At 37.1% G+C, this 72,089-nt stretch overlaps 2 protein-coding genes across 3 annotated transcripts in view; both read right to left on the reverse strand.

The window, feature by feature from the left end:
- Positions 1-4,064: 4,064 nt before the first annotated feature.
- Positions 4,065-53,019, reverse strand: LOC119771482 (inactive ubiquitin carboxyl-terminal hydrolase 53-like). Of its 2 annotated transcripts, none has more exons than XM_038267510.1 (17): positions 52,641-53,019; positions 38,995-39,620; positions 37,486-37,578; positions 33,676-33,810; positions 31,042-31,152; positions 29,298-29,380; positions 29,038-29,122; positions 28,365-28,511; positions 27,207-27,356; positions 21,658-21,826; positions 19,671-19,817; positions 18,656-18,802; positions 15,070-15,871; positions 11,913-11,980; positions 5,980-6,043; positions 5,202-5,872; positions 4,065-4,984 (listed from the first exon to the last, which is right to left on the reverse strand). In XM_038267510.1, the coding sequence occupies exons 2-17, from the start codon at positions 39,136-39,138 to the stop codon at positions 4,908-4,910; spliced, it is 3,093 nt and encodes a 1,030-aa protein (XP_038123438.1). In that variant the 5' UTR covers positions 39,139-39,620; positions 52,641-53,019; the 3' UTR covers positions 4,065-4,907. The 2 variants fall into 2 exon arrangements, with proteins under 2 accessions (XP_038123438.1, XP_038123437.1); XM_038267509.1 differs by having other exon boundaries at positions 5,980-6,046.
- Positions 53,020-69,371: 16,352 nt separating this feature from the next.
- Positions 69,372-72,089, reverse strand: part of LOC119771487 (myozenin-2-like) — a 19,117-nt gene continuing 16,399 nt past the window's right edge. Inside the window, exon 6 of the mRNA XM_038267514.1 lies at positions 69,372-69,825. Within this exon, the coding sequence (XP_038123442.1) occupies positions 69,600-69,825 (226 nt within the window). The 3' untranslated portion in view covers positions 69,372-69,599. The remainder of the gene's footprint in view (positions 69,826-72,089) is intronic.

Genomic DNA, 72,089 nt, shown 5'->3' on the forward strand with positions numbered 1-72,089 from the left:
TATTTGGATATACCTGTGGTAGATATCATGTCACTCAATGAGGCAGGTTTGCAAAGGTAGACTTCTGGCCCCCCAACAAGAGTTAAACTCTACCACCACTTCCTACTGAATATCAAACAGCAGTGTACCATATTGACCTACAGGAATGGTGGATGGGTGTGGTTCAAGGTGGATGAATGAGGATAATTAGATCTTTACCATCAAAACCCTATCAAGTATCTTTTAAATTGACCTGCCAGAGACTAAATGCAGAGCCAGATTCGTAAATTCTTCTTGTCTAACTGACTGATTATCACACCTTAGTATCTGGTGAAGCATAATTTATTACAAACAACTGAATGTGTGGTCATAAATCTTCTAGATGCTGGTGTTTTTAATCCCAAACAATATATTTTCCTAATTTAGGCAGATGTAGCCCTTACCCATGTGACATAAATTGTCCTAGAGTATAGAAGCAAAGAACTAGATCTGTATCAGGACTGGTTGAAAACCCATCCTCAAACACGAGCATGACACACAAACAGCCATGACATTTGTATGGCTAAACTGTCTGAATGGAAATACATATAGATGATTAGTCTATCATGAAGAAACAGAAACATAAAAAGCCTCACATAATAAAGAAATGCAATCTTTAAATTCAATTAAATGTAAAATTAAATTAAAATGCAAATCCCATGTGATTTTAAACATGAATCACTCCCACTATTTAGTAAAATGCACTGAATCTGCATAAACAGACCTTCTGCCTAGCTAGGGATTTGAACCATTTCTCCTTATACCTCACTCTCTCCTCCGTAAAAAAGGGTCTACCTTCAGTCCCCAACAATAATTCAACTCCTCCTCTCCCCCTCTGTCAGCAATAAATATCAAAGAGAAAGATTAGAGATAATAGGGTTTTCCAGCATCTGAATGGGATGGTAGCTCTGGGACCTGATGATGTCTTCCATCTTTACCTGAAAATCTGTGCTGACCAATTAACCCCTGTCTTCACACACATTTTTACTGTATGTCTGGAGCTGCTTCAGGTTGCAGTGCTACCAACTGCAGCCTGGATGGATAACATTGTAGGCCATCTGTTGGCTACTTTATATACAATAGAAAGTACACGTATAGATAAATAGGTACAGTTCTTTTAGAAAATATTAACCTCGCTATACTCTCCAAATAATAATAACATATTGTATTTGTAATGCACTATATATTTAAAGCACATCTCAGTACTACAGTGCTACAAGCTATGGACATTACATTTGGTTATATTATTGGTGTATTCCAAAGGATATTGAATTATTTTAAATGATTTCCCCCCCCCAACAGTCTTAGAACAATATTATGATTATTATGTACAAATATATATATATATATATTTTTTTTTTAGCAATAACTGAATATTTATCACTGAATCTCATCATTTTTTTGTTCAATTCAGTTTATTTATATAGCGCCAATTTACATCACATCTCAGAGCATTTTACAGTTCAACCAGATCATACAGTAAAAGTGATTCAAAGTTTTCTAGCTAAGGAAAACCAGTTAATTGCATCGACTCATTGACTCGAAGGGATCCCTCACATCCCTCATATACTGTTGTACCAAATTAAATCCCAGTTGTAATTTTCATCAAAGTTAGTAACTTTGGTGGAAATTGTTCTTGGAACTGAAAAGTTCATAGAAACAGAAGAAGTGTAAAAGAGTAAATTAAAAAACATGGCCTACTGTCACGCCTCAGAACAGAGGACCCAGTATTCAGGCAAGGCAAATCGTGGAATTACTCAAAAAGCATTTATTATGAAACTGGCGGAGCAGATTATCCGCAGCTAGGGAGTCTATCACCCTTGGTTTGCAAGTTTAGTCCAGAGGACGAGGTGGGATCCAACTGGTGGACTGCCAACAAGACGTGGCAGGCGCCACCAGGGTCCCAGATGCTGCAGGCCCAGAGAACAAGCCAGAGTCCGAAGCCAGGTCAGACAAACAGATCGGACAGGAACAGGCAGGCTCAGTGTTTGACCAGCAGGTCAGGATCAGGTAATCAGAAACACATCAGATGAGAGCTAATAAAAAAACAGGCAGAAATAGAAAGGTGAATGAAATGAGTAATTAGACCAGTCATCAGTACCAAGATCATGACCACTACAGCAGGAGAAATGATAAGTAAGATAAAGAGAGAACCCTTTTGACCTCCACTGAGGATTCTAGTGACATACGGAGGAGCCCAGGCTAACAGTCCCACTGTAAAAGATGGTGGAGACACACTTAGCAGGAGATAGCCTACATTAAATTTAACAGCTACAAACTTCAATAGATAGAAGAGAATAGATGCCAAGACCCTCTGTCACCCACATTACTGCCCTCTAATGAATGGTGGAACAAGTTTTGGTAAACTTATTTCAGATGTAACCAATCACCAAGACGCCTGATGTGGTGACAACTTGGCACAGATGCAGATTAGGGAAAGATTGTAAAAATGATTGAATGGTGTTGTTCAGGATAGATTTAACATCAAATACAACTTACAAAAGTTTGACATATTTTGATTAAATTCCAAAGTGCACCCTAAGCTTTCAGGCCAACCGTTTCTAACTTCTGAATTCAACTGACTAAATGTGATTCTGTACCTACTGGCAATGAAGCTTAGAACATCACATAGCATCAATAGAAAGTTCTAGCAATGTTACAGAGAGACCAGACAGGTCTCTGAGTTTTCAACACAGTCCAAGCTCATGGCTGATTTTTTTGGAAACCTGAAATATTACATGAGATTATACAAGTGCTTGTATCAGCACAATCCGACTGATAGATGATCAGTAGATCTACCTGATCACAGGTGGCAGTGTCTCGAATGGGACAGGGCATCACTTTTGGATGAGAAACCATGGGTTGTGCAGACGTTGAAAGGACTCTGCATTGGCTACCGTTGTCACCAGGTGAGCTTTTTGATGTGGCAGTGTTACTGACTGTCCAGCCAATACAGAATTGTGCTAAATCTTCTAAATAGTAATGTGAAAAGCCCATATACAATTAATAACATGAATCTAATATTGCGGCACTGTGGAAACATAGGCCTAGTTTTAATCTTCATAAAGAAACAAGAAAACAAACCCTCAGGTCTTTGGTGGTTGTATTATCAAAGGATGGTTTGCGTGGGCTGTGGTACTTCAAATAGATTATCCTGTAAGTTCTGCAGACTTGAATCCCATTGAAAAGCTCAGGCATTAATAGTCATAAACCAGAATCTCAACAACTAGAGGGCACTATTAAGAAGAGTGGGTTGCTGTGCCGACGAGGTTCTTCACAAACTTTTAATATTTTCCTTGAGTGTCACTGCAAGTTATTGAAAATATGTTGAATAACTTGAAATCGAATAAAGAATAACAGGTCTAGATTCCTAAGTCGTTACATTTCTACATTCTTTCTATTTTGCTTGGAGATAATTTATAAACCCTATAATTAAAACATTCCATGTGTAATAGAAAGCACATGCTTACAGAGACTCTAAAGTTTCTTAGCACTAAATGAGGTCTAATCCTGTACTACATCAACTTGTTTCTGAAAAAATAATCACAAAAAAAAAAATGCACCCACTAGTCCTGGAATGTCTTGAGATTTCTTACCTTATTTAACCCAAAAGGAGAAAAATACCAAAAATGAAATTTCCTGTAGTCAATTTTTTAATATTCTATATTCAGAAACCTTGTATGAAATTATAAAGACAGGTTAAGAAACTGTCTAGATATTGAATAGAACCACTTCATGTTTAAAATGTATAGGCACCTAAAAACAGACATATGAAACAGTTTACCATATGGTTAGGGTGAACCTGACATGAAAAACATTTGTTTTTGTTTTTTTCTGGATATCAAAAGTGAATATTAGCTCTTTCTAAGTATATTATTATTACAAGGGTTTAGTACCAAAATGTAAACTTGGAACACTACTAATATAAAATAATATGCAACCAGTAAGTGGCAGCAAATCCTATCTTTTTACAGCATATCACTGTTAAACAGCTCAGCATTTCAGTACCAAAACCATGTTAAAATATGACCACTCATGACCAAAGATATGGTTAAATAAAGCTGTTTATTTAGACATCAGTTAATAAAAAATAAAATTAAACTTTACAAAAAATTCTTTAAAATCAAAGAGCTCTAGAACTCAAATCTTTGTCGTTTCACCTCGACTTAGAAAAATAGTAAAGGCACTGTGCATTAGTCTGCTGCATATATATAAATATAAAACATCCAAACCAAAAGGAAAGTAAGCCTCTCAAATCTGCTCTCTATACGACTGTTAAACTGCGACGCACCTACGCCCATAAAACGGAGCGAGAGTTAAAGGACAAATGGAACAAAAAAAATATTGAATGAAATTCACACACTGAGAAATAAACAGAGCAGGATGTGCTGTACAGTTCCCGATCAAATTTTTCATATAATCTTCTGGCCTAATTTTGATTTTATTTTTTATTTTTTTGCAAACATCTCATCATTAGCAACAAAACAGTGACGGTAGAACAAACGAGAATGGGAACTTTCCTGAACATAAAAAAAGAAAGTGAACTCGGGCAACTGCACATTAACACTACAATGGGAGTAGTGAAATAAAAGACAAAACAAGGAGAAACATGATATATATCTGTGTGATTTGTTATTTGAATCTCTCGTTTGTTAAAGTGGCTTAATGTGACGCATTCTTCATCGGTATAATTCCTCCAAACCTACAAAGTACTAAAGACGTTTTGTACCCTTAGCTCTCTAATGTGCGATAAAGACAAGCCTTTCTTTCTGCAATCTCTTTGGCATTCTGTTTTGTTACACACACTTTGAGGAGATCCACACATTCCAAAGAAAGAGTCAGTGTAGCAGTCAATCCATTCGGCATCCAGTCACAGGAACAATGTTTGATCATAGGAAACCATGCTCATCCAGAAATTTGGGAGTAACTGGGTTCCACTTTGCAATAGTCTTAGCAGTAGATTGGCCTGCAAAAAAAGAAAAGTTAATCATTTTAAGTAATTGTAAGTAATACATGTAATTTATATGGCATATTTTACAAAGAAAAATCCTCTAGTGCCTTACAAAGCCACCATAAAAATATATTTTTTCATCTTTAACAGCAAAATGCAGTTCAAGTAGAAATTTGTCTTTCCTTTTGCTTTTGTTAGAAAGAAGGCTCGAGTGTGGACCATTTTTCCATACCTGCTTCTGTTCTGCTTCTGGAGGTTTCTGTGGGCTGAATGTGAGCATTTGTAAAACTGTGACCCATTCCTTCTGCATCACTCTCCCCTGATGAGGATGGGTCGTCTGCTCTCCTGTAGACACCTGGTTTCTTGTGGTATTTGGCCCGGTAAGTGTCTGTCATGCAGCTGTCCACGGAGAAGAAAGTGGTTGGGAGGACCATATCTGTCAGAGAGGAGGACAGGGAGTCTGTACCGTCGTCTGGTTGGGGTTTAGGACTTGGTAATCTGTCCTCGTTCTCGCTGGCTGAAAGATCGTTCCTCTCCTGGTCTGAAGAGCCTGACTTAGAGCTGGCATCGGAGGAAAGCCTGTGTTCAGTGGGTGTCTCGATCCAACGCCGGAGGACAGACAGAGCGTTTTTGGGCTGGCTGCGGGGAGAGATGCCAGACAGGCCGGGTTTTGGGGGTAGAGGTGGATGATAGCTGTGTGACAAAGAGTATGTTTGACTGGATTCTTCTTGCTCAGAGAGAGGTCCAGCAAGATCATCAGAGCTGTTCCACTCAGAACTGCTGGTTTTCAAGGAGTAAGGAGGGATGGGACTCGCAGGGCTGCCATCCAGATTTTCTTCTTGCTCACTATCCAGGCCATTGTTCTTTTCCAGGATTCCAGGGGTGTATCTGAAGGCTCTTTTTCTTTGTAATTGAAAAAAAAAAATGAAAAAAATGGCATTAGTACCGAAATTGTCAAAAGCACCCTTTTTTTCGTATTACACCATGGAATTATAAGAAATGTCTGCTACCTCTGCATGGGTTGACCACTGAGGATGTTGACATCTTTCAGTTCTGGAGATTTCCTTCCTTGCTCTGCTGAACAGAAAAAAAAGCAAAACAGGTACTGTGATTGTTTTTTGTTTGTATGTGATTTTCTTTCTGTCAGCAAAGACATGTTATCTAACAGGGGTCATGGGGAGGCCTGCTCTGCCTGGTGCCGGGAGAGGAAGTATCAAACCAGCCAGTCTGGCAGAGCGCCCCCAGGCCCCCTGTGTACCAATCTGACTGTCTGATGCAGCCAAAGTACACGGCCATTCAAAGGGGGGGATGTGAGTTAATGTGCAGACCCAGTCAGCCCAGAACTACAAGTTCTAAAGGCACGACAATGACCTAGAATGAACTCAAACGGAAACTAAAAGAGAAACAAATAAAGGGGAAATGACTCTAAATAATATTCTTAGGGCCATTTAAGTAATCTTGAGCTGAATTGTTACCCCGACAACCTGTCACATTTTGTCACATCATAACTACAAACATCAACAGGGAATTAGTATTTAACCTTGCCAATTCAACACTTTATAGAAGCCACCATTATCTGCAGTTAGTTTTTTTTATTTTTTTTATTTTTTTTATAATGTAAACTTAAATGTATAGAAGGCAATCTTTTATTTCCGGGTGGATCATCTAAATAAGTGGTCCTCCTAATTGTCAATCATTCTGGGGATAGTTTTACGCAAGGCCATCCTCATGCTCGTCCAGTTAGCTATCTTTTTCTGATCATGCGCACTTTCAGCTGCATATCTGTGGTGAGCTACGGTTTCAGACAGTCCTTGAAGCTCACCTTCCTCACTACGGTTCTTTTAAAATGGCAGAGGTCGTAAGAGAAAAACTTTCTCTAAAGTGTATGAGGAGAAAAGAAAGGCCTCAGAAGAGGCAGATATATCCCAGAATATTTTGTGCAGAGAGCTCTCCTCGCAAAGCATTCTGGGATTTGTTGTCACAGCGGCCTGTTGTCGCTACCCGACAGTGGTGACTAATAAAGATGGCGCAGTTACAGCACAGTGAAGGAAGAGTTACGTGACCAACAGAACAAAAAGCAGTGATCATTGTCCAAACGGTCAGTTAACTGAGTTTGCTATATAGTCCCCGCTGTACGTGGACACAGTAAGCATGTATGAGCTATGAGAACAGCACGTTTTAAACAGGCCATGCACGGGGATAAATGGGCTCATTCATGCTCTTGAACGCGCATTTTTTTTTTTTTTTAAGTGAAAAGGGCAGGTCTCTTAAAAAAAATCCTTTAAGTTGGGTTGGCAAGATGATGGCTGCTAACATTAGTTTTTAAGTCTTGCCATAGTTGTTGGACCTAATTTTAGTTTGGACTTTGGCCAAGCCATTCTAAACATGTTTCTTTTTTGTAATTCACTTTTTATTGGTTTTTACACATATATAAATTAAACAAAGACAAACACTGAACATCCACAAGTGAACAGGGGAGAATTCTTACTGTAGAATTTCTAAGTAAGCCCCCCAAATTTTCATAAAGACATCCTCTTTATCTATCATTCTATAGCATAACTTTTCATAAGAGGCAATCTTGGACATCTCATTAAACCATTCAACCATTGATATGGTACTTGTGTTTTCCAATTGCGTAATATTATCCTGCATCCAACCATTAGAGCTGTTCGGCACCAATTCTAAACATGTTTCGATCACCCCCACACATCTTCTCATGGAGTCAAACCTAGTTTTCTTTCTCTGCAGATAAACAGCATCACCCACCGACATGATGTCACTAACCTAATGTTACATGATGACCTAATCTGATAAAAGCTGTGGTGTGTAAAAGTGAGGAAATGAAGTAGATAATGTGGAACATTAAGTTCTGACATGAAGTGTGTCTTTTTTTTTCTGCAAACACATGAGACATAATAAGAATTAATACCTTTCTTTTCACTTTATATTCATATAGAATTCTGAACGGTAGAAAAATTCCCCCCAAATCCATAATGAGGGTCAAAACCTCAAAAAAGCTAAAAAGTTATAGCATGGCTGGTGTGGTTTAAAGGGACGCAGACAGACAACAGCTGACTAGCAGAACCAGCAGGAATGAGTGACTAAGGACCATCTGTAATGTGTCAGCATCCCCTCCCTCTGTTTCTGCTCGCTCTCTGTCCAAAGCATTAGTGCCCAAATCCTTTGTGCTGGCATGCAATTACACTGGGGTCAGACTCGTAGACTTTAGATCCCCTACACAACACTATTGCATTTTTAAGCCACTAAGTCCATGCAGACATTTTACAATTTGATGCCCCTGATCTGCAGTGTTGAAATGCTCCCGTAACAATATGATTTTCAACAAAGAGGGATGAAGCGGGTGGGTGTGTTCCCTTCGGAAAATCCCCATGTCATCATGATCACATCCACCTTTCACACTGAAATGCTTGCAGGAAATATAACAGCTTATCCTGCACTGGAAACCATCCAAGACTGTTAATATGAAAGCTTATTTACTACAAAGATCTTTAAATCAAACATTGGACAGCTGTATTGATTTGAAGCAGTTCCTGACATCAAAGTAGAAAAAACTCATTTTATTCTCATGTTATTGCAGCTCAAATAGTAGACACCAGTGAAACAGATGTATTCTGAATGTCCTGCTGGGAGACCTTCTCTGTGCTCCGATTTCATGGATTAAGCTGTGCCTCTGGAGCAATTAGGACCTAAAACTGCAGCAAACTGTGTGCCATAAGATTCCTCCCAACCAAACATTCCTGTTATCGCTGGGAAGCATCATACCAAGTCTTCTCCATATATTTCTTCAGTTTTTTTTTTTTTATAGAGATGGACCCTTCAAGTACAAAGGGAGAAGAATCCTTTTATAAAGCCCTTAACTCCAGGTTTTTAGTTTATTGAAATATATATATAATTTTTTCTTAAAATCCAAAAAAAGTTTAATAACTGACAGACTATAAAATATCTGGTCAATAGTTATAACTAGGGTTGGATATGTGTAGTTAAAATGTAAACTGACAGTTGCCCTCCCGTTTAAATGCACTACCAGAGGGGATTTTAGACTTTAATGGACTTCTGGAATGTCCTGGTGTGACTCTTTAAAAAAAAAATGCTGCCCCTGTTGTTGAACTCCAGCCAAAATTGACTCTGGACACATTTACTGCAGCTTGTCATTTCAATTTGCAGGCTAGCAGGGTGTAAATACTCCAGATCTTAAAGGTCCCTTTGCAGTAAAATTTTAAGCCAGATTTAGCTTTAGCAGTTAATATTTTAAGACCTAATGTCAGACATCTAAAGGATTCCTTCTTAAACGTTGTAAGACTGAATAGAAAGAATTTAAGCTGGGTGAGTTTTAGAAGTAATATCTTATCTTTATTTCAACCAATATAGGTGTGAATAAAGCATAAATGGTAACAAAATCGTTTAGCTAAAACAGAAAATGTAGTCATGGTGAAAACAGTAAAACTCTATAGTTAAGCAGTTCTCGCAACAGTCATTTTAGGTAATGCTCTATGGGGTCCAAAGGGCCCCATACAGCATTACACTACACTACACTACTACATTTAGGGCTGGACAAAAATACAATGCATCAGTATATGTTCCTATATATCTTTATTTAATAACAGTGATGACTTTTAAACAGATTTCAAGTATTTTAATTTATGTTACCATCAATAATTCCATTGTTTGCAACACACTGCATGCAATCAATGACGTTCACTGCAGACTGGGAGCCTGTGGCTGCAGCTGTAGGCTTGGCTCAGTGGTACGCTAAGTTATAACTGCTTTGGGTACAGAATGAGTGACCATAATAAAGTCCCTGCTTTGCATGACCTGTACCTGGCATAAGGTGGGTACACATTTGTAAAACAGACCCACGTCATCAACCCTGCATGAATACCTTCAACTGATTAGATGTGTTTGGTTTTCAGACATAGCTCTGAACATTATAATGCATCTCTGAATTGGTCTCATCTTTTTTCAATTTATACGCAAGACTTTGCTTTAAAATCAAAGATGCGCTGCTTATGCTTCGATTAATTTTCCACTCATTTCTGAAATTAAAATAGCCGTAAATTTAAATCTTGATTGGTTTTAGTTTGGTATTATATATAAAATGTACTGCAGTTTTTGTGATACACAAAACACACACAACAAAGTTTGTTTTGAATGGAAACTGCTGTAGAGGTAACTGCTGTACATTTTTCTGAGTTCTGTTTAAACACCACTCTCTAGCAGGTAAACTGATATTTTCTGCTTGGTAGGGCACAGCTGGGTAGCTTTTACAAGCTCACTCATCGCCAGCTCTTACCTTCAGGATTAATTCAGAGCAGTCCTGTTAAGAAATTTTAATGAGGGACTTTTTTTTCTTGTTTTTTGGCTAATCTAAGAGATATTTATTTGTCTTGTGTTGTGCTGTGCTGTGAATGCATGTATGCAGCATATATGTGCTGGAGGTAAAACAGTTGTTGATGTCTAATCCTGCACCCAAACTAAGTAATAAAATACCCCTGGGAGCAAGATCCCTGCAGCAAGATTCATACAAGATCAAGATTTTTTATTTATTTATTAATAATTAGCTATGATTTTTCAAATTCGTTCAAAGAGCAGACTTCCTTTAAGTCAAAGTTAAAAACCCATTTTAAAATGTGCTAACTGGGGTATTAGCTTAAGGTTGTGAGCCAATTGTTTTACTTTATTTTTTTTTTTTTACTTGCATTTATTCTTTTTTTTTGTGGTCCAATTATTTTACAATTTTTTTGCTTTCATTTTTTTCTATTTCATTATCTAATTCAAGTAAAGCCCTTTAAATTGACCATGTACTGAATGGTATTCTACAAATTAAATTGCCTTATCTTGCGGATCTAGAAAATGAACCACCAATCTGTTAGAAGAAGACATTATTCACAGCATACTGTGAATTAAAATAAAACCTAAATGCTCATATCTGACTGCAAGTTCACTAAAAAAATAATGCAACTGCTTTTAGCATTTACTTAATCATATTTAGTTACTTTAACGTGATTGTTTTATGTCCTACCCTGCTAACAGGAAACAAGTTTGTTATAGCAACTAAATATGTTTAAGTAAATGCCAAAAAAAGTTGCATTATTTTTTTAAGTGTTGAATGTTAAGGCGGACTAGTTACATAGGGTTTTAAATTTTGCCGGTGAGGAGCCAAAGTGTACAGACCTCGGCACACAGCAGTTTCCTTGATTTATTGTTCAATCACTAATGTTAAGGTCACTTAACACTGCAGATCCTGACAACATGAGCAATAGTTTTTCTTCAATGTCAGAGAAAATCCAGCATAAAAGGCAGATACTTCAACCCACAACATTGTAATTCATTTAAAATGTATTCATATAGATTGGTCATTGTAGAACTGGGTCTCTTTATGAGATGCCACAATGGCTGGCCTGTTTTTGTAACCATGGTGTCTCCAGGAGAATCCATCTACATAATCACTATATGTAAATACACTTTGTATAAAAGTAAATAAATTAAAATATTAATTTGGCATTCATGCCTATGATGACTGTTTTAAATATATATATTTGCAATCTGCTTCCAAATGTCATTGTGGTTCATTTTATGCTTTATTATACAAAAACTGATAAGAACTCTGCGTTTCTTGTCTGTTGTCATGTCTGATATGAATGATATTTTAAATTGCCCCTTCGTTTCGCTGGATGAGATTTCAAAAGTTCAGCTTTGTTAGAATATTTAGAATCAAGGATGAACTTTCCAGCGACAATATAAAAATATCTTTAAAATAATAAATATCAGCAACTTGTATTCATTCTGGTGGCCCTTTCAATTTAATATTTAAAAAAAATCTAAGAAATGAACACATATATGGTATATGAAAATAAAGGGAATCATTAGAACAAGATATCAGTTTTTTCTATTAAAATTATATTGTGTAAAAATATTGACTTACCTGTAGAGAAACCAGAGTACAACACAGCAGCACTTAAATCCTCACTTCCTCTTGGAGGAAATATATCCCTAAAATACAGAGGGTATACATTATTCATTTTTCCCTGAATGATACAAAATGTACATTATATTTTTTCCAATTGCTTCAACAAAGTTAAATTTACGAGGAAATTAACTCCAAAACATTCACAGCAAACACATCATTGTATCCTTCCTTTTTTTGAACATGTAAAAATCTCCCGGGACGTCCAAATATGTTCTTATCCTTAAACAGCATCAGTTTCAAAAAGCAGGAATAGCTTAATTTTTTTTTTTTTAAGTGAAGTAATTTTCATCTTTTGTGAAGTCGTTTAGAAATTGAAGACATTTTAAGAAATTTTCTAGCCTAACTGGGTTTGAGATGTTTGGATACAGAAAAAAAAATGGAGCACTTCCCTCAAACTTAAAATTTTTTTACAGTTATTAATGAAACAAAAAGTATTTAATTAATTATTCATCTTTAACATATCTATCATTTTGCAACAGATGGTAACTGAAGAAAAAATATGAGAATATTTACTATCCTTTAATAATGCATTGCAATATGCATGATCTTCTAGGAGAAGACAAAATATTTGAGAGAAAAATATTGCATAAACCTTCATACTGTCAGAGAGCAGCTGCTCAAGGTGGAGCTGCTGAAGTCAGTTTCCCTTTTACATTACAAAATCAGCTAAGCCAAGAAATTATGCAGTAACTCCGTATCAACCTGAGGAGGGCGCCACTAATATGTTGTTTTTTTTGACAGCAAAGCAAGGTTTAAACAAATAGCAAGTACATGGTCAAAATAATGTTTTGCGGGTGATTAATCCTTTTATCCAAAGAGAGCTGCACTTAATTCAAATTTGCCAAGTCAAAAACAGCTTTGTTGTTGTCCCGATAAAAAGATATATAAATACAAGAATATATTAATTTAAATGTGCTTGTTCAAAGAAATCTTAAGTTAATTACTCTTAAATTGGAATATTTGCCTTCCAGAGTTACCACGTCTGCTCAGTATGAGAAATAGCTGCAATGAGTCAATGCAATCTATATTTCCTTCAAAGGAAAACATTTATCACTTAAAATTATAAACTAAATTTGATAGCATTGTTTTACTACTAGGATCAAGTTGGAATAAATGCAATCACATTTCTATTTCCATTTGTTATAAATCGGTGCCATTTGAAACTAAACAAGTGTTCAACGACACATTTGCCGCAAAAGTGATAGCTACAAAGCTAGCAGGGTGAACTGCGATATTGTGATATCAAAGTGGTTTTAATGTGAAAGAAAAATATTATAAAACTAAGCTCAATCTGAATAGCTGCCATTAGATGATGTTTTTTGGTAAACTAACTGTTGCTCATAACCTGTCCACTGCATGGCTATTCAATGAGAACAATAAAATAGACCCAAACCAGAAAAAGCACAATGTTGGAATTTTGTCTGACATCCCCTAGTTTACAACTTAACATGCTCATAACAGATTTAAAGGAACCATTTAGTTTTCTGCCTCCAGTCCTTTGCAGTCATTGCAGATACCAGTTTGTTTATCAGATTCTTGAATTCATCCATACCACAATCATTTTCACTTCAGGTTCTGTCCTGTAGCAGACCCATGCCCTGCTGGCATAATCCTAATCTAACAAAGACAATACCTTTAATCTCAGTGAGTTATATTGGCTGATGATCAGTATTCTGCTTAAAAGCTAAAATTATTTGATAACGCTAAGCTGCTAATATCTTGTATACCTACGAAAAACTATACATCTGTCAGAATATTGAAAAAGGTATTGTCGAGATAATACAGTGCCTCAGAAAGAATTGTGATACTGAATTTAGGGGAAGGTAAGCGGTTTGCTGGGTCTAATTTGGATCATTATCTCCTAACAAGTCCTGCAAACCAATGACAGCCTGCCATGATAATGTGTGTGAATATACCTCTTTATGGACCTCTATTTATGGAGTGATTTTTCTGCCAAAACGTTGTGTACAAAAATGCATGTTTCGCACACACATAAAGCATGTTGCAAATGCATAAAGCATGTTTCACACAAACAAATCTTATCACTCACAAAAAAACATGCTGCGCTCAAATAAATCTTATTGTTCACAAATAAAACTTGTTACAAACTGTCCTTAAATGTTGCACACACACAAAAAATAGTTTTACAAACAGGACTCTAACATTGCACTTAAAATATAATTTGTGAATTGTCCCCGAGTACAAAACGATCTCTGCTCGCATATAAAACAGCCTCTCCTTGCGTACGAGACAATTCTTCACACTCTGGGGTAAGTTTCTGCCAAAAGGCACGTGATACATGGAGAATTGTCATTCTGACTAACCGACAGCAGGGGGCCCCATACAATCAAAACAACTGAAACGTGCAGGTGTTACGTCCAGCTGCGTTTCCCAATCAGATATGGTTTCCTCTGCATCGCCGCACTGCTTTGTGTGTGTGCATAAAATCACTCCATATCTATTCTTAGGGTGCATTCACACTAGTTCATTCATATTCATATGCTGTTACTCGCCAGACCTATTGCCAGCAATCGGCATGGCGGGCGACAAGTTCAACTTATGTTACTTCAGGGTGTCAAATAAAAGGAGCGTCTATCTGCTGCTCACTGGTTTCACCCTACATGACAGCCACATCAAGTCCCAAATTACGACAAGACACAAAATTTCTGATTTTTTTTTTTTTTTTTACTCTAGCTATTGATGCGTTGCTCTTTTGTTGCTAGAGGCCAAAACCATGCCTTGGTTATGGATGTTCCTCCCATTTCTGTCCCTGGAACCTTGGCTGCTGTCTGTGTCGTACCCGTTGGAGAGGTGCTCCAGCTTCCGGCTTTGGTGGCCGCTAGAGGCCAAAACCATGCCTGTGGCATCGCTAGAAATGTGTCAGATCGCTGTGTGTTACTTTGCTCCTGTGGTGCACCTGTACATAGGGATAATGGAAATCTGTTGTTCCGGTCACTGTAAATCTGTCTGTCGTGAACACACGTTTGGAAGCATTTTTTTTTTTACGTTCAATTATTTTAAAACAGCCTCTGAGACTTGGGTTTTAAATGTTTATCAGAATTACACATTAAAACCATAAAAAAAAAAAGGTGAACCTGACAGTTGACCTCACCTCATCAGTTGTAGTTCTGGTATAGGCCGGAGATCTTTAGAAGAAAGGCCCTCTACAACAGGAGAGTCCAGGTTAGCTGAGCCATTGCTTAGTCTGTCGCTGCTCTCGTACCCCGACTCGGTTCTCTGGATCTTCCAGTTTTCATTGCGCACTTTGTGTGGTGCTGAGCCCTTTGACCTGTCCTTATCATGCCCACCCCTACCCTCTGAGTCTAGTGAGCTTCGACTACCCCCAGTTTCATTCCTCTGCTCATCTTCGTAGATAGTCATCAGGCTTTTTGGTTTGCGGTCGTCCCATGCCGCCCATGCAGTGTCTTTGTCCTGCTCTGGTTCACGAGACGGTGAATGACTGCTTGTTCTTCTCCGTGGACTGGGCAGCCTTTGCTCCTCTCTTCCTGAGATCCCACTGTCAGCACTACTTATAACACTGTCCACATTCAGCGCCTCCCGCATAGGCCTCCATGCTCGACTAGAGGGGTTATGGATGTTCCTCCCATTTCTGTCCCTGGAACCTTGGCTGCTGTCTGTGTCGTACCCGTTGGAGAGGTGCTCCAGCTTCCGGCTTTGGTGGCCGCTCCTCAAAGTACTGGTACTGGCCGGCACTTGGAGTCTGGCGTGGGAGCGAGGCGGTTCATGAGAGGAACGCGGCGGATCATGAGAGGAGCGGCCGCCAAGATACGGTACCCTTTCTGTCCTGATGGGGCCTTTTCCTTGGCTGCTGTACAGCCGGGTCTCCAGGTATTGCTTGAAGCCATTCTCTGGAGGGGAGGCAGAGCGGGAGTAGGTCCTGTCGTATGCTGGATCTGATGGAAATAAATAAGATAGCAAGGAGATACAGTAAATATTTATACAGAATTTATTAAAAGCATTGAACTTATGATCAAACAACTAATTCAACATATATTGCTCTAGATTTTGAATTTATACTTTGCTTTAATTTATGTCTAGAAGACAGCATCTTGTAGGGCCGTGCAAGAGTATCAATACCACTTAATACAGTTTGTAACATTAAATAATTGGTGAAACATGGAGGGTTTAGCATCATTCTTTGGGGATACTTCTATTCATTCGTAACATTAGGGAAGGCGGCAGCTGATGGAAGCATAAGGGTCTCCATCCAATACAGCCAAAATATACAGCCGTTTTTGCAAAGAAAAAGGGGATTCTATTAGGCTACATTCACACTGCAGGCCTTAATGCTCAATAACGATTTTTTTGTGAAGTCCAATTGTTTTGATTGGTTGTTCACATTTCCAAATATATGCGACATGTATGTGATCTCCTGTGTGAATTGAATTCATAAAGCTTAATTGTCCTGCAGGCGCAGTAGAGGATGCAATGACGTCACAAGCAAGTGTGCATTGATGGTAGCGTCGGAGCACATCTAAAGATCTTTCATTTTATTCCCAGCTTCATCCAGTGCATAACAACACAATCTTCTCAAGAGGGTTGAAAATAAAGACTGCTCTCTGCACTAATGTCCGCCATGTTTGTTTTTTTTCTTGCTGCTTCTGCGTAGCAAGACGAAGAATAGTGACCTTTGTCGAGTATTAATGGTGTACAGGTCAGATGAATGCAACGTGGAAGTTCACACACAGGTCGCATTTGAAAGGACCAGATGCGTATCGGATTCAGCCGACATAGCCAAGTGGCCTGGGTCACATTGGAAAAATTCTGATCTGTGTTTTTCAGACTGTCATGAAAAGATCAAATACAGGTCACATGTGGGCAAAAGAAAATCTGATTTGATTCACTTCAGGCTGCTGTCATCAACACAGAGGCACTCAGTACAAATATAAAAAAAATTACGTTAAAAACAAATATAAAAAAGAAAAAAAAATCCAATTCCAATAAAATCAGTTTAAACTTATAATTGTGTCAAAATGAATACAGACCTATCAATTGTAAAATTTACCCACAACAGTAGATCTGTCCATGTTTAAGCAGTTCTCTCCTAAAGCTGCCGGCAGACTACACATTTTTAACACGCTTTAACATTTAAGTGGCTGAAAAAAAGCTATTTTTTTCAACTTTGTGTTTTAAAGCTCAAAAATGTAATTTAGCAATTAATAAAACTGGAGGTCCTTGTGAATAAGCCTGAAGGAGACCAAGTCACATGATTTTGCTGACTGTGTGCCAGAATTAAATTACTTTAAACTTGGCTCTCTCTGAACTTTTCCCTCTATTTGAAATATACCAGCGTTTATACCAGAGTTTCTTCTCCCTACTAAAAGTTATTAGCAGTCCACATAGATATTGATTATTCCCAGATCAGGGAAACCCAGCATCTATTAAGTTTCCAGGTTTACTCTAAACAAAAAAAAAATATATTTTTAAGAGGAAAACAAAATCAGCCATTTTCATAATTAGAAAAGAGGCAGATTAAATGTTAGATTCTATCTACAAGGAAAACAAGCTGACACTTAGAGAAAGTTCCTGAAGTTAACAGGAAGTCTGCTCTGTTTAATCCTTTTGAAGAGCGAAATTCTGTCTGTCATAAATAGTAGTATTGCTAATCATGCTGTGATAAAGATGGTTTAAAAACACTCTATAATCATGTTTTTTATTTTGAGAATGTCTGAAATCCTGTTTGACTGTAGAGCAGCTGAACATAAACTGTTTTCCCAGATACCGTGTATGATGTTCCCTATGGTTTTCCCAAGCATATGTACATACTGTAAAACACATAGTAGATTTAAGAGAACAAAATGTTTTGATGTGGAGCACTTATACCTTTATCGGAGTGAAACAAGCAAGAAATCCCTTAAAAGGAGTAGTTTATGTGTAATACAGCTGTTTTTAACAGCTTTTAACTGCATGAAACAGCTCAGTTGGATAATCTAATGTTTGTACTGCTTTAGCAGGATTGCAGTAATCCAGGAGCAGCTCTCACTTACTTCCTCATTTGCAGAAAGTCACATGTTTATTTTACAAACATTTTCCCCATATAATAAAAAAAAAAAATCATAACTTCCTGCATTTAAAATGACACTTTTAAATGTAGGAAATTTTAAAAGCTATTGAAATTTTGCTATCCATTCATAGCCCTCAGACAGAAATAACGGAGATCTAAAAACTGTCAGCAGGAAAGTGATTTGCTTAAATTCAGATCGGAACCAGTTTTCAAATTTCCAATTAATTCATCTCTATCAAGAACTATAGTGATATGTAGCATTTGATGTTACAAAAAACACTATTAAACAAGATGAAGCAAATCAGTCAAGTCACCATTTAAAAAACACAAACCCAAGTTGTGAAGTACATTAGAAAACGTAGGCTTATAAGTTTCAGTAATTTTAAATATAAGGAAATTTGTCTCTGTTTGGATTTAGGGCTTTTCTTGTTTTTGAAAAAGAAAAAAAAAAGAAAAGAAAAAATCTTATTGATGTAAACATCCCAGAGCAAGAAACAGAGTTTGAGAATGAAAGCAAGGAGGATCAACTCTGGCTCAAACAGACGTCAGCAGCTTTAATCCCCTTTCTGACACATTGCTCCAAAACGGAAGGTTACATAAGGGCTCGAAGAGGGAAAAGGGACAGCACTCCATTCAACTCGGCTTTCTCATGCCGAGTCTTCCATAGACCCACCTCTGTGGCGTGGGTCCGGCCTCCGCTGACCACCCCTGTCAGCATCTCTCCTGACTGGATGCATTCCTCTCAATTCTCCCGCTCTATGGGCAGCTTCTCTGGAAATTTCCCTGATGCGACCCTTTGAATCGCTGGTTTCACGTTTCACTAGAAATCAGCAACAACAAAAAACACAAAAGTTATGCAACTTAACATATTTTACTTTTGGGGAGGAAAAAAGGGAGGTAATAAAGATAAGAAAAACACCAGGAGATCCCTTAGCAGGACCTGGTGGAAATTTCCATCAGTGCTTAAATCCTTCAGTTTTAGTTTACATGGTAGGAGCTTTTCCCACTACTTTCTGTTAAAACCTCACTTTTATGCTTTCAAGTCTGCAGCTGCTGAAATATATTTAAAGGCCGATAAAACAATTATTAATTATATTAGGTTTTATTAAAAATTATTTTAAGATTTTACAGGGATTTCTTTTAAATCCATGTTTGCTAGCTATGATTTTTGTTTAAGAATTAAAAGCGCTGTATAAATGTTCCCTTTTCCTCTTTAGATCATCATCCTCTCATATTTCTTGACCTAAATTTGTGTGTTCCAGTTCTCCTTCCTGTCCTTTTTTTCAGTACTTTGTGATAATAATGTTAAGCTGCATGTGTGCAGAACTGGCAACTCTTTGTGACCTTTCTACTCAAGAAGAGTCCCCAATCCCTTCTGCGTTCCTAACACGGTCAGATTTAGTTTTACAGCAAAGACATTTAATTATCACTTCCCCTGGTTGCCATGCCAGATCTCTGCTTGCTGCCAGAATTTGAGGACAAAAATATTTATCAGCGAGGCAGGCGTTTAATGAGCTAAAAAAGGACAGAAACCAAACAGTGTGACTCATCTAGTTCGCAACTCTAGTTTGTCCCTTAAAAAGCTCTCCAAAATTTAAGTAAGTTGCTTTTCTTATCCTCGGCTGTTTCAATCATTGTCCCTGTAATTCAGCTTGTATTTTTTTGCATATATCTTTGTATTCCTTTACCTTGTCCTCGTCCCACGCTGGTCTGTCCGCTGCCCCTGCTGAGAGTCGACGTGGTCTTCTTTTTGTGAGGCTCGTAGTCCAGCACAGCTTTGAGATTCTCTTTGGTCAATTCCAGCTTCTTAGGTGCTGGAACTGGAGACTCAGCACCTGTAGTGAAGAAAGAAAGACATTTTCAAGGTAATATTCAGTGTTTCCTTGCAGCACAACTTTGTTCATGAGTAAAAATAGAGACTTCAACCTTGAACTATGAATGAGAATTGAAATGACAGTGTCTTCAGTCATCGTCATGTCGTTTTTCCTGGCTGTTCTGACAGCTATGATGGACACTGAGCAGCTGCCGCAGCTTGGAGCTGGGACACAGCCAGTACAGAGGGATGGAGGAGGATCTTTAAAGGGGATTGAAAAAAACTCCCTAACAGCTCAAATCCAGGGATAGATAATCCCAGCAGATGATATATTTCCATCATGACAGCCTGACTACAAATGTAACCAATACGAATGTAACAAGAGACACAGTTTCAGGTCTGATTTCCAAACTTTTCCAACTAGACAAGCAGAAATAAAACGAAGGTGGATGGAGAGATGGATAATTCCAACATACGGACAGAAATTGATAAACAAATGGACTAGGGGTGTAAATAATAATCGTTTTGTATCGATGCATCGATCCAAAAGCCGACGATCCGATGCATCGACACGTCCGCAAGATAATCGATTCATGTTTTTTTTTTCCTCGGGTCTATTTTTATCCATTCGCTCCTGGGCGTAATTCTCCTCCCGTGCTGCGGTGGCGCTAAACCTATTCTGCCCTCCTACCTTGCTTCCTGGTTATACTCTTACAGCAAGCTTGACACAGACATTTTTAAATTATGCTCAATATTGAAGCGTGGTCTGTGCTACACACTGTGGGTCTAGATACGGCCGAGGCGGCGAGGAAGTGGGGACGAGTTTAGTCTGACGACGGAGGGACATGAGGGCCAAAAAGAGCGGAGATCCAGGTGGAAAAAGGGTCCCAGCGTTCTCGCGCATCTCGCTCTTCTAGCAGGTCAAACTTCACGAGTTGTTTTCCGCAATTTCGGTCATAAAAACAAAACAAGCTGGCCTCTGTGGCACTGTTTGCGGTCATCTACAATTTGGGAGACGAGCAGCGGAGCGTCTCTCAAGGGGGCGGGGACGTCGACACTCTGGAGCTGAGGTATTTCATTGAACTCATTGCACTGATATTGTGCAGTATTTTTGCAGTATTTTTTGATGCAACTTTTCTACTTCTGTTATTTGCTGTTGTTTCTATAAAAAAAAATGCATAACGATATTACAGCTTTCATTGATTTATTTCAAACTTGAAACTTTGTTTAGCCTGTAAGGTGTAAAAATAATAGTAATTAAAAAAAATGTAACCGATTAATCGAATCGAATCATGGTGTATTCTTGAGTATCGAAAATAATCGAATCGTTGGGTAAGGAAATCGATAATGAATCAAATCGCCATGATGGATGTGATTTACACCCCTAAAATGGACAGATAATGGAGAAACAGATTGATGGACAATAATAGATTGGACAGATTCAACCTTTCAGTTTTATTTTTTATTCTGTGTTTTATCCATATTTCTTCAGCCATCACACAAGCCTGGCAAGATCCAAGCTACTTTTTGTTCTAGTGCCATTTAATTTAAGTGCTTTCCTCACCCAAAATATTCCCAAAAGACAAGACCTTATTTGAATTTCTGCACTCAAATCCAAGCTGAAAACACTGAACGTAGAGCATTATGAATATGTTGGTCTACAAGATGCAATCAGGGCAAGAAAACTAGAAAATAAAGCACCCCAAAAAAGAAATTAAATAACACTGTACACTAAATTGCACCATTTATATTACTGTCTTAAAAAAATAACAACAATGATGGCCCCTAAGGACATATTTAAACAGATTCCTTTTCAGATGATTAGCTTGATGAAAAAGGATAGAAAAATGAGCGCGTAATACCTGACACTTCTCCGTTAACGTAGGGCTTGTGGTTGTTTGAGTGGCTGCTGGGTCTTGAGGCATCTTCTGTGTGGATGGCACTGCCATCAGGGTTAGAGTAAAAGAGGAGCAGAGGCTGGAAGTGACCTTTAATACATTTGCTGACCACATCTTTCCATCGGGAACCAATCTAAAACAGAAAAAAGAAGAAAAAAAGAAGAATATAAATAGACATGCATAAGGAAATAACCCAAGGAGGAGGAAAAATATTAAACAACCCACTTAAAACAGTTATGTTTTTAATGGGATGGCATATCCTATAATTTATTATGATGTTTTTTAAGCAATCATTTCCCTGTGACATACAGATACATTGATATGTTGTAAAATTAAAGGTTTTCCTTTTAGAATATATCAAAATAAAAATGAACACAAAGGTTTGCAGCCAAAAGGCATATATTATTAAGTACATATATAAGATTTCATTACAGCATAAGGTAAAGGTAAATAATTAAAAGCATAATTAAAGAGCTAAAAATAATAAATTACAAAATAAGAGCATATTTAAAAGGGAAATAAACAATATAATATATTTTTATTATACTATTATTTATGTTTGTTGAGACAATAATCAGCATAAAACAAGAAAAAATTCATTTTTGGAAGGTTAATAAAATTGAACAACTATAGTTTCTTTTTTTAAATCTTTAATTCCTGGAGGGCAAATCTTCACAATCCTTTGGTTAAATACACATTTTTACCAGCGTTTGTTATCCATCAAAGCATAGCTAAATTGTTTCCACGGATTATTTTTATTCTTCATACATCACTTGCTTTCCTTTATACAATTTCCAACGTTATACTGGCCAGCAAAGGAAACAATAGAGACTCCCAATCAAAACAACATTCCCAAGACATCTATTGTTACTAATTTTCTGAAAAAGGATTTCTTTAACTGAATAAGCCGTGGAAAAGCTACAGTGCTGCAGTCCTTCAGTGACAACTGTTTGAGGACTCCCAGGAATGCTGGCGAGCTTCGATCCAGGTAATTGGCAGGAACTGAAGCAGCGTAACCTCTCCATCTCACTTGGGAGGGTTTGCACACGCAGCACAAGCTGGTGATGGATTGACGCAGAGCCAGGCGGCCGCTACACCGCAGTCCCAAAGAAAATAGTGAGCATGTTGTGAGACAAAACACATGCTCACATATTCACATCATGTAACAGATTAAAACAGGGAAAAAACAACAAAAAAAATACTATTTTCTCACAGTATATAAAGCATATATCTATGCATAGATAAATTAGTATTCTTTATGAGTCCTTCTAAAGGTCTGACAGGTAAAAAATATGCTATAAAATTAATCAAAATCATTTGAAATTGTCATCTAGGATGGATGTAACATTCCATTATAAACAATCAGTGCCCTCTTTATCAGAAGCTGAATCAGAATCAGACATACTTTAATAAGCCCAGAGGGAAATTACAGTTTCAGTACTTTATCAACAACGTCTTAGTCAAGTAATTGTCCTTCAGAAATGGAGGGACAGTCCAGAACTACTTCAAAGAGGTTAGTAGCCTGTGTTTACTTCCTGATTCCTGAGCCAATCCTATTGGAGCCCTCAGTGTTGCAAAACCAGAGTGCAACATTAGGTGTTTTATGTAGCAAAAGCAGAAGCCTACAAACATGGAAGCAGTCAAAACAATACCTAAGAATCTTTATCATCATCACTCAATTTGAATTTAGTTGTTCTAAGGGGGAGCTATGCGTTTTGTGTGTCGTCATTAGAACTTTTGACTCCTTTAAGCAAGTAGGGGCATCCATTAAAAGCACCCAATAGTCGTAAATACGCTAATTTAATAGTACAATGCAGTTATATAAGAAGTGAGGAACATGCTCTGTGCTGCTGCTGCTTTAAAACAGGCCACTGACAGCACATTTTTAAGACACAATGTAAAATCCTTATCTGCATTAAAACACTTAATGCTATTGTAGAACAAAAACAAAATATCAAAATGTTTCTAATTCCCCCACTTTTTGTCGTTAAATTTGGGAACCCTAACCTATTAATAAACACAATAAATAGCAAACCATGATTTTTCACTCGGCACTGCAAATTATCATTGCTTGTGTCAAGAATTAAGTTACACCTTCATGCAAAGACAGTGAAAAACTAACCTACCCTTACTATGCCACTTCTTTGGATGTACAGCCTTTTAATTTTTTTTTTTTTTTTTTTTTTTTAAATGCTTCATAGGGTCTTTGCTAAAAGAGTCCACTCCAATTTCTTTTGTTCTGTTCTCCTTTTTCATCCTTGCAGTAGGAATGTACACAAATTATTGACTTACTATTCTCTAGTGTCTCTGCAAAAAATCTGGACTTCACACAAACCCCATAGTCTGCTCTCTAAACTAGAGCCTACTTACAGCAGACACTGGCTTAATACAAGACAAGCTGTTAATCTGACTTTTAAGAACAGATGCATTAAAAAAAGACATTTATATACTGAGTCATTGCTCTGCAAAAATATGTTGATACAGAATGTGCGATTTATACAAATCATGTCCCTTAAATTACATTTTCAGAAATCTATAATTACTTAGGTAATTCTGCTTGTTTAACTATGTACAACATTTTTTCAAGTTTTTTCTTTTGTTGTTTTAATTGTATTTTTTAATATTTTTTCTACTGTAAGTTTGTTGTATGTACTGACTGTCTAAACTCAGGAAGAGTAGTCTCTACTCTCGTAGATGGTAATGTGATCCTTAAATAAATAAATATTAACTGTTGTTTAAGGGATTATTAGATTAAAAATAGCTGAATCCGCTGCTTAAAAAGGAATTTCTTTCCATGTTGGATCCGTCCAGTGGAGGCCGCTACTGTTTATTCTTAAGATGAGCTCACTTCTATTTGCCAGAGAAGTAATTTCTTAGAGGAGCCGTGCTAGAGCAAATAATCTTATCCATGATTGTTTAAAATATTACTGGGGACACGGATACAGAATATATTTAATGTGGTTCTGTTTATACGATATAAACACTGAAACTTAACCTTAACTTATCACTTAAATAGCTCCCATTTGGCTATGCTGCATGGCGGAGTAGTGTCAATACTTTCTGCTGTGCTCGAAAGGAGAGGACAAAATGACAGAGAAGTGGAGGGCATTACGCAAAGCATCTTTTAGCACAACAGAAAGGAAATGCTGGAAATAAGCATGGTAGATGGGAAAGGCTTTTATGAGTTAACCCATTTAGGCCTAAAACGCCTGGAAAAAACACCTTAAAAACCTATGGCCGATTTTAAAAAATACCCCTAAAACCTGAAGTTTTTCTGTAAATTCAGCAACTGTGTCAACGCCTAGTAAATTATTGATATATCAGCTTCTGTAGCAGATAGAACTCAAAATATATTTTATCTTTGAAATTCTTCCAAAAAAAAAAAAGTGAAAAGCAGTAATCAAAAAAAAATTCAACCTTTTATTTTTTCCATATGTGATCATGTCTTCATTGAGAATGTGCAATATAAAACGTTTTTAAAATAAAGCACAAACATTACATAAATAACTATCTGATGATTACTTATTAACAGTATTATTATGCATAATAATGCATATGTCTGTGTTATAAATTGCATACAACTTACCTCCAGATGGCCACAAATCTGTCCCGGGACATATTTTGGGGGAACTGCGACATGAAGAGAGGTTTACTCTGTCGCCAATAATCTCTTCGTACTGGCAACACAAGAAGTCTCATGCCCATACACAGCCCAATAAATGTCTTCATCTCCGTCACAGTCACGGGTGACCACTTTGCCATCTTTGCTCTTGTTGGAGTTTGGTTTGTTTGGTCACTGTACCTATTCGTCTCGGTAACAAGATGCATCCAAAGTTCTTCATTAAAAATATGCTCAAATGCCTGCAGCGGTGTGGCGTCTGCAGGCAAATCAACTTTCACTCCAGGTGTGCGGTTGAAAACACTCCGTGCATTGCGGTGGTAGATCGATTGGTTCAGCGCGTTCAAAGTCATCATTTTCATCTATACCGTCATCAAAGCCGACACACTCCTCAAAAACACTGCCTTCCGACAACTCTTCTCTGTCAAACTCCTCCATGTTTGCTTGAAAAAAACTTCTTTCTCCTTGCTTGACTTAAATGCTCTCCCGGCGTCAATGGTAGAATTACGCAACAGCGCCCCCGGCTTCAATGGTAGAAATGCATTAATGCTTTCCCGGCCTAAATGGGTTAATGCACTTCATGGAGCCATGTTTTAGCAACCAGAACCACCCATTTAAATGCAATACTAGCAGCACAATAGTCTACAAGAATGGATTGTTGGATTACACACAGAGAGGGTTTTACCACTTTTCCGTTCACCTAATTACATTGAAGAGGAAAAATGACAATATTTGTAGCTGTCAGGGACATGCTGACAGCTACAAATAATTCAAAGGTATACTTTGTCTTCAAATGAATGTTTTATTATTTTGTTTATATGAAGTTTTATTTCACATTTTCTATTCATTGTTTTTTTTATTCAGTAACCTAATAAACTTCCTGTTTTGCTATAACTTATAAATATGTCTATGTTCCTTAATATGTAAGAATTTTTGCAGTTATTCAGTCAGTATTTTATACATAATGAATAATACATTCTTAAAATAAAATACATTTTTTTATATTTTCAGTATACTGTGCGAAAACATATAGCTCTCATGCAAAGGTCTACTTGATACAAGAGAAAACTTTTAGCAGCTTTTCAATACATGTTAGTCCATCGATAACTTCAAATTAATTAAGTTATTAATAACTTGCATTTCTAATAGGAGAGATTGTTTGTATCTCCCCCTAAAATGAAAACTGTCCGTCTGATCTAGCTAAGCTCCCAGCAGCTGCTGGGTGTGGGCCTTCAAAGGTTACGCTCCCTGTCTGCTGGGGGAGGTACTGTATGCACCGGCCTGCGAGCGCACCCAGGATGAGTCTAAGTCAAGGTCAAAGTTTGAAGCATTCAGGATGGACAGATGGTTCAAATATTCATATTGTTAATTCAAGGTTCTCAAGCAGAAAGTTTCCTCACATATATGTGGAAATAAACAGGTCAACATATTTAAAAAAGCACCATTTACCAGGTTATTACACTTATTGAAATTAAGTGTAACAGTCTGATTACGCAATTTTTAGTGTAAAGGCCCTTTACTCTAAAATGCAATGCCTTGAACCCTAAAAGTTTGTAAACAATAACATACAGTTTATCATATTATATAGTAGGTCTTCATCATTAATATTTCAATGCTTATGTCTTGTAGGCGACTTAGCTGAGCCTTAGCCTTATATTAATCTGCTGATGTATTGTCTGACTTATTTCCTATCTGTAATTGTCTCTGTGCATGCCAAGACTATGGAATTACAGAAAGCTTTCTACCTGCCTTTAATGTGGAAATAGCCAATTTTAAATAAGATTTAGATCATTTAGGTTTCTGTATATCTGGTGGTTTTTCGACCAAAACCAAATCCTCTATTAAATTCAGACATTCCAACAACCTGTAGAAAACCAGCAGGTGTCCTCCTCACCTCTTTCACTGTTGCATCATCAAAGAAAACCCACTTGGAGGATTTGGTGTGGAAGGCAAAGGCACAGTAGTGGTGGCTGGAGTAGCAGATCATCCCAACAAGCATCAGCTCTCCCTTTTTGGCGTGCTCGTCTGTTACCCTGTAGAACAGCTGTGGCCACAAACACATAAATAAAAATATTTATACAAGCTGATTTAGGCTGAAGTAGGAAAAAAAAATCCATGTTTCCATCCTTGTTTTAATTTGACAACTTCTGACCTTCACATCTGTTCTACAATGTTCCTACAATATTTCTCATTTAAAAAAGTGTTATTGTGTTCGCATGTTGAACAAATACAAGGACAGTGTTGGTGAATAGTCTCTATTGAACATGCTTCCTGAACAGTATGTTCTCTGTTTCCTCAGACACACACACAGACGCACACAAAAAGGATTGTTTCAAGGCAAACTGAGAAGACGTAGGACTCAATTTAACTCATAATAAAGTCACATGGACTGCTCCCAAATCAATGGATGCTTTGTGGTGGCTTCATTAAAGGATTGGTTTGACAAGCTTCAGATGGTTTGGTTTTGAAATGGCTCCAGATGGATCTATCAAGAAAACAGTCTGAATATTGGTCAGCAATGTGTGGACTGCCCTCTGAATAGAACTCTGCTGATGGATTCTTCTTTGTAATGTTCATCCACACAGTGAGCTGATGTGAATGGTGTTACAGTATGTAAATGACACTATGATGTGGTTTAAGATTAATGTTCAACAGCAGACACCAGGACCCATTACTTATTTTCTTTCAGTCAAACAGACCCTTCATGTTCATTTCAGAAGCATTCCTGCACACAAAGATGAGAGGAGAGGCTTTCTGAAAGGCTGTCCTGAGGCCAGCATTGACCGTCTGATCGCTGGCTATTGGGCATGAACTGCTTATGCAACTACACCGACTTGCCGAGAAGTAAATCCCCACTTTATTTCCCGCATATGTTCCATTGCATTACAATAAACTGTCCCTAGAGCAGTCAGAAGAAATAGTCGTGTAGATGAAAACGAGTACACCCGCAGTACTTTTAATCAAGGCTGATGTTTTGACAGACCCCCACAGAGCCATTTTAATTTAGCTGGAAACTAAATTACATGTAAACGACAGCATAAAGCCGGCTCACCGCAGAGAGGCTGAGATGAGGCCCCAGCGAGCGAATGACTTCCTCGGTGAGATCCGATTGATCAGAGTCCCACACAAAGCCGATGGTAACTATTTCTGGGCAGTTCATGAGAACCCGTCTGATCCTGATTTTCTGACCACAGTTGCTCTGGAAGAAAGCAAAAAACACAATCTATTTTTAAAAAATTTTATCAAAGCTACAGGTAAAAGACATCTTGCAGTAGCTGAATTCATACATGCACCTCGATAATTTAGAATACCACTGAAAACTGTATTACAGACACTAGATTTAGAAATGACAACAGGGTATATTGGGTCTTAAGCATTTGGGCAAAACTACAAGCCCCAAATTGCAAAGTCAAAACTACAACTCAAAATCAAAATAACCAGGACATGGTAAAAAATAAATAGAAATGAAGAAATATTGGAAGACGAATCATAATCAAAGACACAGTAGTAAAAAACTGGTTGATTTCTGGGTTCAAAGCCCATTTATATAGTTAAATTCTTTATAAGCCTTAAATGAATTGGCCCAGTTTATATTTTAAAGGGCCTTTGGATGACATTTGCTTTGAGGTGGCACTATATAAAATTGAACAAATGTTACCATAAAGCTTTAATTACAATAAGCTACCATTAAAATTGCCAGTCTGTAAAAAACTGAAATTACTTACTGGACAATTCCTAAGGTCCCCAATCGTACTCGCTGCTTGTAACAGTTCCCCAAATGATTCATCACGACGCTGATGCATCTGCTGACTAAGAAAGCAGAATCGCATCAGCAGAAGCTCAAGAAAGAACAAGGTGGAAAAGAAAAAAACTAACATGAGACCCACACTGATTTGGCTGTACAAGCTAATAGTACCTTCAAATCAGTGTCTGTCTCCCTTTCCCTCTTTAAATGATGGAAGGAATGAAATACACTGGTTCTTACCAAAGTGCTGTTGTAGAAATATAATGTACCAGCTCCGTAAAGGGCAGAGGATCTGACGACGCCCCACAGCTACGGCACACAGACTGGAGATGAGAAGACAAGTGAGTAAAAAAAAAAGCAATAAAAAAGGAAAGTTCAACAGCCTTTTACAGTTTTACAATGACATAGAAATGAACCGAACTATGGAATATGCACTCAGTTTCAGTTAATATTAGCAGGTTTGGGATAAAAGAAGTTAAAGGATTTAGGTTAAATGTAATTCATCAGTTGGGTACATAGAGAATGTTTGTTTAGGACAGGAAAAAAGTAAATGATGGGCATTGCTGCCACAATGCAGGCTGGTGCACATGTGTGTAGCTGGGATTTATGTGTTCGCCATCTGTGGCACATCCGGTACTGCTGCCGCAGCATCGTGCTGCCTGACAATAAAGCACACTCTGTAAACCACAAGGGGTGACCCCATGTGAAAACATGATGGATTGGATTCCTATTGTCTAAGGAACTGACTCCTGTACCCATTGAGTAAGCATCTGTGTGCAGGACACATATTCTAACCCTGTCAGAAAGACAGTTCAGACAGTCCACAAAATACCATTAAGGCAGTGCAAAATAAGGATAACAATTAATTGGATCAATTGTGACCACTTATAATTGAAATAATTGTCAATTGTTGTCATTCGTAGCAGTGTTACCGTTTCCCCCATAAAACGGACGGGAAATCTCAAATGAAAATCTCAATATACAATAATACATCTTATTAACTTTACTTCAATAATCAAAAACAATAGAAAGTTGTATTTTGAATGTAGGATTTCTATTTTCAAAGTATTTGGTAATAACTGGTTGTTTATTTTATCTCACAGAAACCTGGCTGAAGCAGAAGGAAGATCTTCAATTGTTTGAGTCAACCCAAAGATGACCCTCAAGGGGGTATCCTTGCTTTAGCTCAGCAGATTCTGATTATTGTGGTTCAGCAAAAGCCTGTCAATGGAAATCAGCTGTGCTGAAGCAGGTAAACCTCTTAAACCTGCAGAACAGGGGCCCTCGAGAATTGAGGCCCACAAGGACAAACTTCGGGCAGGCCCTCTGTGAAAGCATGAGCTACAACCAATATTTAGAGTCTCGTTTATGTTGCAAACACAGAAACATCTTCTGTTTGTGATTTCATACTATCCACCAAACTCTACGTTTGAAATAATACATCAATTTTGAGACTTATATGATTTAGTGCTTGATGTAGAATGACCCTCATGCAGCATTTAATGCCATCTTGGACTCAACCAGCTTTACCAAAAATATCTAAAATTCAATTCATCATTACATCATACTCTCAATTTTGTGGTGACCATAATGAGGGCATAACTCTTATTTCTGCCTTTCTTCTCTCCTTTAAAGTTGCGGAGTCTGATCGATGTTTCACCATGTAGGATAAAGAGTGGCTTCTCTCCATTTATTTAGGATTAGGGATTGCTATAGGGTGAATATCATGATGCTGTTAAAAAGACAGCTTTAGATTAGTAAAATGTTCCTGACTGGCTCTATAAATACATTGTTACGCTGAAGTTTGTTTTTCTATTGGGTGGATTTAAACAGGTGTGGATTTCATCACAATATGATAATATTTGTTTTTTATCCGTCTTGTGATGTGCATCTAGATAAAATGTGTTAATTTGTGCTGCATGACAGGTTTACCTATTGAATGGGATAAAGTATTGATCAATATTTTGAAAATATTTGCACAGACCTGCTCATAAAGTGTCATTGCAAACTTCTGGTGGGTGATGCATGAGTTGGAGGTGCAGGCGTCGGTCTCTTCAGGCACAATATGCAGATGAATCCTTTGCAGTATGTTTTCCTGAGAAAGACAACAAAATGCATCACTATTAAACAAAAGAGAAATTAAAAAGACATATTGTAAACATCGAGTGCAATTTAGATCCTGTTTTAACCGAGCACTATAGAGTGCAGGAGACGTTAAGGGTTTTCCAGGTAGTCTACTCCATTTGATGTCTCCATATTGATAGGATGATAAGAAACTAAGCATGCAGGAAAGCAGTAAAACAAAAAATAACATGAGCACACATCTCTTTATTCTTAGAAGCAGCTTTAAAATGCCTGAAAGTAACATGTCCATCTAAAGGAAAGGAATGCAGGTAGGAACACAATGAAACAATGCAGTGGTCACACCCCCCAAGGCTACTATGGTGAGAAAAATGTAATTCAATCCAGAAACAAAAGCCAGGTTAGTTGTGGAGATACAGGAGCAGACAGATACAAATGAACCTAGCTCACAAGTAGGGATGGGAATCGAAAACCGGTTCCTGTTCAGAACCGGTTCCGTATTTTCCGATTCCATGGCATCGTTTGGCAGCTCGCTGAACGATTCTTTTTTCGATTCCCGCAGCACCAGAGCCTAGAGCGCCGGCTCTGGGGAGCACGACTTACGTCACGTTTTTTACGTAAGTTACGTAAGTTACGCAAGTTACGCAAGTTACGCAAGTTGGAAGAACTATTCGAGGAGGAAGACAACGAGCTGCGGTCACTTTGTGAATCAAAGCCCCGTCTTTCCTTAGCCCAGAGGGTAGATCAGGAAATCCAGCTCTATAAAAGCTTGCCCTCCATCCCCTGCAGGGATAGCGCCACACTGTGGTGGTGGAACAAGCAAGATACGCTGCCCTTGCTATCTGACTGGCTGAAAACTACCTCTGTGTGCAGGCTTCCTCCACCCCATCTGAGAGGGTGTTCTCCACGGCTGGAGACACCATAAGCCCTGAAAGATCCTGTATCCTTCCAGAAAAAGCAGATATGCTCATCTTTCTGCAAAAGAACTGTTAATTTTTCCTACTACTGTTTTATAATTAGTATTTTTTGTTATTTAAAATAGGTTATTATCCCATCATTTGTTATTAGACATTGTTGGTTATTAAGTTTGTTCTTGTATATTTATTTTTCATTTAAACACAGATGTTACTCCAGTTTCACATTTCCTGTGGACATCTTGATCTTGTTGAGTTTGTAAGATTGTGCAATAGTTAAGTAAACAAAGTTGATTCTGATAATCAAACTGTTTGTTCTCCTTTTTCCCCCAAATTGGAATCGAAAAAAGAATCGATAAAGAATCGAATCATTTCATAGAATCGAAAAGGGAATCGGAATCGTGAAAATCTTTTCAATTCCCAACCCTACTCACAAGTAAAATGAGTTAGATACAGAGATACTCTCCAAAGCCCAAAGAAGGTCAAACAAAAGAAAGCGATTCTTTAGTTTCCAAATGTGCCTTTAAAACTTAAAGGGTTAGTGGGTAGGTTGGAAAAATATTACATAAACAAATGGCTATGAGTAAATAACAAAACATACCAAAAAAAAAAATTAAATATGACAAAAGATTAAATAAGAAAACTTGCATATAAAGAAATAGCTGTACGTGAAAAAGGAACTATGGTGAAAGGTTCATTGGTACTGATTAAAAAAATTATTTTAGATGCAGGTTTAATCAAGTTAGCAAGTGGCTCACTTAACCAATACCACCATACAATACAACCATAAACCTGATGGTTAACAAACAAGTATGTAACTGATCAAATCAGCCAGTAGGGTTAAAAATCAGACAAGTTAGTAAATAATAAAACAAATTGCAAATACGTATCTCCTTATAATCAAACTCAGTAGATAAATATATTAGTTAGTGAGTAAAAAAAACGGAATTTCATAGGTGAAGAAATGAGAAAAGAAATAAGTCAGTGAGCACAAACGTAAGGAGAATAAGGAAGAATAAGTATGTAAATAAATGAAAATATAAACACACAACACGAACATAAAAATAAAGTTAATAACCAAGTTATTATACCTAAAATTTAGGAAAATAAAATACTTAAAAAAATAAGTAAGCAATGAATCAACATGTATAAATATAAAAAATTCGATAAATACATGGATTCATGAAGGTTAAAAATGATTATTTTACATTTTAGCAATGCAGTTTTCAAAATTACAAGTTTCTAGTTCTTTGATTTGGACCTAGATATTGCTATATTAACACGACTAAATATCAGACTAATGTGTGGTTTAGCTTTTCAGCTTCACGCTCTCCTGTTTGACAATCTCCCTTTAAATCTATACACTTATACTAATAAACACTATGAGGAACATAAGGTAATTCAAACAGATAAAAGAAAGACTTTATATGAAAGTAATACGCAGTGGTCCGGACACAGCCCACATGCTTATATAACCTGTCATGGTGATATTTAGCGCTATTGTGGAAGGAGCTGAGAGGAGAGGGGATAGCGGGGACAGAAGCTCTTTTAGTGACCTCCCCCAACGGTTTGTTGCAGTTAGTTGCCTTAACTGCGCGGCAGCACAACACACAAACACTTACAAAGCACTCGGCAGCATCATCCATAAAGCCCAGCTGGAAGCGCTGTTCGTCCTTAAAGGTCTCTGCCAAGGCGTGACGCAGGTTGTCAGAAGGCAAGGCGCGCTCGCGACTCTGCTGGAACTGGGAGAAAAGGCCCTGATGGAGGGAAATAGGAGACAGTTACACATGGACATTTTACATTATGTTTACAGGAAGGATTAATACATAAGAGTCTCGCATAAGCACCTATTCCTCTGAAATTCTTTACAATGTGGAATTCATAAACTTCAATGTGACCTCTGACCCTTGTCAATAGGTAATGCAGGTGAAGGACAACACAGTCGAAAACGCTGGAGCTGGGGTTCAAATAGGGACTCTACATCACAAACACAATCAGACTGAGACTGGTAACGCAGAGCGATGGATGACAGTGTAGAGATCAATTCTAGTTTTTTTTTCTATCTTTTTTTAGCAAATTAAAATTAAATTGAATGGTATTTATTTTTATTCAGCTATCATTTTTCTAAAACACACAAAAAAACGTGTTTAACTAAAAACAATCAGAAATGACCATATTAGAAAATAGTTAAGTATTTGAAAAGTAAAATTATATTTTTCTAAATTCAAGTCTATGAACAATAAGAATCTGTATGCGATACTTTTTAATAATAAACATTTATTAAAGCCAAACTAAAATAATACAATCAATAGAATAAATGTTAACTCTTATAAACACTAGAAAATTGCCAAAAGCAGTACCGTATTTTCACGACCATAAGGCGTACCGTACTAAAAGGCGCAGTCTCAGTTATGTGTCCCATTTCTGTATTTAACACACACATAAGGCGCATCGGACTATAGGGCGCATTTTTTATATACAGGTACATGTCCTCTACTACCTTTAAATACCTCTAATGCGTATTTTAAAAATACAGCGGGGGCAAAACTGAGTATGACTGTGCTTTATTCATGTATTTATTACAAATTAATCAAACCTGCGTGTTGGCCATGAGACAGACACATCGCAGATGACACAGCGCTGTGATTACTCCTAAATTAACTTAAAATCCTGAAACCTGCCGACGGAATATGTTCGCTTTTATTGCCGGTATCCTGGTGCCTGCACTGTAAATTATTTAGATGAAAAACACCTGCCAGCAGCCGTGTGAGGCTGCTGTTGAAGGGATTTACTGTCGGTGTACCGCTGGTATGTGGGGGTCTGAGCGCCTCCGACAGAAATAGATAATCTGGATGAACTGACTGCAATTAAGTTTTCAGGTGGCCTTTCTCACTTAAAAACATATTAAAACTACTTTATTCCCACTGATCACAGCAAATATAGCTGAAAGATTTAGATTATTTAGATGAAAAAACACTTGCCAGCCACCGCGCTGAAGAGGAGGAGACGCGCCCAGAGGCTGCTGTTGAATTAAGTTTTCAGGTAGAAAAATAGAGCGGGAGCAAAACTGAGTATGTTTGTGCTTTATTCATGTATTTATTACAAAGTATTAATCAAACACATCAAAGTCATCATCCTCTGTTTCTGAATTAAACAGCTGCGCTAAATCAGACATGCCAATTTCCCATTCTTCGCTGTCAGTCACTTTCCGTGCAGCGCGGCTCTTCAGAAATAATGCCGGCTTTTGCGAAAGCTTGAACAATAGAGCCAGCAGACACTTTAGTCCAAGCATCTACAATCCATCCGCAAACGGTGGCGTAACTTGCCCGGCGCTGCCTTCCACTTATCCTGAAACTGTGCTCTCCGTCTGTCATCCATCGCTCCCACGCCGCTCACAGCCTTACTTTGAACGGCCGCTTTCACACCGATGTCGAGCGGTTGAAGTTCCTTTGTCAGACCCCCGGGATAACGGCGAGCACAGCGTTCATTTGATTCATCTTTTTTTTTCACATCGGCTGTGAGATGGGCACGCAGCGATGGTGATGCGTGGAAAAAAGCACCTGGTCTCCTCACATACACCTGCCTTTCATCATCTCCCCAGCCCGTTTCATTTGCGTTAATATCATATGTCATCAGAGCGCTGTGTCTGTCTCGCTGTCAGCTCCCAGATCAGCTTCTCTGATTGGTTGATGCGGCGCGTCCAGCAGCAAAACTTCAATTTTTCCATCTCGAGCAGCAGCAGCGCGTTGGCGGCACGCTCCCGACGCGCTGCACCTGCAGCTCAAAACGCTCTGCAGGACCTTTTGCTGCACCTATACGCGCGTCAACCATTGACTTTGCATGTAAACTCGCTGCTTCTGCTGCACCTGCCGGGTCCGGTTCACACTGATGTCCAGCGGTTGAACAGCGAGCACAGCGTTAATTTGTTTCCCCATGTTTTTCACATCAGCTGTGAGATGGGCACGCATGGAGTTACATATTAACAGCGATGGTGATGAGTGGAAAAAAACACCTGGTCTCCTTACATTCAGCCACTCTTTCATCATCTCCTCAATGAGGTGGTCTCAAAAGTCGCAGTTACAACACACATAAGGCGCACCGCACCATAGGGCGCTCCGCACATTTTGAGGGAAAAAAAAGACGTTTAAGTGCGCCTTATAGTCGTGAAAATACGGTAGTTAAAATCTATTCAGGTTTAAATAATCTTATTTCATTAAAAAAGTATCATTATAATCAGTTGCTCCCATTATGTAAGAAAGCCCCCATTTAATTAGTTAAGAGTTTTAAGGATTTTCTTTTCTTTTAAGTAGTTGTATTTGAGAGCTTATCTAATCATTTTTTATATGTGAAATGATTAATGAATTTGGGTTTTATGGGTGGCTTTGTAGTCAATAAATCTTACAAACTTGACCAAAATAAAATAAATTAATACATTTTAAATCAACATCTTACTGTAGATTATCAGGTTGATTCTGTTAAGAGAATCTGGGAAGTGTACTAAAAACTAGGGTGACTGCAAAGAAGTCTTCCAAACAATGAACCAGTGCTGAATTCAGAAGGAAATGCAAAAACAAAAATAGATTCTGCATTAATAAAAACGTCACATTGCTGTAATACCAATAAAGTTTTTTTTTTTTGTTTTTTTTTTGTGAAGTTCTGACAAGGATATGAATAATTTTCAATATACCACTGTAACTTAGAAATAATAACAGTGTTTTTCTTTTTCTATAAATTATACCACTTGAACATCAGTTGATCAATATTATTGACTTAAGCTTAATTTTAACAGGTAGAGTAGGTCACTTCAACTTTCCCTGTCCCTATAGAGTTAATAATTTGATTAAAAGGCATCTTTAAGAAATACGTATTGATAGGAATGTTAAACTCTGTTACATAGTGAAATAAACAGTGACAGTGAACCTTTTTAAAGTGAGATTTCTGTGATTTAATAAAATACAGTTGTTTAAGCTGTTTACTGCTGTTGACTTTCTTTGTTCAACTCTTGATATGGTTGTGGGGGGAGCAAGGAACATTTAGGAACCACTGCCCAAGATATCTGAAGGTTGTAGGGACTCAGAGAGAAGAAATGTAACTTCACATCTCCTTAACATACACCTGTTGAAACGTGGTGGTGGCCACAAAATGCTGTCATTAAGTGTTTATGCAGATTGTCATATTTGAGATATAATTTATTTTTAAACTTACTTTTATCTACTTTACAATGATACACTATGACCCATAAAATACCAATAAGTACAGTTTGTAGCTGTATTGCATGCTAATAAGGGAGTATGAATACTTTTGCAAGGTACTCTACATAACGTACGTAACTCAATGACCAGATGTCTACATGATGACAAGAGAGAGGAAAAAAAAGGCTTTTAAATATTTTATCTCACTCTAATTTACAAAAGTGGCTAAAGATGCTGTACCTTTAAAGCACAAAAAATGCACGAGTCTCCCAGGCAGAAATGCCCCGGTAGCTGTCTCAAGCTGCGTCTGAAGATGTCCAGATGCCACAGAACCTAAAAAAAAAAGAAAAGGAAACAGAGAAGCAAGTTAAAGTTAATCTCTAGTCTCATAATCATAGGATTTGCTACAATAACCTCAAACAAACACATTTAAAAACACTAACTTGTGAATAATCTTATTATGTAAGTGAGACAAACATCCTTGGGTATTTTATAAGCATGACTTTCAAAATACAGCCTCCAAGGTCTCAGCATCTTCTCTCATGTAGAGAAATAGAACCAACAGTGGTGATAGTCTCCCACCAGTTCACAGGCTGTCACAGCCTCTGAGTCATAGTCTTCTTTAAAACTGACCTAACTCATGACTACTGCTATGAATCATCTCACCAGCCACAGTACTCCAGTGGTCAAAAGTAACCTTTCAGTACATTCATAAATGGATGGGAAGCTTGGACGGATTTAGACAATGACTAACCTCTACAATAAAGAAAGGCAGATGGTGCATGGACCACAATATAAATAAATACATAAAACTAAAGAAATCAAGTAAACGGTTTAGAAATACTAATATGCACATTACTATTATTTATAAAATTAAAGTCAGCAAGCTTTGAAAAATATTTTCATTTTGCAAAGTCAAAGTTTCTTCCATAGTGTACATTTTTGTGTTCTTCATATCCATACCTGGAATATTATGAAATCGTATTGAGACTGCATTGGAACTTATTTTGCAAATCGATGAATCTGTCGATTATTTTTTTTCCAAATAATTATCAAACAGCAAAAGGTTCTTTAACGAAGACTTTTTGAGAAATTAAACCCGTTGAAACTAAAACTTTTCCACTTGTGGAGTTCTGGGTAGAGCATATAGACGGACGAAATATATTTCTTTTTTTTTAAATGTGCATATTTTTTAAACAATTTTGGTTTAACTACTGCTCTAAGTGGGTAGCTCCGTCAGCTAAAGGCATGTTTTACAGTCTCCATACTCCAGTTAATGATTAATCAATTACTAAATTATTTAATTAATATATTTCAATAATTGATTAATCACGATTAATCTGATTAATTGCTTAAACCCTAATTGGAACCCTGATAAACTAATTTCTTCTACCTCCTCTTCTTAATGTTTACACTTATACCAAATCTCAACTAGGCCTTTTTTGTTTCTCACAATCTAATCAAACTACTATCGAGAAAAAAAAAAAAAAAAAAAAAAAAGCATTTCCTTGGTTTTGGGAAGTAATTCATATAACACAGCCATGTGTAGTAGATGGCGATCCAGACTTTGGGAGTAAACAATTCTTCACTTCGCCATTCCTGATAGCTCAATATTCACCAACAGGGAAATTGAGTCTCGGGCATCAGTGAAGCTAAATCCAAATGCTCTAACTTCTAAGCAAAGCCACACATTTGCCAAATACAATGTCGTTTTCACTATATATTTATACCAACAAATATTCCACCTACCTGTACAGCACTGTTAAGGAAGCAACTGTTCTGGCCCGGCTCGTTCAGCAGTCCCTTGGTCGGGGCCAGAGACATCATGCTCCCCGGCTGGTAGGATTTCCCCAGATTGCCCCCCTGCTTCCTGAAGAACTTGACCCATGCCATTGGTTAGTAGAGTCTGCCTTCAGACCGGTAGAATAGTTGATTAGATAGAGGATAAGGCTGATGGTTCCTGGGATCAGCTCCCTTTCAGGCCTGATAGTCCCAGGCTAGGTGATTCCACAAGCAGCTACAGCTGCCGGGCTACACATAGGATTCCAGTCAATGTCAGCAGCTTACAGAGAAGCTCCTTTTACTGTGACTGCAACTTTAAATAATAAGGCGAAATCCAAAGTCAACACACAAGGGCAGAAAAAATCACAATCCAAGTCTCTGTATAGGCAAGGCTTTAATGGCGAGTTGTCCTTTACTTCTGAGATGATCTTTCAGCATGCAGAAAAATGGTTCGATCATCCTTTAAAATAGGAAGTCAAAGCTCCAAACGATAGAGCCGTCAACATGTTCGCCATCATGGCGCACACTCTGAGCTGAGGCTCATGGTATCTTCCAGAAGATTTACCAAGGTAAAGAAGAAAGAGTACCCAAATCTGTGTAAAGAGAAAGAAAGAGTTAGATCCAGACAGCTTTAAAGAGGCCAACAAGTAGTGAACTTAATATTTTTTTAATCTTCTTTTACATTAACTGTCAATTTGGTTTTAGAAATTCTGAAACTGACTTCAACAATAACACAAAAATCTGCAGAAACATGTCTTTGTTTCCACACTGAAGTCAAACTGAACTCTGATGTCATGTAAACAAAGCTTACACATTAACTTTTTCAGACTCTCTTTGCACCAGAGGCCTGTCCATAGGAGCATTCATAGGCATTCATGTTTTTATTGCCTAATGTGATTTCATATTTGCTTTTTCTTTTATAGAATTACCACTAAAATACAACTAGTGTACATGTTTAACAAGCCAAATATGACTTATTACAGATTCTGCTTAATTTGAAAGACTTAAAAGCATTAACAGTAAGTGATTTTAGAGAGACGGCAGGTTTAAAGTCAAATAATAAAATTATTACAATAGTATTTAATTCTGCCTTAAACATACTTGTATCTAACTTTGTGAAAGTCACAATGTCAATGTTTATGTTAAACTGCTGCACTTTATAAATGGAAATGCTCAATTTCACTGCTAAGCTGCTGCTCAATCACTGTCGTAAAGCTGTATGAAACCAAACATACAAAATGACAATAAATTTGTCTAAGTCTAAGTGAAGTGTTCTGAGACGCAAAATAGTGGGAACGTCTGTTTTTGGTCTAACTGATCAATAGAGAAATCTGCAGATCATTGCTTAGACCTGATGATTAACTCCTCTTTCACTCTTTCAGCCAAAAAAAATGAGTTAAGTTTGAAAGGTTAGGGCAGGTTCCATTAAAAAATAAAATAAAGATGCTGAGACAAAAGCCTTAACCTGAAATTATAAAATTAAATTTTTCAAGTTTTTTTATGTGTCAATTTGTAAAGAATGATGATACACCCTGTTTTCTATTTGCATCACTGTTTTGAAAAATGTATTGCAAGAGGATATTGAAATAATGAATACAGCACTGAGATAATGAAATTGTCCATCGGTCGTTTGGGAGAATAATTCAAGAGTTTAAAAGCAAGACCTCTAATTCAAGAAGCATTAACTTCAGCTTCATGTGACTTGACAGAAATCTGTGGTGAATTTGTGCATTGAGAGCAATGAAATGAGAGGCTTCCCACTAGACTGCACTGAAAGAGTTGATGGATGAACATGTTTGTGCTGAGTAAGGTAGTGGAAGCTGCATCTGAGTTATTACGTTAGGAAAAGCCCCAAGAGATTTATGGTCTCACAACTTGTTATATTCTACAGGTTTGTTTTTTTTTATTTCAAAGACTGCTTTATTCTAAATGGAAACAAAGCTGGTCTCAAGATTTCACGACGGGGGGAAAAAAGTGTTTAGTCAGCGACTGACTGGGGGGGGATTCTCCTTTTTGTAAAGATGAGAGAGGTCTTTAAGCTTCATGGCAGGTTAACTTCATCTGTGACAGACAATTGTAAACACCTTTCCTAATGTCATACTGCTTCCATTTTAAAGGTCCAATACCAACCGTTTGGTACTTATAGATACAAACATGTGTTAGTTAATTTATCACATATAATGTTCAGCAATCTTAGGTTTTCATCCCTGTGGAGGTTTGTTATTTTCAATGTGATATACACAAAGTCAAGACCCTTAAAAATGAGAATATCCAGCCCCTGATCACACCAAAATAACTTAAGTTACCTTAATTGGGTTTAATCAAATATTCCCATTATTTACACACCAAACTATGGCAAACACATAGAAAAGACTTTCAATCAGACATTGTTAAAGTGGGAACAAAAGAAATCTTACCCCAAGGCGGATATGAATTTTCCTGTGGTATGACCATAATTCATCTATATAGGATATATGGAAACACAGCAAAGTTTCCACAAAATAAATATATCTGATGCACCGTATGCTCTAAACATCTAAAATGTGGTTATAAATCCATGCCTGATGCACAGACAATGCCAACAAGGCGTTACAAAATGCATGTGCCGCTACATGTCAATTCATAGCCACCGAGGTTGCTACAAATTGATCCTGTGTGAGCATCAAATGTCCGAGGCTAGTACTGATCAATACAGCTCCTTTAAGGTAGTTGGGAATTGACTCAAGTATTTTGCGATAAGGCAAAAAGCCAGGTACAAATTGACCCTATTCTCCAAGCTAAATACCACCCAGCTGGGTGCAAACCGACGCAGAATACACAGAAAACGCCCCAAGGCTGATGCAACTTGGCTCGACAAAGTATGAAACACCTCCGAATGAGCGCACGTTGACAGTCTACATAGAAAATGCCCTCAAGACAAACAAGAATTTATGTTTTCCTCATACTTAAGAGCTCAGAAACAAACAGACAAAGGTTAAGAACAAAACGTACACATCTGTGAAATAGAAAACATCTTTAAGATCGTATAAATCAACACTGACAAAATAAAATAAGCCCCTTCCCACCCCACCCCAGCCTGAAGTGGGGACGCAATAATGCAGTGGTCAATACTAAAGCCCACAGAATGTAGTGTGCATTTATACAAGGTATGTATTACAAGTTATGAATCAATAAAGGGTACAAACATCAGGATATACAGTACAAGGACAGTATGAACTGCTTCATGTCTCTAATGTTCCGCTAAATGAAAGTCAGGTAGGAAAACAGCAAAAGCATAAAATGACAGGGATGAACTGACCAGCCCTAAAAAGTATTTTTCCTTTTCCACTTCATACTAATACTCCAGTCAATGCTTATTTTCACTTGGCAGAGCAATAAAACTTTCTTAGTTATAAAGTTTTTAAAATCACAACAGTTACAATCACAATGTGCAATTACCATTTGATACCCTGTGCAATAACCTGTTTATCTATATTTGACACCCAGTGCAAAAAATATATATAAATATTAATCTATATCAGATGTCATGGATTACTGGACCACGATCCGGACACACCTGCTGGCTAATCCGGATCCAACCTGATTTCAAACATTCATAAACTACCGCATGTAGTCTGACGGCAGTGTCTAATTCCACTTGCTTCTCCTGTTTGTACGGTAAAGCCCTCCGGCACAAGGCTGCACGTGATGCCAATTGAGCTGTGTCGCTCAGGGCTGCTGCCGCTAGCTACTTTTAGAAACTGCAGGTAAACCTGTGGCAAGCCGGGTGATGGGAAAGAGGAGAACATGAGAAAAAGTGAAAGAAAGGGTTGACTGCTGCAAGAACTTGGGTGAACTAGTGAAAGAAAAGTGAAATGGTGCTCAAAGATGACCCTGCACATTTAGAGTATGTTTGGCTCAACCTGCTGCTGTGAAGCAGGAATCTCCACCATGAACAGAATCAAAAATAAATATGATTCCGAGCTCAAAATTAGCACCTTGATATGTGCTTTAGAATGGCTTTGTCTCCCTTTCAAACCCAGGTTTAAAGCCTTGCAGGGCTCATTAAGCCATAAAAAATAAAATAAATGCTCAGTTCAGGTGTTTTATAAAATATGTGAAGCAGGAAATTGTCTATATACCAAACTGAAGGATTGTTCTCTACTAAAAAAACACTTTAAATATTTTTTATTTAAAAAGTCAGTGTATAACATGGATGCATTAAAAAACCTCATTTTTATTCAGTGTTAAATTTTGTTTAAAGTAACAGATTATAACTAAATATGTCTCTGGACCTTTACTGGTTGTTGATTTTCTTTATTCGGACTCCACTGATTTTTAATTGGTTACCCCTGATCTATACAAATACCCATGTAAACACCCTGTGCAATAACCCTGTATAATGACCCTACTGTCATATGTGGACACACTGTATATATCCATGCACCTTTTCTTCCTTTGGCTCATTCTTCTCTTTTACTATTTGAGCTGATGTAAAGAGTAAATTTCTCCACTGTGAGATCAATAATGTCAATCAATCATGTTAAAACCTGCTTAACAACACTGCCCATGCGGAATTTTAGGAATCCTAAATGGATCATCGATAACCATGATGTTGTCTACATATCCAGCAGTTGCTGTCACAAACGAAGGCCTAGTATTTACATAGCAGGATTAGCTTTTTATTAACAGTTTCAACCATACAAAAAGGCTACGGCTGTGAGCCACAGTAGAGCACAAGCTCCAAAGCAACAACATTCCGAGACAATCCCTAAAGCTCAGAGTTTCTTAGAGCCGGTTTCAAAATAGTTTCAGTGGAAGAAAAAAAATCTGTACAAACCACCTGTACAGTACATTGGTGATGTAATATGTTCTCAGCTGCTGGCTTCTTCTTAAGACTGAGCTACCCACCATATTGGATTACTATGTAAACAAAGAGGCACCTAGACCGGTATAACTTCTTATTTTGTAATCGCTCATTGTTAAATTGAGAACAAAAACCTGACGTATTGCACAAACATTTGCTATGTCTTGTGGGACTTAAACTAGACATACCTAACTGGGGAGAAGGGGAAAAAAAAAAAAAACTAGACATGATTGTGCCAACATAACTCAACGTCAGACTGATGGCACGGAGAGTTATACCCGCACTTGTTTTGTGTTGTGATAATGATGACAACAGTCAGAGCATATATATGGCTCTGACTTTTAAGAGCCTGGAAATGTTATTGCATTACAGCGGTCCATTTGAAAAGCTGCCAGCCTTTAGTTACATTATTTAAATCAGCCTGTTTGTCTCAGCAGAACTGACACTTGCTGACCTCAAGGCAATAATGTCTTAATTTGAAAGGATTATATGTTAATTTCTGGAAGATATGGCTACCACAAAATCCCATTAGATTTCCTGCAGTGTGTGCAATTTTACCAACATGAACTTACCAAGTTGGGGCCGAGATTTGATAACTTGCTGTGCTTTTGGAGGATAACAGCTGATTAAAATCTATAATAATGCACCAAGGTCGGTCCAGGTAGCATTGCCTACATTCTTCCTGTATTTGGATATTTTGACCATAAAATAAGTACTCCAAAGTAAATTAAAAACAGATCCATTGTTTTCTCTTCTACAAAAGAGAAATACAATTTCTGGCTGTACGTTCATAAACCTAGGTGCAGAAAATGACTGTTGGCTGGTGAAACATTGTTCATATGCCAGGTTTACATCATGGCCCAATGGAAGCCAAAACGGCTGTTAACACCCTTCCGTTTCAAGCCGAAGGTGTGAAAATAAAAACACTTTGCCGGGACCTATTTGATTCACAATGAACTAATCCTTAAAAGTTGGTACATTTTAACCTTCCACTTAAATCCCAGATGTAACCACAATGAACCTTACCTCACATAACACTCATTTGTTTGTTTTTCTGCATTCGACTTGCATAGCAACATATTTAGCCATCAATTGTTTTGCTTCTATTTTTGTTGATTCTCTATGCCGAAATAAGTTTTCTGCATTTTAGTGGGAAGGTTGATAGCAAAAAAAAAAATCAACTTTAGCTGCATACAGCAGTATAGCAAAGGAAGGAAAAGTATGTTGGATATGTGACAGGAGGAAATATCACAAAATCTACATTTCTAAACTAAAACAAAGACAGACACAAAGCAGAGAGCTTTATCACCTATGCATTATATTCACGGTTGTACGGATCACTGCCTGATTGTCAGAATGTAAAAAAAATACTAGGAGGAGAATTTTGCTTATGCATGTACTTGCCACCTGCAATTTATGATTTATGAAACCTGAAACGGATCTTAGGTGCAGTTTCTGCATTTAGGTTCAGCATGTTTAAAAGTGAAAACTGACACAAAAATGCCTGCTGCCATTGTATAGTGAGAAGAAGGCACAGCACAACAATAGATGACAGAAATAATCCGGGGGTTAGGGATACACTGATTCACATTTTTTTCCATTTCCAATTCCCATGCTTGAATTAGGATACCAGAGCTCTGTTTGCTTTATTACCATTACTGTTTTCTTTAAGAGGCAGACAAATTCATTTCTGCAAGCAAGTGTATGCAGGAATACACATGTGACAAAAGGCAAACTTGAAATTAGTCTACGGTCAGAAAAGGAAGTCATAAAAACAACTAATTGTGTTAAAAGGAGTATTTCTACTCAGAAAACAAATAAGCCACTGTAGGGTTTAAATTGACAGTAATTATTATATCAAATCAAACACAGAGGCCTATGAAGGGATTAACTTTCCTAATCTTCAAAAGATATTTAATCTAACTAAAATGTATTATAAAAATATACTGAATACAGCTGCCCCTTGGGATCAAGCTGCATTAAAGGCATTAAAGATGCACTGATATTTTAAATAAGAGTAGTAGGTTAACATTAGAGGGGGGAAATATGTCTCCAAGGCAAAGATTAATGCAGTGGAACTGTAGACCATCTTTTAAATTTTTAAATTTTTAATTTTTTTATTAAATCCCTAAAGGATTTAATAAAGTATTTTCTAAAACTGAATTGTGCAATTAAACCAGAACAGTCAGCAGAGAACAAAAAGGAGTCTAGTAAGGGAAATTACAGGGGGAGGTGTTATTTTTCCATCTACTTTACTTCATTAACATTCACTTTTTTTTTCTCAAAATCCCATTGAAATAGAAGGTTTGTGGTTGGTTCATGAATACATTAATGGCACTATATTCCACTTGCAAAACTGTAAAATGTTTGACCAAAAAAAAAACGTTCAAGCAAAGATAACTATAGATCAAGTCAAAGATAATAACCAAGACAATTTTTCCCTAATAAATCATGAATAATGCTTTTGCATTGCCCTACGATGGCCTGTTGACCTGCCCAGGGTGGACCCTGCCTTTAGCTCAAAAACTGCTGGAAACCAGCCTCCCGCCACCCTGACAAAGAAGCAGTAGCAGAGAAATGGATGGAATCCTACAAAAAACTGCATAAAAAAATAAAACGTTTATACACACATTCAAAGTTTTTGTCCGTGTTCCAGTTCCCGTCATACTAGATAAAACATAAGAAGAACCCCTCATCTCCTAGCCCATCTTCAAGCATTGGTTATACCAAAGGAAAATCCAAACTACTGAGACATATATAAAGTACAGGGAAAAATGCTATGATCAATGAGTGAAATACTGCAGCCTGATGAAGTAATTGGATGCTTAAGCCTAAAGATGAACCATATTCTCACTGCATTATGTCAACCAGATCAAAAATGTGGAACATCCCACACACACACAAAAAAAAATCTTTTCCTCTTATTGTCAGCAGCCCTGTAGGAAACTCTGGCTTCTTTCAGTAAACAAAGGCTTTCTCAGACGTGTCAAACCCAGGGCGAATCTCCTGCTACAGCTAAGGCAGACACTTAAAAGCTCCAAGCCACAGTGAAGGGAATATCTGCAGCATTGTCAAGGCTGGAGAGTCTGTAAAATATGGTGAAGTATGGCAGAAAGGCATAGGGGGTCGTGTGCTATGATAAATCCATCAGAGATCTGTTGATGGATTGCCTCATTAAGGAGGATTCAATTGATCTTCTTTTATTATCTCCATGCCAAGAGCTGCTGATGAATCAATCTGTGGTTAACTGAGTCTTACTTATTCAATGTCATTATGAAGTGGGAACACAAACAAAAAGAGAAGAATTTGCTGTACCTAAAAGGCTTTCACTGCAGTTCTTCTGTGTATCAACAGATCTGATACAACTTAAAACTTTGACAAAATTTGACAAAGTTACTTTACAGGCAGTTCAGCAAATACAATTCCATCTGTAGGAACTATTTGTTTACCAGGTAGTAATTTGGAGCCTCTGTTTCAGGAAAAAAAAAAAAAGAGGCAAAACATGTTTTGCTCATTTTGTAATCAACTGCGCTTTCCAAATCCACAGCATTCCTACTTGGAAATTCATTCATGCAAAGTTTCCCACCAGCGAATTCACGTTCTTTCTACCGGGAAATTGCAACACTTTCTACGTATCAAAGCTCTGACAACCTGCACCACATGCTTCTCGTTTAAGGAGCAGCCAAACTTCTCAGAAGTCTGTAGTGTTTGTGCAAACAGGAGAATGAAGTCATGTTTTTCCAATTTCTACTACTGTGTCCTCACTATGTCCTAATTTATTGGATTTTAGGGGTTCAAGCTTTTTGTTCATTTTAGGGGTCATTTATGTGTGGATTCCAGGTGGGTGGCAGCCTAAGTTTGAGAGCCTTTTAAAGAAGAAATAATGAAACTTAACTCCACATGTAAAAAGGAAAAACAACAAAAAAAAAAAGGAAAGAGTGAAACATCCATTTAGAGAGGAGTCCAGTCTTTGGGCAATAAGGGAGTCATTCTTTCCTGTGTCGACTTCCTGCTCAAAAGGTTGACCGCTCTCCTGCGTACCGTCACCGTGATGGGCCTTGGAAAACTGACTGGCTACTTGAACTGCGCTGAGTCAACCATTATTTCTCATGGACCGCAGAGGAAAAGACAGAACAAAAAGTGTTTGTGCAGTTCCAGGAAACCACTCTGGAGTAAAAGTTGAAGACTGAAATACAACATCCTCCAGTCGGATCCTAGAATTACTTCCTTAAGGTCTGCCTGTTGTTAAGAAATGACCTCCATGAAAAGCAGATTTTTTTCCTTAATGCTGAATACCGAATTCCATATTGCTTTGCTTATTGAGGATCCAACAACCACACTTTCTAAGGTTACACAGCTTTAAACAAAAAAAATGGAAAAATGTTGTGCTGAAAAGAAAAAAAAAAGTCCTTTCTCACAACCGAAACCACCACCCCACACTTTGTGTCACAATAAAATGTGAAACATGATCAAATTAATCGGAAAGTTTCATGCTCTCTATTCAAAACTCATTAATAAAATTTTCTCTTTACCCTTTTAATCAAATATTTGATTCAATCTTTCCTAAAAACGTATATTTCTAAATAACCTTTTTGCTTCCTCTGCTAAATCACATAAGAAAAATCATCTGCCTTATAAACCTAAATCATAATGAATTTCTTGTAGCAAAAACAACATGTAAGGAAGATATATGAAAAAATTCATTGTGTTCAACACATGACCATAAAGTAAAATATGCAATTACCAACAATTTGATTAGAAATATATATATGATTGAGTTATTTATTTAGTATAAAGACAGTTGAATCAATTTGATTAATGCATCTTGGTATGTTGATTTTTTTTTTTTTTTTTAATAGAAAATAGCCCCTTTTAAGAGTACTGAATTACTTTTTTTGTCTTGTAAGGAGAGACAGTGAGCAGTTTACTTCATGGTAACCTGTGAATTTGTAAAGCTACATTTTAATACTCCGTGATGTACAACAAACGTACCTGAGAAAACGCTTTATTAGGGTGCTTTAAGGAAAGCCAACAAGTTTTATATATGCACTAGTTTCAGTGAAAATATTAGCATTTTAGCTCTGTGTGAAAAAAACATGAATTTAGGAGGAATATAAGATTATTATATTGTGTCCCACTCCACTTCATACTGACATGCAGGCTGTACTGGGGCTCATAAATTCAGATGTTAATGTTTTCATTTAAAAAAAAATTATAAAAAGGCTTCAAATTATATATTTAGTTTTAATCCTGTTTGGATTTTTTTTTTAAGATTTGGTTGAATATAAAAGAAGTGGGAGCTTTGAATCCTGAATGAGATCATTAAAAGCTGCAGCATTCACACTAAATGTTGCAATGGTAAAGTAACACTAAAGAATACATTTGGTCCCACTCTGAATTAGTGTGGGACCAAATGTACTCTCAAAGTGTTACTTTAACACTGCAACATTAACTGTGTTGCTACTTAAATCTAGTTTAGACCCGTGTTTTCAGTGGAGGATGGAACTTTTCATTTGTGTGTCCCAAGTCCGTAACATCATCAATGACCCCTCACATCCCCACCATTAGACTGTTCTCCCTGCTGCCCTCCGAGAAGAGGTTTCGACAGCTATTTGCCCACTGCCAGAAGACTATTTAACTGTTGAAACTCCAATCAAGTCACAAAACACTTGTTAACATCATATTTGCACTACGTGGCAAATGTTCAAATCCCTTTAAACAGAACTCAAACAGAATTATTATTATTGACTATTATAAAGGAAAATAACTGTATTTGATTGTATTTATAGTCTTACGTTGACACTGCTCAAATTAAAGCTGGCCATTTTAATTCTATATATATTAATTCTATATTTTAAGAGAATTTGAGTTGGACTATAGTTGGACAGTGAATATCCTGTGTTTTTTCCATTTTAACTGTTTTTATATTCTGGGTAATATATATATATATATATATATATATATATATATATATATATATATATATATATATATATATATATATATATATTGAATATAATCTGACAAATTTGATATTTTTTTTAAAGCCCCCCAATATCAAATCGGTGGAAGCAAAATCGGACAGAAGGTAAACTGTACCTTTGGCTTGAGGGGTGTTACTGGGGTGAGAATAGAGGTTTGTTTCTTTATCAAAGTGATGGAGTAGCTGTCTGACCCACAGCACAGAGAAAGATTTACAGGCTTCATATACTCCGGTCTCTACTTGTAGTGTGCTGGGCATGTGTAGATACTTTACCAGGGCCACATAAGCTCAAAGAAGTTGCCCAGTGGGGATCGGGTATGGGGGGGATTGGGAGTGGGCGGAAAATGCTTGGTTTTTCATTGTATTTTACATCCTTAAAGAAAAATCAATGATATTAATACATAAATTTTAAGATATTTCCACTACTTTGATCTTAAAATAAAACCCAGAATCCTTAATGTTCGAAATTAGACTGAGTATATAAAAGGTCGAGTCTGAGACCAGACCATAAAAAGTTGTCTCAACTCTGCAACTAGTGATTATTTTGATAATCGATTAATCTGTCACTTCATTTTTTGATTAATCATTTAATAATCAGACAGCGAAAGGTTACATAGAGAAAATTTGATACAGAATTAAACCAGGTGAAACTAAATCTTTTCGACGTGTAGAAATCTGGAGAGGGCATAGTGAAAGGGGAAAGAGGGTTTTTTTTTTCTTATCTTAAAAAAAATGTAGAAATAAGTGAATATTTCTTTAATTAAGTGTATTTACATTTAATTTGAGTAGCTAAATAACATGATATGCAAATAGAATGAGTATTTTTACTTTTAAAGTACGATAATTAGATAATCTGCAATTGAGATTAGACAAAGCAATTGTTTTGGTTTTTTCTTATTTTAAATGTAAATGGTCTCGTTCCAATTTCTAGAAAAATGCACGTATTTTAAGAAAAATTACTTATTTAGAACTATTAACTAACTACTAACAGAAGCGACCAGAGTGACTGTTAACAAGCCTGTTTTCCATCACTACACTTTAATATACAAGCACATCTTGAAACTACATTTTGGTATCATAACGGAAGTGATACATATTAGTCCAGTCCTTATTTCTAAATAAAAATAATTTAACCATCTTATGTTTACTAGATTTTATTTATTTTACACACAGGACTTTGTCATCGAAATGCCACCTATGCCTTCTTGTCATCATATTTTTATCTATTGGTCAGAACATAATGAAATCTGTACCAGTACATGTAGGAGTCAAGTTTCACGTTGCAAACACCTGAGATGGATGTTTACTCCCTGGTTAGCCACCTGTACCTGGTAAGTGTGAGCTTCTTCAAGGAACGATTGCTCAACATGCTTGCAAACAGAAACGTGACAGACGGCTTATGAGCCAAAACTGGTTCTTCAGCATGCCACTGTGTGTTTTTCCATTGCATTAAGTCATATGGTAATGTTCTTTTTGTTAAAAAAAAAAAAACAGATGATGAGAGTCCAGGATGTTTTCCCAGATTAACATCCTGTAGTTCCATCATTACTGTCATTTTTTTTTTAAAGAAACTGCTCTGAACTCTTCAGAACAGGAGCAAACTGACCCACTTTGGTTGGATATAAAAGCAGTTTCAGCTTTTTGAGTCCTGAATGAGTTCATTAAAAGATAAAATCCTTCACCACAAACAATAAAGGTTGAGCAATAGGAGTCTTCTCTCAATCCACAACAACACATGATTGTCCACTTTTAAAAAAAAGGTACTAAACAGCATTAATGTTGAAGTGAAATGCAGAATAATTCACCCAATCATCTTTTAGTGGGCCCTGACATAAGTTAAACACATGATGTAAACCTAAATATTAAACTCTACAACAAATAAGAGATATATTCTGAAATAATATGTCTAAGAAGTACTTTTTATATTACTTGGAGATGTATTTTTATATGTCCTTACCAAAGATTTGACAGTATTTTAATCTATATTGAGATGGGAATGGAAATAACTACACATCTCAACAAGTTGCATATAGCTTTACTGAATAGAAGTGGTGGTAGTTTTTGTTTTTACGGTAATTCTTACCGTAAAAACGTATTTCTTAAGGCATAAATTGCTTAATATGAACAAGTGACAGTTTCTACTCATTTGTGTCATAGAAATACCTTTTGGCAGGGTCTTATTATACCTCAATGTCCTGTTATGTTCCTATAAAATGTTCAGATAAGCAGGTAACTTCAGGAATAAGTATAAAACGGATGTTTTATGGCGTATAGTTTTATTTTTTTAAAACAAAAACGGATAATAGGGCGTTAATAAACGCATTATGCGCGTTTAAGGCCGTTTTAGTGAGAAATCTGCGCGAAACTGCTTCAGTATGCTTAATATAATTCACTGTTAAACGTGAATAATACCTAACAATGTTTCCTACCAAATACCAAAACGCGTTAACGTTGAATTCACAAACACGCGTTACGCACGTTTCTCATTTTTTGAGTAAAAACGCACCAAAAGGCGACAAAGCGCGACTATAGAAGTCGCAGCACGGATGAAAATAACTTGTTTTTGTATCATTATTAATATGTTTCTAGTAGATGTTTTAAAACTTGAGGTTAAACGTGGTTAACCTGACTGGGCCTACCTGGTTTCACCTGAGCGCCAGGTGGAGCCTCCATTTCATTTCCGGCCCGAGTAGCTACTGCTGCAAAAACAGCAGCTCCACATAAATAATAACAATGGGAATAGTTTCAGGACATAAGAGTGAAAAATAAAAAAAAGGTACTCACCTTTAAGAGGATATTCCGTCCAAACAGAAAGCGACAATATCCGTTAAAGTTTTAAAAAGCTGATAATCCGAAGGACTATGAATAAATGTGCGTCAAGGCGCAGAAATAGAGAGACGCTGGAAAAGTATACCACCAGTCCGGGAGGGGGGGGGGAAATAATAAATAAATAAGAAGTGTTGTTTTACAGCGCCCAAACTCTCGTGTGACTTCCACTTCGGACGGGTCCCTGTCGGATCAGCTGTGATATTTGTTCCTTAGTGGGGAGAAAAAGCAGCAGCTGCTTTGGTTTTGGGGAACTGACTGCTCACTCCGTCGACTTCGGCACCTGAAATACTGGATTAGAGATGTTTTCAGAGCCGAGTTGTCAAACCCCGCCTCTTTCACAACACGGTTCTCTCTGCAGTCTGCCTGCCTGCCTGCCTGCCTGCCTGCCATGCTGCTGCGCACCGCTGCCACTGCAGGCTGGGGCGCACACACTCACACACACTGGCAGCATTTCTAATGTTGCTTTACAGCTTTATGGGCAGTTTGCATCCCTTTGCTGCAAAGCGTAGAGCTCTGCAACCTGCTTCATTTGCGTGTTATCATGGGCGGTTCTAGACAGGGGCCAACGGGGGCCAGTGTCCCTGTAGATAATATCCTGGCCCTTGTACTGAAGACATAATACTCAAAGAAATTCTAATGATGATATGCGCTGGAACAGACATGGTTTTTTCTTTGCAAATTATGTGTTATTATTCAAAACAATAAGATGATAGCTTCAGTGGTATTGAGATAGGATCCAAGTTTTCATCTGCTAAATATATATATATTTTTTATTAAAAACAGCTGACAGTTTTTCTTGCGTTCCAATTCAGATTTTATAGAAAATGGTTATTTTAATTGAAATTAAGTCAAAAATATGTAAAATTCCTAAATTCTGAATGTATATTGACCTAATAAGACATAGAAATTTAATTAAACCTAATTGAATAAAAATAAAAAAAAACACTTCATGCTTATTTCATGATTTTCTGGGCCACAGCTGGAGATAGGCACCAGCACCCCTCGCGACCCCAATTGGGACAGCGTGTCAGATAATGGATGGATGGATTTTCTTGGCCGCTATGAAAACACTTTGGCCCCCTCCTGGCTCCCTGGTACATTTAGTCCAGAACCGCCATTGTTTGTTATCAAACCTCATGTTAACAGCCTGAACTTTTATTTTTTTCCTTTATTTTCTCACGTTACAACCAGGGGAGTCAGCTGACCCAATACTATACAGGGGCACAAAAAGAATTTTGGGGGGCAATTATTTATTTATAAAAAGCATGAGCATGCAAGCAAATATTTTATAGCACTTATTTATTAATATAAAGCGTCATAAATAAATTGTACAGTCAGATTGTCATTTTTCTGCATAATTAAGTATTTACCTGAACCAAACTGAATTGAATTGGCCCCCTTGTAAACTTAACTGTATATCTCTAATCCACTACTGATGAAGGCACAATTTACTATCTTCATTAAGTATCTGTCAACAAACATGAACTTGATAACTTCAAATGTGCAACTGTAAAAGGAAAAAAAAAAAGAACCTCTACATACATACATGTCTGTGTTTATCATTTCTATTTGGGCCCATCCTATGATGGTGTGATGGTGATGATCCTATGAGGTGTGTATATCATGGATATAATTTTTTTTTAACAGTAAACGTTGGGTCCCGGGCCGGCTTCAGTTTTGCAAAGCTGTCGATCAATTGTGACTGGCTTATTTTGGAGAGATCTCCTCCCTCAACTCCGCTGTAAGAGCTGACTTGTGAAAGCAGAAAATTAATTCTTCAAAAAAAATCAGTGCCCCAGGCATACCCAGGCAAAGCAGTTCCACAACGGGGCACGTGCCCCTGTGAAAATGGTCTGCCGACGCGGATGGTTGCAACCAATAACTTAAATGATTTTAATTGAGGAAAAAAAAAAACGACCCAAAGTGAGGCACTACTGTGAAGATGAAATAATTCCAGATCCGTTGTTTTATTATTATTGAAATCTGAAAAGTGTGGTATGCATATTTTTTCTGATCCTTCCAGAACATTTCATGCTAGTTGCTGCAGAGACAGCTATATATTAATTCACCTCAATTTGGCTTAATAAAAAACAACAGATTTCAATTTTTATTTGTAAAAAGATAATTTTCCCTCCTCTCCAAAATTAACTATTTGTCATTGGGGTATGTACAGCAACCCATACCATCAAAAAAGAGCTAAGGATCCCTTTAAAAGAAACCATTAAGAGAGATTTTTGCTTTAATAGTTGATGATCACAAAAACCCCATCCAGCCTATTGACAATCATGCATCCATAACACTTTGGCATTTGAAGGATGCTTTCGTGCTGCAGTGTATTGGCCTAGATTAAAACATGCTTTTTGGGGTGTTAAATGTTTACCTGCATGGTTACACACCAACAATGTGTTGACAGCTCTGAAACAGACGATAATTATTACAGTCATGTAAGGCTCTTGTATCCAAGCACCATCTGCCTGATCCTGTTACATAAAGAAAGAAACTGGAAGGAGAACGCAATTAAAGCATCTCTAGCCCCCTCCTTTTAAGCAACGAAATAAATCCAGGTCATGTATGGCTTAAACTGGTCACGTCTTTTTTTTTTTGTTTGTTTTTTATTCAAAACATATTAAGTATATCAAGTAGTTTGAAATGCTGCCAAAGCAAAGAGAGGCCACTCATCATGTGGGGTTATTAAAACATCGATGGTGCAGAGTTTGAATGTCAAGTGTCCGTGTGGCTTATCCTGCTTTCAAGTGCTTGCTGAATACTGCATTATAATCTTAACATCCGCAAGTCAGCATGACTAATTCTATGTGCAAGTGTGCACAGTCAGAGCACATGCAGGGTTTTAAAAAGTAATTAGTGCTTAAGGAAATTGAAATGACCTTCAAATGGACTAGAAAACTTTGAATGAAGTGCATGCAACTGCCTTCATTAGAAGTGTTAAGCGAGAAATGAAAGCCTTCAGTTTTCCTCCTTTGGAGGTGTTTCTTGGTGTGCCCCAATATAGCTGAAAACTTATAGTACGCTCAAGGGGCTTTCAGAGAGGTGCTGGTGTTTCCCTCCTCAACCTATTGCCACCATGATAGGACCTCAGGTATAAATAGATACAGTGATGATTGGAAGTGTTGAGTTTTGTTACGTACTTCACAACCTCCGGTTACTTTCAAGCACCAGAAAGAACTGAATTCAAAAGCAGGCAAAGTACAAAGTTAAAATTTAAAAGATCTTCTGTAGAATCTTGAAAGGTAGTGCCCTTTATCACAACTACATCCATTTCCTTTATCACTGGATAAAGTCAGAAAACTTTTGGATAACCTTGATGCATACCTCATGACCTTCCTAAGTGGGAACAAGATATGAACAAACAAGATACAAACAGTTGAGATGAGTCTCCTATCTTTACCGGGGGTAGTTAACAGTAGCTTCTATTCAATTCAGTTTATTTTATATAGCGCCAATTCACAACACGTCATCTCAAGGCCCTTTACAGTTCACCAGATCATCCAGTCAATTTTATTCAAAGTTTTCTATCTAAGGAAAACCAGTTGATTGCATCGACTCATTGACTCGAATGCAGTCCCTCACTCTAAGCATGCTTGTAGCGACAGTGGAGAGGAAAAACTCCCTTTTAACAGGAAAAAAACACCAGCAGAATCAGGCTCAGTGTGAGCGGCCATCTGTTCGGTTCTTTTCATAGAAAGTATGAAAGCTATATGGTTCTTCCTTCTGATCAGGATAACTTCTGTGCACCTTCCTCTGAAGGTCTTATTGTATGTCCTACTCCAAGGGAACGCCCAGGGCACACTGAGAGCTCACTAGAGGAATATCCATCCTGACCATGGAAGGCAAGGAGTTCTATGCACTAATCTGCTACGCCTTTGTTTCCTGTCTATCTGTACTGGATGAACTGATTAATCCAGGTGACCTGGCCTCAGAAACCATGACGACAATTGCACAATTAATCAGTTCATCCAGTAGAGAAAGACAGGAAAACAATGGAACTGGAGTTGTGCATAGATCACATTGGGTTTTCTGTTAGTCTAACCATGGATGGTTCTAGAGAGGAGCCAAGAGGGGCCAATGCCCCTGTTATGGCGAAGGTACTGAAAACATTCACTACATAACTGAAATACATGATTAGTTTATTTTTCTTGAAATAAATGTATTTTTCCTTGATTTAAGCTGATTTAAGCAAAGAAGTTAGATCATTTGTCATGTTAACAATAATACACTTATTTTAAGAAATGTTACTTTTTTACATCAGTTTTTCTCTTGTGAAACTCAATGAATGTATATTGATTATATGTCCTGAGAGAAGACACTGTAACTGAATTGTCCCTTGGACCATTTAATATATATTTTTTCACCTTTACAATTCACTTTAGCAATTATTTTGAAATTGCATTTAGCTTAAATCATCGGTTGTACCAAGATAGGATCACAATTTTCTTCTTTTTTTTTCCAGCCTAGGTTGTGCTGACAAATCTATTTAGCGGTTTTATTAATGGCTTAAATCTGATTTAAACAACAAAAAATAAAACAACAATTAACCATTACTTAAATGAATACTGCATAACTTTTCAATGTACAGCACTTCACACGCATCGGAGCTCAACGCTGCCCATCTAAAAAACTAATTTATATAACATCAGAGGGTCATCTGTCATAGAATGAGTCATGTGACCCAGAGCTGTGCTTTACGTAGCCTCAGCTCCCCTCAAACACCAGAGCTAACTGAGCTTAGAGTTGTTGTTAGGCAACAAAACAGATATGACACTCACCCGATTAGACATATTTTTGCTTCTCTGATATAGGATTTAATCTAGAGGGTTGAATGTTGCCTTGTCCTAAAAAGTAGCTCGAACTCCCAAATTGTTCTGCTATCAGGTTTCAAAACACTGAGGGAGACTGTTTAATTGTGTGACAATGTGCTTGTGTCAGTGGCCTTCAGGGGCCTCAGTGCCCAAAGTTGTTAAAAGTTACAGTGTTCCTTTAATTCAACACTTTTTTTATATAATTTAAGAGTAAATATCTTTGCAAATATATTCAAATAGTATATTTCACCACTCAAAAGGCAACAAGTATAAAAAACATTTTAAAGGTAGAGGAAATACTCCTTAAGCAAAGCTTTGTATTATTAATTACATAAAGGGGAGGTCTGTTGGAGGTATAATCGAATAATAATGTGCGGCAATTGTTTTAATCATCGACTCACGTTGAACAAGATTTTAAAAAGTAATCTCTACTTTCCTAATATCTTTCATTCATTAAGATTGAGGAAACAGGCCACAGAAATGGAGTGTGCACTGAGGGGGGGTCCACAATGTATCAGCATAGTCCAGACTTTCCCCAGGAAGTACTTGAAAGAGCGACATTTCCCTCTGCAGTTGTTTCCTCCAAGGACGCAATACTTCTGCTTCCTCTTAAAATAAAAGGCTGTTCAAAAGTCTGGCACTATTATGCTCGAATGATGTAAGGCTTTTATGATCTCGTGTAAGCTTAATAGATTGTACCTCCTGGTTACATATTTTATTAACTACAGTTCAGGAGAACTGTGAGAGATGTAAAAAAAAAAATCAAAGATGACCAATAAGCATCCAGGAGGACTTATGTTCCATTTCAATTATTTACTCATGTCTATTTAGATTGGATTATCAATGTTAGTTGTGCTCTGAGTAAAGATTTACATTATGACGTCGCATGTTCCCACCGTGTTTTTTTAGGTTTTGATGCATTTAATGCCTTACATAACCAAACATTTGCAAATGAGACCGCTTTTAGATAGTTTATAGAGCTACGACACCCTTACATATCTGACCTTGTTGGACTGATTGAGATTAAGTTGCTGAATTTGTGCAGTGTCAGTTTTGCTACTTTGATTCAAGGCACAAGGCTACAAATGACTTCATCATTGAGCTTATGAATCATTACATCTCGGACTAGTTTGTTCAATGACTCATCCCCAATGATGCCGTTACAAACAGAAATGTGTACGGATCTGTGTTGCATCACATGGGTGTAGTTGTTTAGTCTAATTGCAAAGCAAATTACCAATTTTTCGTTAAGGCTGTTTTAACAATTTCGTGTTGTAAAAGTATTTGCCCACCCATCATATAACACTTTTTAATATTATATATAAAAATAGTGGATAGAATAGAATATCTCTTTATTGTCACACAATGGGGACATTTTGGCAAATGTGGACCTTAGGAAATGTATAAGAATAACATAATAGTGAGTTAAAAAATAAGCAAATGAAATACTGTACTGTAAAGTGTTTTACCAATATAAAAAATGTTGACCTGGAGAATAAATAACCAATATACAGCTGTGAATATTTTTATAATAATGGATATTTGAACATAGCAGCAACATCAGAGATGTGCAAAACAACAGCAGCATGTCATGACTATGGTAGAAACTGTGCAAAATCAGCATGAAGGTATCAACAAAGTATATATTTTTTCAAATGGGGGTTTATTTTCAAAGGGGATGCAAAGCAACACTTTCCTTGTGGAAAAAAAGCTAACTTTCTCATTAATCTTTCAGGGAATAATCCATCTTGCTAACAACTACTTCTATCCATCCGTCCATTTTCCATCACGCTTAATCCCAGCTGGGGTTGGGAGGGGTGCTGGTGCCTGTACGGGCGAGAGGGGGGGTACACCCTGGACAGGTCGCCAGTCCATCACAGGGCAACAACCATTCACACACACACTACACCTAAGGACAATGTAGAGAAGCCAATTAACCTAGCAGTCATGTTTTTGGACTGTGGGAGGAAGCCAGAGTACCCAGAGAGAACCCACACATGCTCAGGGAGAACATGCCAACTTCATGCAGAAAGACAGCTGGCCAGGAAACGAACCCGGAACCTTCTTCCTGCAAGGTAACAATGCTACCCTCTGCACCACTGAGCAGCCCCTACAACTACTTCTAAAAAACATTTTTTCTATACCCGGTAGCAAACATTTCACATGGTGCTCTGAAGATATTCTTCCATGTTTTAAATCGTGTGGATTTCAACCAAGAATATGTCTAAACCACTTAACTTTGTTTGTTTTGCAGCCATTCGCATTCGGATCTGTTATACTTGAGCTAAACATTACAAACTGAAGGTCAGACATTCTCATTCTAGATTCTCTTGCAAAGTGCACAGATCAAGTTGCAGGTAAAATCTTCTTTTACATTTTTAACGATCATTTTCACCTTGCAGTGTTCTTGTTAATGCTATTTTTTGTCAAGTTTCTTGAACACTGAACTTAACTGAGGTAAGTGAAGTCTGCAGAGTTTCATATGTTGTTCTGGTTTGTGTGTGACCTCCTTGAAGAGTCACTGATTAACCCTTAGAATTCTAGTAGGTTGGTCTTCATGTTAAGATTTACCAAGAATAATGGATTTTTTTAATCTGCTTGTTTATATATGATGATAAACCTTTCAGTAAAAAAATAGAAAAATCCGTGAAACATAAGATGTCTTCAAGGAGTGGGAAATAAATTATCAATGGATATAAAAATGCATTTTTTTTAATACCACTGCCATGTCAACAACCTGACAAAGTGCAAAGTAACTGTTTTACAGACCGCCAGTGGCAATGTGTTGACTTCTGACCTTATATTTTCCCCAATGACCAGCAGAATACTTGCTGAGCACAGTAGGTAAACAGCTCAAATAACACACCTATGTCCTCTTCTGGCCCTCAGCGCTATCTCTGCAGTGGTCACTGTATTGAATCACTGATGATTTTGATTGTTTCTCTGGGTCACTAAATTCCACTTCATCCCAAATGTGCTGAGGCTTTTGAACTGGGGGTATTTTTAGCTCTGATGTCCTGCTTTTCAATCAATACTTACAGTACTTCACAGATACGGCTGTGTTCTGCAAACATGGAGCAGGTTTTATAGATAGCTGTTTGCTAAAATGAAAAAAACTGCAATAGACTTAACCTTTCTTCCAGCTCTTATTAGAGCAGGAGGGATAGATTATTCCAGCAAATCATCAGTCTGGTCTGGTACAAGAAACACACATTTTTAAGCATCTAATTGAAATGTGAACTTAATCTCCTCCTGCTCCAGCTTCAGTAATAATAAATGTCCTAGTTTGTGTGCACATGAATTTTGGACATGTTCTGGTTTCATGGGAAATGCAAATAGATCAAAAGTAGCAGCTTGCACTGGTGAAAAGTCATGCAAGGGCAATTTAGCCTGACCAAGTACACAAACGAGCCAGTATGGGATATCTTTCTAAAAGAAACACTGGTAGGAATGGGATCAAACTAAATTATTACACAAATTATTACAAAAAACAAACAATTAAAAAAAACTTTAAACCTTTTGCATAATAGGTTAGCGGGGAGTAAAAACAGATTAGGAAGACTAAACAAAGCAAAGCTTATAGCGTCTCTTTTGTGAACACCATTCATTGTGTTGCTACCAAATTACTTTTACAGAGGAAAAAGCACAGAATTAAAAGCACTGTTGTTATGTAAGAGATTAAACATGCTCCACTGATACAATGAGGGAGGTTTCACCTCTAAAAGAGCTCATGCTTTATAAAATGGGATCAAAAGCTAAAAATAAACAGCAAGAAAAATGTTTTTGTTTAAAAGTTATGCTATTTGTCTTGATATATATTACAGCAAGAAAAGTTAAAGTAAACAAAAGTTAAGTGTGACAGTCCTACAATAGGTTCATTTTTGCTCCAAGTGAATGAATCAGCATTATTTATGATTGTAGAATTAACAAAACTGTGTTATTTTCTTTAGAAATAAGGCATCACAAAATGTGGTCCGGTGTTTTCCACAGATATTCCTGTTTTTAAATGTTTTTGTTTTTGTTTTTTAGTGACTTGATTAAATCAGATCTTATTGACAGATGTTGAGATAACATTTCACTAAAAACATGTGCAGCGATCATAATGGGGTTCAGCAGTGAACCACGTCAAAGTGTGCAAAACACTTCAGCATAGTGGATTTTTCTGAAAACAGATAAAAGCTTTATTTACGATTTAGAAAGCTGTATCAATTAACGGACAGTGCGCAAAGAATTAAAGTTAAAAATATTTTGCGTCCTGATGTTTGGCTCCTAATGTGGTTTTCAAGAAGCAGATAATGTTTTCTCTTTGTCTATGCTTTTTTTTAAACTATCAGTGACATGTAAATATGTCAAAAGTACGGTGGCCCTGAAGTACAAACCACATCAACAAACCTTTGAACAAAAACTAGAAATAAATTTAAAAAAAGCAACATATTCAAAATCGTAATGATATTAAGTGAGAGGAGGAGATAGATATTAGTGACCTTGCTGATTGGATGACGGCACAAACCAGAAGTCATTCTGTTTATGCTCATTTAGAATAAAGGAATGAACAGAAAATGGACAATGGCTTCCGGTTTCCTTAGTTTTTGAATATGTTATCGTATTTCTGAATATGTCGCTATGTTTTTTTATTTGTAGTTGTGTTAAAAGATTTGTTGAAGTGGTTTAAACTTCAGGGCCACCGTACTTTTGACATATTTACATGTCACAGATAATTTAAATAATAGGGCATAGACAAAGGGGAAAGAGTATCTGCTTCTTCAGTAGCCAAACATCAGGAAACACGGCAAAATATTTTTTATTTAAAATTTTCTCGCACTGTTGGGCGTCTAACTGTATTTTCTTACATCTCAGGTCAAAAAACAAAAACTGTTTTAGCCTTAATCCAGAAGTGTAACTTTATGTTTACTCTTCTTTAAGTGTAGTTTGCTTTGATCATAGTGATAGTTCACCAAAAAATAACAAAGTTGGGCAAAGGAAAAAAAAAACAAAACTAAAAAATTTGCTTCAATTTGATTTTAAGTGAACATAATGGGATTTCACATATATAAACATTCTTATAGGCCTATCACTAGTAAAATAAATGTTAATATGATAAAATGTAGAGTTTTTTTTCTATGAAAATGTAGGAAATCCTTACATAAAGCTCTTGACTAAGACTTTGTGTATAGTTTCAACTCAAACTGTGGGTATTTGCAAGAAGAAGAAAAAAAGTCTCCAAGGTCTAAAATTAACCTACTACCCTTTGAAGATGTTAGCTTTGTTCTAGACAAATATACAGATATATATATTTAAGCCTAATGAGGTGAAATGGCTTCAAAAGGCACTCAAATCCACTATCGGAAGGCATTTTTAGGATTTTACAGATAACTGTTGTTGTTTTTCTATCATACGTAGCTCACCATATAGAGGAACACTTTAACAAAGAACTAGTGCTACATCTACAATATGAAAAAAATAAATAAAACTGTATTACTCATGATCTGTCCCTTCAGAATAACGCAGAATTTCAATGACGTTTCTCATTACTCAGTTTGATGACCAGATTTGGAGCTAGTCCTGTTGGTTCTCAACTCATCTGTCAACCTTGAGACCTTATATGGATCATTGTGTTTTATTTCAAATCCTGTTCAATAAATACTAGTGGCACTTTAATAATGGTTTAATAATGCGAGAAAGCTTTTCATAGAGAGTATAACACGCTGACATGCCATATAGGGCATTGGTTCTGAACATTGTCTTGAAAAAGACTTGGTGCTGTCAGGTGTCCAAACAAGAGCCTGCAGAAAACAACGGATGAAAACATTAAAGAGATGATATTAGTCTTTCCTTTTGGCACTGCAATGGTATTTGTTAGCCATCATGATGACACTGCAGTACTACAAAAGTAGCACAGTGAAATTACATTCATAACATACCATCACAGCATTAGAGGAAGTAAGCTTTTCTATCTGTACACATTTCTAAACGCCTATGCTTTTCCTTTTTAACCCCCAAGTTATTCTTGATTTTTTTTATTTTTGCGTTGTTGTACACTTTTTCAGATGCAGAAAAGTGGATGACATGAGCAAATTTCTTCCCTTTCTTTTCTGCAACTGACCATGTTTCATTAATGCTGGAGTGCAGCCAAAGGGGTGACTGTGATATATTTCCCTGCTGTGTGTGCTGTATCCACGGTAGCTGCAGCCCACAGGAAAGGCATGCGTCGGTGCGGGTGCAAGGAAAACCCAAATGCTTCATATTTTTTCTCCAAGACAATTTGAGCAGAATGTGGTATTTTTAAATAAAGTTGTTTCAAGAGACACATACAGTTTGTTTCCCACCTGTATCATTGGGGAAATGTTTAAAATATTTGATGCAACATGTTTGTGCCTCGGCTTATTTATCCATCTGTTCCTTTTGTTGTTGTTAGGTACTAATTCTTGAGAGCCATTAACCAAAGAGAGAAGGTTAACACATATTGACCAGTCAAGAATATAGAGGAGGCCCCTGATGCGAAGCACAGAGGCTGGATTACTGTGAGAAAGCACAGCTATAATTGGTCTCAAGGGCTCTGTGAGTAAACAGGAACACTGTTTTGAAAGTTCAATTCACTGTACAGGCTGTTCACTTTGCAATGTGTGTATGGTGGTCCTTTCACAGACTTGTAATAAGAGTGAAGAGTGTTTGTATTTAAATAATTTATGCTATTGGCTCTAATAATATTTGTTCTTGCCTCTAAAGATATTCAGTTTGTATCTAAAAAGAAAAAGAGATATAGATTCCAAAAACAAGCATAGCCATCACTTTTTGAGGATTTGATTTTGCATTTGTTCTCTTACTTAAAAGCTGACAGAATGAAACAAACTGTGGTGTTTTGAATTAACTGTCTTCAGTCCGTAAACCTCCTTGCATGCCCTGAAGCCCGCTCTCCTTATCTCACAGGCAGCCCTGCACAACCACACTGACTAACAGTGTTTTAGTCATCTTATATTTTTACATATTTATAAGCTGCAAATTGACAATAAATGTTCTGATGGCAAGTCTATCATGGCACTTGAGGAAGTAAATTTAAATTGGCAGTTATTTTTTATGAATAAATGAGTGAATGATTTTATTCCGGAGAATCTAGTAAAATTACAAATTTACAACATGTAAACCTTGTGCATAATTAATGATATAGCCTGTATAATTATGTTCTCTAAATTACAGGATTCATAAAGAGGGAACAAGAGGGAAGAAAAAAATCTATAATAATAATAATCTATAATAATTGGGAAACCTTCTTTAAAGGTAAAAATTAAAAAAAAATGCACATGCACCACCCTGTACCCACTCCCAAGAGGAAATGCCTATTGAACACATGCGAGTGCATACAAAAGCCCATTTCATTATGTCAGACTCACAACCAGTAAGTGAAAATGGGGCCAAGCATGTAGGACGGCCCGATGTAAAATATCACCAGAATGACTGAAAATTACAAGGACCACTTATTTTGATGATCCCTCCGGATAAAGAACATCCTCCACTATACCTTTAAGTTGTGAGGGTATTTTTTAACATATATATATATTTATACCACTAAATTATTGTATATTGTTGTACCAATTGTACCATGTTTGCTGAGATGTGAAGAATATTAATATTATGTAGAGCAGGATATAAGTACAGAATATATTTATTATTATAATTTACTGTATTCACTTGTCTCAGATGTTCTTGTTGCTTTGTTCTGTAAAAAAAATTAAATAAAAAGTTTTTAAAATAATGTAAAACTTATTTAATCATACCCATTCTTCTCCCTATAACCCTAAACACTAAGAATCTCCCTCATTCATATTTAACTTACCGGTATGAGTCTCCAAAAGTCCATCAAGTGAATAAATTAATTAATTAACTGATATATAAACATACATGTACACATCCACACGTGCCTACACACATCTTCATTCACATTCTTCCATCTCATGTCTTTGTAAGTAAACCAGTTTGATTCTTTTTCTAAAAAAAGCCTCCTGCTTGGACATTGCTTAACTCACCCCTGAGTTTGTTCTTTTTGTTTAAATGCAAACTCTTGTCATGTTTGTTCAAGTAGCTACAATTTTGGAAGTTTTATTATCTCTGGATTCATACCCTTCCTGTCTCTCAGCAAAACATTTTATTTTTTTAGTAGAGAATATCAATGCTTTATGATATAGAAAATATTTTGCTTTGCCAATAATTACAATGCTTCTAAATGATGTATTCTGAAAATAATCACAAGAATTAGAAGAATAAGAATTTTATATCATTATGTGTTCTACCTCTACCTCATCTATTAGGACTTTCACACTTTTATGTTTCCTTTATTATTTCCAAATAACCTTTTTTTTAATCAAGGGCTATTCGGTTTTGTCAAACCAGTTTTTTTTTTAGCTTATTCATTTCCGTTATGACATTATCCAAGAGCTGCTGCTGCTCCTCAGGTGTACAGAAAATATGTGTGTTACCTGAAATATGTAGATTTAGAAATGCAGCACTTTTAAAAAAGTTGTCAGGTCTTTACATTTGTTTTTCTTCACATTCAGAGCTGTTAAAACTCCAATATTTGTATTCTATTTAAAGATAGAGTAGAGGATTTTCACAATTGTTACAACATTTAAGAATGTTTCATACTTTTTCCAGTGCAGCATGTGTCATGAAATGATTATACATATTATTTCTAGCTTTTCAAAATGCCTAGAACAATATCTGCATATGAACAGAACAGTAAGTTCCAAAAGCTCTCTGCCTGGTTGAACAGACCATAGCTCCCTGACCTTGTGGATATTTCGCAGCACATTTGTTTTCTTGTTAGCCCATGCGCACTTAAAGAACTCCTTCTGGGATATCGGCTGCCCGATTCAAGTGGCTTGGGCCTTTTAGCGCTTGTCTGTGTCAGCAGCATATAGCAAACTGAGAGCTAGTTGCTGAGTGTGCAAATGGAAACCCAGAGGAGTTCAAGCTTTAAAACACGACACTGACTGCAATGGCTGCACGGTTCATTGTTCTGCTCTGATAAAGATATAGAGACCCGGAGGACTTAGATGGAGCAGTAAAACCAAGAGGGGATTTAGAAACGGCAGGAAACCTGACACCTCTCACCTTTTGCACCTGTTGACAACAGAAAAAAACACCAGTTCTCATTTTGTCAGGTTTCCTGTTACATAACAGAAGTCATTTTGCACTTCAGTGCCTGTCAGGTGTGTTGGATTATTTTCCCTTAGTGCAGAATCTACGGTGATAATCTGTTTAACTCACCGAGGGTCTTTCAAACTGTTTGTCGACAGAGAAAATGCAGCCAGTATAAAAGTTGTATAAGGAAAGTTCCCAATGCACAGTTTCATTGACAAAACGCTAGATGTTTTTATATTTCAACTTTATATCCAAATTTCTGATCCATCCATCAATAATTCAGCTGTCTGACCAATCCTTCTTTCCTACCATCTTTCTTTTCAACCATCCTTTATTTATTACCTGTTTTTCTCTATTTTTCTATTCTTGCTTCTCTTGTTTTGTTCCCTCCAACGTTTTGTCCATCCTTCTTGTTACTCTGTCCTTCTTATGTTCTTTCTTTCATTTTGTCCTCAAAGCTTTCCTTCTTAATTCCTTGTTTCCTTCCTCATCACTTATCCTCTTTTCCACCCCTGTAAGAAAAACTGTAGCAAAGTCCTACTCATTTTTATTCTTATTTAAAGTGGGCGTAAAATTGGCTGGTTTGAGTGCTAAAAAGTAATGGAAAATTTCTCTGAATCTTTCAAATGGGGTTTCACATTCTTATTACTCTTACAAATAATTAATCACTAAACAAACTCTATGCGGACTAATCCAGCTCCAGTTCCATATTTGTGTCGTCTCATGCCGAAGGGGAAAAAGCTGGAGGGGAAAATGGCTGCAGATTAATTATAATATCATCTGTGTTCCTTAGCTCTCATTCTGAACTACAGTCCCTGCTAATAACGTTCCTGCTGCTGCATTTTCACACCCACAGTATCCAAAGTTCAAAGAGAGTTCACATCTCCTTTTTTGAAAACAATGCCGGATGTCTTCTGTGGTCCTCGACAGAGGCGCTGGCTGCACTGCACTGCCAGCGTCTTTGTGGTGTGTGCCGAGGAAAGGAGACAGGCCAGAGGAATTCAGCAGTACTCAGAGGAGGGCGTGGCACCAGGAGCTGTACATTCCAAAGGCCCTCCGACAGTAGTAAGGAATGCTGACGCTGGACTTAGTCAAAAGCCTCTAAGAAACACGAGACGTATTTCCCAACACAACGTTGGAAGCAGAAAGGACATCGCCTGCTTTTGAGAAACTATTCAAAGGTGCAGCAGTCTGTAAAACAGCAACCAAGATTATAGGTTAAACATATCTGCCACAAAAACAGGTGCATTTCACAGTCACTGGATGGGAGTATTATTGTATAATCAGTGTCTCTCTGCTTCTATCTGAAGTTTTCTTCATTCAAACATAACAGAAACATCCACCTCCTCCCTTCTGTGGTGAATAATCTCCCTCTAACATGGATGAGAACATTGTTTTGACAGTTTGATTTATCAAATAATCCAAAAGGATGAAATCTGAGCCATGTTATGAAGGGATTTCTCAATAGGATATGTTTTGTAAGAGTTTCCAGTGTTTGCAAATATGGTAGCAATAGAATGTAGATGGATTACTTATCTTGTCAGTTTGTTAGGTACAGGCCATAATGTTCTGTTAGTTTTATATTGAAACACTCTTGGTTTGGATGGGCAAAGGTGTCTGTTCCCCTGTGATGGACTGGTGACATGTCCAGGTTGAAAACTGCCTCTTGTCTGATGACTGGAGATGGGTAACATCAACCATCAATGGTAATCTTGTAAGGTTTTAGGGACTTTTACGGCGGACAATTTACCATACAGTAGCTGCATGACTTGATCTGAAAATCTCAAATTTTTATTGAATCAGGAACATTTTTTGTCAGATGCACCTGATTTTGCAGTGGTCAGTATGAGCTAAAAGTGGTCCAGGAATGGAGCAGATGGTGGGAATTGATCATAAAGGTCTGGTTGGACAAGGCTCATTCATTCTCATGGGTAGTCTTTAGTCTTACAAATAAAGAATAAAAGTAATAATAAAAAAAAAGAAAAAAATAATAAACAAAAAATAAAATAATATTAAATAAAAAGCAAGAAAAAAATAATGAATATATTAAAAACAATAAAAATACATTAATAAAATACCTATAATATACAGTAACAAAGATTCCAAGTAATTAGCATAATTAATTGAAATGATTTTAATAAATACTGACTTCACTCACATAGTAATAAAGTAATTTCCTCTTTTCTAGCATATGAGCTTTATGCATTAGTCAATATGGTGCACAACTATGACATTTTTTTTTCAATAAAAGAAAAATTTATTTTAATTCCCCCCTTATTAGTAGAGTTTCTATAAAATATCTGCGAACTTCAACCTCAACCTTGTCCAACCTGGACACACCTTCAAACTAGTCTGCTTTGCACGAAGAAACTCCTGCAGTAATAAAACAGAGGGGAAGATAAGTGTCTGTGCACAGCTCAATGAGCGAATCAGCCATGAATCCCAGTCCAGCAACCGGGCAGCGCCGCAAGGTGAAAGACACATCAGTCAGGTCGCTCATGTCACCAAAGCAGATTTGATTTGTCAAGATGCAACTCCTCAAGGCAGGCAATACTGGCTCACATGTGTCTTCTGCCTCCCACACAACACAATGAGATGGAAATGCACAGAAACTGATTTGAGGGATGAGTGTTGCTCATTCCAGCAGTGGGGTATGTTATGAAATTGGCTGCAAGACTAAAACTCCACAGGATAGAAGTACTTACTATAAATGCCCGAAGCATTACACCAAAGATAAAGCTTCTGTTGCATTTTTGCCTCACTTTATTTCAAGAAAAGCATTCTTGTGCATGTTGATATACAACATTTTGATTTACATGGTTACATAATAATTTCACATCTTGCTCTGTGATTGCTACCAATCTAATCGTTTCGCTGGGAATAAATTCTCTAACGCAGCCCACACTAACCCTGGCTAAAGTTGCTACTTCCTCAACCTCCCCTGTGACATTTCTCCTTGGATTCAAAGGTCTTCTGATTCAGGGATGAGGGGGATCTCAAGAGAGATATTCGGGAGTGTGACCGAGCCACCGGTTGAAACCCATCCCAGAGGCACTCTATTGAAGGATGGCCGGTTCAGAGAACAATCCCCCTGCAGAGCAGGGATTTCTTGGACAGACTCCTCCTGCAGGGCTGTGATGGTCTCGGGTCTCTGCGCCTTGCTGAAGCCCCCGAAAGGGGTTGCCACCCTGAAGGTGACAGAGGGACAGTATTAATGTTGTTTCCCATGTGCTAATGAGTTTCACTGCTTTGACATTTAAAGTTATGCAACCAATTAAAGCAAGCCTGCAGCCAAGAGCTGTACTGTAAGTTTGAAATTATTAGAAAGAGGTAAACAGGGTTTGAGATGTTGGTAGGGTTTGCATACATAACTAAAATAGCTAATTAGAATAAGATACAGATGATACAGCTTTTGAATTGCTATGCTTTAGTGAAGTAATGTTTCAAAAAATGACCTTTCTTTGGAAGTAATGATAGATTGGAAGATAGGCATTAGGAGTAGACTGTATGAAAAGCATGTCTTATTATTAAACAATAGTAAACATGTTTTCTTAAAATATCCATAAAATGTATCTATAAGTTAGTTTGATGTTAGATGTAGCTTATATGGTGAATAATTGGAAAATCCTGTGAAAAACAAACTACATAATAAAAGAGGCAATTTGCCACATCTAAGCTTTCATATTAAGATTCTATCTATTAGAGATATGTAGTTTAGATATGCTTTTATGTAAAAGATATTTAATTAAAACCTGTATGGAATCTACTGCAGATTAGTTTTTTTATACTGGATGAGCTGATTATTCCAGGTGTGCCTGACCTCAGTAACCATGGCAAGACACACCTGGGATAATCAATTCATCCAGTAATGAAAGGCAATAAACAAAAGAGCTGCCTTAAATTCAGAAAGTAGTGGAGTTGTGCGTAGAGCCCATTAGGAAATTAGAACATGACGTTGTATGGAGGGTGTTCTGGAGAGGATGAAAAGTTAGTAGTAAGTAGCAGCCAACAGTTTGTGAAAATGATCATCAGTCAACATGCTTGGGCATTTTCCCCCAGGTGTCCCTCCATTATGAACATTTCATCCCAGTGCTGCGTGTCCAAAGCCCGTTGTATCATCAGTGACCCCTTCACACCCCCACCATGGACTGTTCTCCCTGCTGCTGTCTGGAAAGAGGCTTCACAGCATTTCCTGAAATCCAGCAGGTTCTGGAACAGCTTTTTCCCTGCTGCCATCAGACTGTTGAACTCTAAACTGGACTCTGCACCACACTTGCAACATTATTACTATCAACATTGCTGAATTTTTATAATCCTTTTTAAATAGGACACAACTCATTGTTCTACTGCATTTTGCACCATATTTAGTATGCAACTTTTTCATATTAATTCCCTTGTGCACCATTATTCTAAAGTGGTTTCTTTTTCTCCTACATTGTTATATTCTGATCACTGCTACACTTTATATTGGTAATGTTTATCCACTCCAACCTCAATATCATTACAGGGATCAGTATTGGGGGTTATATAAATTATTCTCTACAAAACAACATATGTAAGTTTTCAAAAGTATTTACTTTTGTTTTGCTTACAGATGACACAAATCTTTTCTGTACAGGTTAGAGCTTACAGGAGCTCCTGGATGATAGAGCACCAGAAATGAATAAGCTAAAAAAACAGATTAGACAAAAACACATTTGAGTCTTGAAGAGCTCCAAGTTAGATTTATTTAGAAATTAGAAAGTAAATATATATGGAAAAGTCTAAATAGATGGGGTAGAGGAGAAATGACTAAATTAAAGTATCATGTGTGATTATTGACTACAAAGTCTACTGGAAGCCTTACATCAGACATGTCCAGAGGAAAGCAAAGCAATCCTAAGTAAAGCTAAACATTTTCTGAATTATAAAGCATTAAACATTGTGGTTTAAAATTTTTGTGACAGGAAAGCTGATAAGGTCCCAACTCAAAGCAGTGGAGGAGGGAGTGATCATTGCAGTAAGTGTATAAATAAACTAAATGTGATGCCATTAAAATTACATCAGTCAAAAGAGTTACTGATGCAATTGTTAAACCACTGTCTCATGTCTGTAAGGTCACTTTCCAAACTGGTAAATTTAAAATATATAGAGATATATAAACAGATTTTATACATACACAGACACTAACTTTCAAATTATAGGCCTGTTTCTCTCTTTACATAGTTTTCACAGATTTAGAAAATAAAACCCTTTATTACCAGACTAACCAGACTAGAAGATTTCAATGATAAACACAAACTACTTTCTGAAAGTCAGTATGAATTTAGATCACAGAGGTTTTGACAGTCCTGGAATTAATAGAGGAAATTAACAGCTCCATAGATAAAGATAAGTTTGCAACAGGTCTATTGTGTGGAAGTCTGTAGTTAAACCTAACGGACATTACTCAAACCACTATGCACACTGCAGA

Source organism: Cyprinodon tularosa, unplaced genomic scaffold (assembly GCF_016077235.1).
Source record: "Cyprinodon tularosa strain WSP-4 unplaced genomic scaffold, ASM1607723v1 ctg674, whole genome shotgun sequence".
Lineage (NCBI taxonomy): Eukaryota > Metazoa > Chordata > Actinopteri > Cyprinodontiformes > Cyprinodontidae > Cyprinodon > Cyprinodon tularosa.

What these genes read in the sequence shown, in the direction of transcription:
- LOC119771482 (XM_038267509.1), bottom strand. Translation starts at nt 39,138, where the DNA reads ATGGCATGGGTCAAGTTCTTCAGGAAGCAGGGGGGCAATCTGGGGAAA. An exon ending in ATTTCTACAACAGCACTTTG is followed by an intron (nt 29,123 to 29,297) that starts GTAAGAACCAGT and finishes CTGCTTTCTTAG; the next exon opens with TCAGCAGATGCATCAGCGTC. An exon ending in CAGAAGCAGAACAGAAGCAG is followed by an intron (nt 4,985 to 5,201) that starts GTATGGAAAAAT and finishes CTTTTTTTGCAG; the next exon opens with GCCAATCTACTGCTAAGACT.